This window comes from Cheilinus undulatus, linkage group 10 (assembly GCF_018320785.1).
Source record: "Cheilinus undulatus linkage group 10, ASM1832078v1, whole genome shotgun sequence".
Lineage (NCBI taxonomy): Eukaryota > Metazoa > Chordata > Actinopteri > Labriformes > Labridae > Cheilinus > Cheilinus undulatus.
The window spans coordinates 1176483-1248571 of NC_054874.1; the positions used below are offsets into that span (position 1 = coordinate 1176483).

The window sequence follows — 72089 nt, forward strand, 5'->3', positions numbered from 1 at the left end:
AGTGGTAAAGTGCCCTCATCTACCAGTGAAGAAAAGTGGTAAAGTGCCCTCATCTTCCAGTGAAGAAGAGTGGTAAAGTGCCCTCATCTACCAGTGAAGAAAAGTGGTAAAGTGCCCTCATCTTCCAGTGAAGAAGAGTGGTAAAGTGCCCTCATCTACCAGTGAAGAAAAGTGGTAAAGTGCCCTCATCTTCCAGTGAAGAAAAGTGGTAAAGTGCCCTCATCTACCAGTGAAGAAAAGTGGTAAAGTGCCCTCATCTACCAGTGAAGAAAAGTGGTAAAGTGCCCTCATCTACCAGTGAAGAAAGTGGTAAAGTGCCCTCATCTTCTAGTGGAGAGAAAGTAGTAATGTGTCCTCATCTTCTAGTGGACAGAAGTGGTAAAGTGCCCTCATTTTCCTCATGACTAAAGTGATGAAGTGCCCCCTGGGCTTCTCTAGAGGACAAAATGAGATAAAGTGCTGCAGCCCCCCCAGTGTAATCAGGGACCGGAGGTACTCCTAAAGAAATTGTACAAGGTTTGATTTGCTAAATGCAGTAGCTGTGATTAAAGTCGGGGTGTCCACATGAGTCGTTTTAAAACTGGGCTGGTCTTTTCCCACTATTATATAACTCCTCTGAAGCCCATACAGCCAGACAGTTATTTCTATTGACCAGGTCAGGGTGCCGTCGGTTTCTTATAATCTGAAGCAGTCTCATCAAACTAAGACTTTATGTCCCTATTCTAAGGGACTGATTCTTAGTGTTTTAAATTTCAGTGTTTTTGGGGTATTTCATCCTGGGCTAACTCTTCAGTTTGAATAGAAACAGAGGGATATATGTGTGAAATCAGAAGAGTTTTGTGAGGTTAAAAGCATTCTTGGGTATGAATCTGCTAGACTTCCAGAGACTTCACCTCTGTATTATGAACTCTAATAACAGTTAAGCACACCTGATGAAAAGCCCTCATGTCAACTTCGACATCTGCATACCAAGGAGACCAGTCTGTGCATGTGTGCGTGCACACGGACCGGGCCCTCATCCTTACCCTGGCTGGCTTGTTTTGGCCCCGGGGCCCGTGCATCTGTCTATGCCTGTTTGTTGAAACACACTCTCTCCTTTTCACACGATCTCACACACTCATCCAGACAGACGAGTGGCATCACTAACTCATTCCTGTACGTCATCGCCATGGTGATACAACATACAGGGAGAGGCTTTATCAATGACACTCTTCACGGTGGATACCTCTGTATGTCTGAGCCCTGTGGGCGCGGAAGCTCCTGCATTATTTAAGCTTTGTCCACTCAGTCTTCATCTCAGTCAGGATCCTCAGATTTCACAGATCTTTGACTCGGTCTAACTCTACATCCTTTGCATGCTCCTCAAGCTGCTTATTAATTCAAATTAAAGGCAGAAATGCAGTTTAGCCTGCAGCCATGAATGAAAGTAATATAGTGCCAAGCTTAGAATACATTTTTTCAGCATTAATCCCTGCCCTGTTTTTCTACCATGTTACTGTCTCATGGCTGCAGAGAGCTCCGCTGGTCCCAGGCTCTGCTGAATCCCTGCATGTTAAATGATCAGACCTGGGAGCTGGGTGACGTTAAATGTAGCTGTGCTTTATCAGCATGTCTACGGGTGTACATTTCATATGTTTGTATAAAAAAATCAACTTAGATACAAGTTTGTGGTGTAAAATCTGTAATTTATTACCATAAAAATAATTTTCTGCTATCCAGCATGAGGCAATCACTAATTTCTGTCTAGTTTCTCAAATATAAGTTGGATGAGATAAACTTCTCTGTGCATCCAAACTACTGATCCTCTGAGTGGGCCTGCAGGATGCGACTCAAATACTGAGATAAAATTGTCCAGTATCACAGTGATGGCATTAGTAGATAATGAACTGTGGTGTGCATATTAGCTCCAAAGTTCTTATGATTTACTGCTACTCTATTTTATCAGGCCTCAAACACAGCGTTGCTTCTTAAAGCAATGTCCATGGTTTCATGCATCGTGCACTGGGACTGCAACCTCTGTGCAGAGTTTTGATGAACAAGAAACCATTCTAACATGCTGGGTCTGTTATGGTCATGATTTTCTTCAGTGAAGTTTTCTAGCTTCATCTGGGCTAGGCTGAAAAATAATTTTGCAAGAGCCACAATCTAAGAGGTGAAAAGTGGAAAAAACAGCTTGAAGAAGCAGTAAAAATAGTTAAAGGTGGAAAAAATTGGCAAAAAGCAGCAAAAAAATGGACAAAAATGGGGAGAAAAAGTGGGAAAAATAGTCAGAGAGTAGTAAAAATGGGTGAGAAGTGACAAAAAATGACTAAAAAGTGACTTAAATGGGCAAAAAGCAGTCAAGAGTGGCAAAAATGGGCACAAAAAGAGGAAACAAGTGGTATGTAATGGCAAAAGATAGCTTAAATGGACAAAAAGTGGCAAAAAGGTTTTTAAAAAGGGTTAAAAATAGGGATAAAGGTGGCAAAACATGGTAGAAAGTGTCAGAAAGATGTTGCAAAAATGGCAAAAAATTTTTGAATAAAAGGGATATTTAATGGTAAAAGTGGCTTAAATGGGTGGAAAGTGGCAACAAAAAGGTGAAAAAAGGAAAAATGAGATAAAAGTGGAAAAATGGGGAAAAAAAATTGTGACAAAAAAACTTTTTCTGGGGGTTTTTTGGGGGTTTTTTTTTTGTTTGTTTTTTTTCTTTTTGGTCAAAAACAGCAGTTTCTCCTGTTTTTTTGAGTCTGGTTTCAACCAGGAAACGGATCTGCCAGAAAATCCACCGAGCGGTCGGTGATAAGATCAGGGGTGTCCTCCTTGGATCTGAATGAGGAGGATAAACCTACAGTAGAGCTGACCTTTGCTCCTGTGAGCCCTCTTCTCTGTGCGGTAGCCCCCAGGACTCACAAACTAAAGGTCATACATGGACGTCAGAAACTAACACCACATTTAAAAGTTTTCACTGCTTAAATCTGTATAAAATCACCACACACAAAGGTTTCCTCATCATGAGACTTTTGCATGAGCTACAGGTGTTTTATCACGACTTTAGTTCATATGAGTCGATCTATTTTTAGAAACCTCAGAGCAGACACAGAAAAATACAAATGAAGCAAAATGTTCTGAATGCATGTTTGCTGAACCGATGGGACGCCGGGATTCAGTCTAATCCAGCAGCTAATGTTTAAACAGCGAGTCCTCCTCCTCACATAGACTACAGCGGTCCTCTCTAAGGGGTCTGCTCCTGGATCTGCTTCCACAGGACTATAAGGTCCAGAGACAAAGAGCAGGCATAGGGAGCCTATAGATCCGTGGAACAGGGAGGATTAAGAGAGGGACCAGGAACCTCAGAGTCTATGAGAATGAAAGAATGAAGACCAGTAGTGAGGGATTTAAGGGGAATGAGTCGGAAGGAAGGGATCACCAGAATGTAAAGATGGGTTAAAATAAACAGAGACAGTCATTAAAACCCCCGAGGGGAGCAGATGGAGCTGGAGCACATGTGGAGCTAGACTTCTAGTGTGGAGGAGAGTTTGGCTCCCTTTCAGAAAACACAGTTAGACTCATCTTTATCCACCCCAGCTCACCTTCAACCACCTCACTTTACCAGCCTAATAATGGAGCCACGACCCGACCCTGTACCTACGGAGCCAGACTATAGACCCAGGTCCTTCTGTCGGACCCAGGTCCTTCTGTCGGACCCAGGTCCGTCTGTCGGACCCAGGTCCTTCTGTCGGACCCAGGTCCTTCTGTCGGACCCAGGTCCGTCTGTCGGACCCAGGTCCTTCTGTCGGACCCAGGTCCTTCTGTCGGACCCAGGTCCTTCTGTCGGACCCAGGTCCTTCTGTCGGACCCAGGTCCTTCTGTCGGACCCAGGTCCGTCTGTCAGACCCAGGTCCTTCTGTCAGACCCAGGTCCTTCTGTCAGACCCAGGTCCTTCTGTCAGACCCAGGTCCGTCTGTCAGACCCAGGTTTGGTCAGGTCAGAAAAAAAAAAATCTGAATCTGATTCAAATAATCATTTAAATAAAGTAGAAGAGGATGAAGAGGATGAAGAGGATGCAGAGGATGAAGAGGATGAAGAGGATGATGAGGATGCAGAGGATGCAGAGGATGCAGAGGATGAAGAGGATGAAGAGGATGCAGAGGATGAAGAGGATGAAGAGGATGATGAGGATGAAGAGGATGCAGAGGATGCAGAGGATGAAGAGGATGATGAGGATGAAGAGGATGCAGAGGATGAAGATGATGCAGAGGATGAAGAGGATGCAGAGGATGAAGAGGATGCAGAGGATGAAGAGGATGAAGAGGATGATGAGGATGCAGAGGATGAAGAGGATGATGAGGATGCAGAGGATGAAGAGGATGCAGAGGATGAAGAGGATGATGAGGATGATGAGGATGATGAGGATGCAGAGGATGCAGAGGATGATGAGGATGCAGAGGATGCAGAGGATGAAGAGGATGATGAGGATGAAGAGGATGCAGAGGATGAAGAGGATGATGAGGATGATGAGGATGAAGAGGATGCAGAGGATGAAGAGGATGATGAGGATGATGAGGATGATGAGGATGCAGAGGATGCAGAGGATGCAGAGGATGAAGAAGATGATGAGGATGATGAGGATGAAGAGGATGCAGAGGATGAAGAGGATGATGAGGATGATGAGGATGCAGAGGATGCAGAGGATGAAGAGGATGCAGAGGATGATGAGGATGATGAGGATGAAGAGGATGAAAAGGATGAAGAGGATGATGAGGATGCAGAGGATGATGAGGATGATGAGGATGAAGAGGATGAAAAGGATGAAGAGGATGATGAGGATGCAGAGGATGAAGAGGATGATGAGGATGATGAGGATGAAGAGGATGCAGAGGATGAAGAGGATGATGAGGATGATGAGGATGCAGAGGATGCAGAGGATGAAGAGGATGCAGAGGATGAAGAGGATGATGAGGATGATGAGGATGAAGAGGATGATGAGGATGATGAGGATGAAGAGGATGCAGAGGATGAAGAGGATGATGAGGATGAAGAGGATGCAGAGGATGATGAGGATGCAGAGGATGAAGAGGATGAAGAGGATGAAGAGGATGATGAGGATGCAGAGGATGAAGAGGATGAAGAGGATGATGAGGATGATGAGGATGCAGAGGATGATGAGGATGCAGAGGATGAAGAGGATGATGAGGATGATGAGGATGCAGAGGATGATGAGGATGATGAGGATGCAGAGGATGATGAGGATGCAGAGGATGAAGAGGATGCAGAGGATGAAGAGGATGATGAGGATGATGAGGATGCAGAGGATGATGAGGATGCAGAGGATGAAGAGGATGATGAGGATGATGAGGATGCAGAGGATGATGAGGATGATGAGGATGATGAGGATGCAGAGGATGAAGAGGATGATGAGGATGATGAGGATGCAGAGGATGAAGAGGATGATGAGGATGATGAGGATGCAGAGGATGATGAGGATGATGAGGATGATGAGGATGATGAGGATGATGAGGATGCAGAGGATGATGAGGATGCAGAGGATGATGAGGATGCAGAGGATGAAGAGGATGAAGAGGATGCAGAGGATGATGAGGATGATGAGGATGATGAGGATGCAGAGGATGAAGAGGATGCAGAGGTCTTGGACTGTGTCCAGGGTTGTGTTTGATAATTTCCTGCCTTCCTGTTTTCAATCCTTTCCCTCCTTGTGATTGGCTGAACTCCAGCAGGATCAGCATGAACATGGACCTCTTGACCCATGACCTCCTGAATATGACCCACACTGGAGAGGGTTAGATACGTTACCATGGCGATCTACACAGGTAAGAAGTGAACCACCTTTGCGTGGCTGATGCTGTCTAACTAATCCACCTCTGGTGTAAACATAAACAGCTGACTCTTAAACGTGAGAACAACCACTGCTTAAGATCTACAGATACAACTAGAACCACTGTAGCATACAACTTCAACTCCAAAAAAGCTGGGACGCTGTGTAAAATGTAAATAAAACAGAAGTCAATGATTGTCAAATCTAATAAACCAGAGGTCATCAGGTACATCTGCACAAGGGCCAGATTTAGTCTCATTACTTTTTTGTCACTTTTCACCCGTTTTACCACTCTTTAACCCTTTTTCCAACTTTCTTGCTAATTATTGCCCCCATGTGTCTCTCTTTAACACCTTTTCACTACTGTGCCAGGCTATTATTGCTGTATCTCTGCCCTTTTCGCCCTTTTTTTGATAGTTTAACCTAATTCCTGCCATTCTATAACCCCTTTCAAACCACTTTTCCTGCATGTTTTGTCGTCTTTGTGCTACTTTTTTAAAATCTATTTTTGCCACTTTTCTTATATTTTTGCCACTTTTTATCCCATTTAAATTACTTTTTTTTTGCCATTCTTTAACCCCTTTTCACCACTTTATCTGGCCATTTTTGCAACATTTTTGCCAACTCTTACCCTTTTTTTTTTTTTACTAATAATGGCTGGCAATTAAATTTCTTGCCAGCGCGGTTGGAAAGAAGTTAGTTACAGGCGACAAAAAATGGTAGAAAAATGGTTAACACATGAATGAGTGAAAAGAGGCTAAAATGGGCAAAAGTGGTAAAAATTGGAAAAAAAGTGGCATTCAATGGCAAAAGTCAGCTTAACCGGGATGGAAGGTGCAGAACTTGCTAAAGCAGGAAAAAAAGGCAAAAACTGGTGCAAAAAGGGCAAAAAGAAGTGGCAAAAGGGCTTAAAAGCAGTAAAAGTTGATTAAAAGTGGATAAAAGGGAAAAATTCCAAATAAGGGCAAAAGAAAAACAGACGAAAAATAAAGGTTGACAGTTAAAGCCAAATGCACAAGAGTGGGAAACAAACTGATTTATGTAACTGGCAATGATCATTTCTGAGGTTAAGGTTGATCTTTTTAAGGTTTTCTGAGGGAAAAATATTTAAATGAAGACATAAAAGAGCCACATGTAGCTTAAGAGCAGGGGTGTCAAACTCAGTCACAGCAGGGTCTGGATTCTGATTCTGGACTAACCTGAGGGCCTAACAGGGTCGCCTTTTAAACCAGAAACTCTCAGCCTTGTTTCACCGGGAATAAAATATGAAAAAACATAGCACTGATGATAAATGATTTTGACCTTTAAAAAGTTTTAAAGATCAGTTTAAGAGTTTGAGAAAAGTCCATTTATTAGTTCAAAAAGGTCAAAACATGAAACTGAACTTGAAAAATAATGTTTTGCTAAAGGCAAAAATGATAGAAAGAAGTCAAAATCTTGGGTTTAAAAGGTCAAAATATGAAATAGAATTTGTAATCATGAAATGAAAAGTCAAAATATGATTCAGAATTTTAAATATTCAGTCTGAAAGGTCAAACTACGGGATTGTGAAGTCAAAAACTGGAGTTGAAAATATGAGGTAAAATACAAAATAATTGGTTAAAAGGGTCAAAATAGGACTTAAATATTAGACTGCTGAATCTTAAAGCTCAAAATATTCTATGAGAGGTGAAAATTCTGAGAGTAAACGCTCAAAGTATGACATAAAAAGTCAAAATCCTCAGTTTAAGTCCTGACTGTGAGATGCTAAATTTAAAATGTGAAATTAAAACACAAATACATTTCTTTTCCCACATTCCTGACTTCTTATCTAAATATTTTTATTCCTATATTTTTCAGATTTTTGTGATTTAACAAGGAAATCTTCAATCATCAGGATACGTTCACGTTTTTATCCTTGAGGAAATCTGCAGACCTCAGACTGATGGGACAGGTACAGAAATATCAGGTCATCTCGGGGACAGATTTAACTGTTCCACGGGCCGGATTTGGCCCCCGGGCCTCGAGTTTGACACCTGTGCTGTAGAGCCACAGGTTGAGTATCACTGGTCTAGATTCTGTTTTTGGCTGAAACCAGACTAAATCTGCTCTGGTATCAAACTCAGAGGATTGCTGAAATAATGGCGTTCCTCCTCCAAGAGCCGTCAGTTCATATTCTAATCCACGTCTAGCCGGCTAAACCTTTCTGAAACCGTCTGCTAGAGGTCTCTAAAGCTGAAGCCTGAAGACCACACATTAACGGTTCTGTCTCTTTTCTGCATAAAGACGTTCTCTAAGAGGACAGGAAGAGACAGGAACATCAACAAAAGAGCTCTGAGCTGACAAAAGACTGTATTTGTTTAAAGAGTTTGGAAATAAAGGGGCAGCTGAGTAACCCTGAAACTGTGTCCAAGATTACCGATGAAGCTGCTGAGCCACCAGTGGGACAGGAACGTTTCACAGTAAGATACAGAAACAGGAGAAGATACCAGAGCCCGAGCGACTGGTCGGCGGGCAGATTTATCAGGCCGATTATAGCGTAGATAGATTTATCAACAGGTAGCTTCAATGGGTGAAAAATGGCAACAAAAATGGTGAAAATGAGCAAAAATGGGATTAAAGTGGCAACATGAAGTGGCTCAAACGGGCAAAAAATAGGAATAAAGTGGTACTTAATGGCAAAAGGTACCTTAAATGGGTGAGACTTGGGACAAAAATGGTTTAAAATGGCAAAAAATAGGATAAAAGTAGCTTAAATAGGTGAAAAGTGGCAAAAAAAAAGTCAGATGGATTAAAAAAAGTAGAAAAAAGTTGGTATTTAATGGCAAAAAGTAGATTACATGGGATAAGAAGTGGCAAAAAAATGATAAAAAGTTGCAAAAAATATTGTCAAAATGGGTAAAAAAAAGAAGTAAAAAGGTGGAATTTATTGACAAAAAGGAAGCTTAAATGGGTGAAAACTGGGAGAAACAATGGTTCAAAGTGGCAAAAATGGTGACAAAGGGGGAAAAATGGGACAAAAAATGGGTAAAAAGTTGCAAAAAAAATGTAAGATGGATAAAAAACAAAAGTAGAAAAAAGGTGGCATTTAATGGCAAAAAGTAGCTTAAATGGGATAAGAAGTGGCAAAAAAAGTGACTAAAGGGGCAAAAAATGGATAAAAAGTTGCAAAAGGTATTGTCAAAATGGGCGAAAAGTAGGAAAAAAAGTGGTATTAATGACAAAAAGTAGCTTCAATGGGTAAAAAAGTGGCAAAAAAAAAAAATGAGTAAAAAGTTAAAGAAAACTGTTATTTAATGGCAAAAGGCAGTTTGGATGGGTGAAAGTGGCAGGAAAGTTCACCTTTTTCTAAGGTTTTCTGGGGGAATAATATTTAAAATGAAGACATAAAGGAGCCACATAATCACTGCTGTCAGTGATCCTTAGACCTCTGAGGCTGATAGATTTAGTAAATTTAGCTCACAGTGAAGAAAAAACAGCATTAACTGACTGATAACGTCCACAGAGGCAGAGACATCAGCTATCAACAGACTGGTTTTAGACTGGAGTGTTAGAGGGGCGGGGCCATTCCCTACTGTGGGCTGATGACATCACCAGTCCACATGTTGGCTCCGCCCACATTAAATCCAGCCAGGAAAGAGGTGAAACAGTCTAAATCCAGAATCCAGTCACATGCGGATCTCAGAGTTTTCATGTTTACAGAAACCAGATTCACACATTTCTGGAGCGTTCAGACACAAACTTTGATTTGACTTTACAGGAACTTTAAGGTCGTTTTCATACTTCATAGTCCAGGTGACTTGGTTTGGTTGAATTCCTCTTCCAGTACCAGGTAAACTAGCTCCCTGGTTCTCAACCTCAGGTTGTAACTGAACATCCAGGTGTGACTTTGGTTCTCCTGTAAGAGGTCCGGACTGCCTCCCCTCCTCCTCCTCCTCTCCTGTTCACTGTAGATTTATGCTGGCTGATGAAAAACACTGACTCACTGCCAACCTTGGCAGAGCTCACCTGAGTGTGTAGCCACCGGCACGGGCTTGACATCTATAGAAAGATCAGAATAATTGGCTGATCTGTATTCAAAAGCTGTAACTTAGCTGAAAAAGACAGAAAAGAAAAGGAGAGGGAGGTGGAGGGTTGGAAATATGAGACTGTGTGAGGAGAAAAACAGGCTGGAAGAGAGAAAGAGAGGGGAGCTAAACAGCTAAGAGGGAGAAAACAATGAAAAAGTGAAAATGATTCCTCCAGGATCGCCTGTGTGAAGGAAGGAGCGCCTCAGAGAGGAGAGGAGATCAGTGTAGGAGGTGAAAAGAGGAGCGTAGGTGTAGGAGGAGATGGAGAAGCAGCATTCCTGACCGCACACTTTCAGAACGGAACAAGAACGACCTTAAACTGAAATCCAGATGCTTTAAGGACCAACAGAGGGTCAAACTCGTCCACTCAGACTCAGCCAGCCCTCCTGCTCCCTCTCCTGCAGACCCGGGACCTTCATATGTCAGCAGACGGCAGCAGGACCACACCATCAGCTGGGTTCTCCTCTTTGAGAGTCTTTCTAGTGAAACTCTGGACATCGAGGCTGCTGTCAGGCCGACAGGACGTCTTTGGGATTCTAAAACAGTTCATTCTTTCCCGTCCTGAGGAAATTCCAGGTGAGTCTCTTGTGGTCTTGTTGGTTAAATGCTCCCAGATGTTCTGATCAGTTTTACAGACTGTTGTTTGTGTTCAGAGTTTGAGCACCTTGTTCTCTGTGGAGCTGAGGCTTTAGGACAGAAGAAGGCTCCTCAGGTGTTTAGTTTCCCCCTGACTTTGACTGTCAGGTAAATGCTGTAATGTTGCACTGAATATCAAAATTACTCTCTTTAGAAACCAACAGTGTGGACCAGGGGTGTCCCAGCAGGGCCAGATGCTGAATTTTGGTCTAACCTGAGGGTCTAACAGGGTCAAAATTTAACCATTGAGTGTCAACCTCAATAAATTTAAGATTAAAAGGTGAACACCATAAGTTAAAAACTCAAAATCTGAGATAAAAAGTCAAACTTATAAGTTTTAAAGGTAAAAACTTGACATTTAAAGTCAAAACAACGTCTTTAAAAGGCAAAATATGAGATAGAATTCTGAAACTAGGATTTTTAACAGTCAAAAAATGCAATAAAAGTCAAAATAATGAAATAAAATATAAATCCTGAGTTTTAAGGGTAAATAAAATGAGATAAAAGTCAAAGTTAGGAGTTGAAATGGTCAGCAAAACTGAGATTATTTAACATGTCCTGGCCTTTTGAACAAACTGTTTGCCTGATGAAGGTCTAATACCGAAACGTTGTAAATAAATACATCCTTTTTTGCAAGTTGGACAGTGTGCGGGTGTTATCTTTGAACTGTTTGCTGGATACCCTGCCCTCCGACGCACCTGTCCTGAGAAATAGATGTACGAAGTAACCTTTTGACAGCAAAACTGAGATAAAATTCCAAATCAATATATTTAACAATCAAAAAACATCAAAATCGTGAGTTTAAAATGTCAAAATCTGAGATAAAAAGTCAAACTTATAATTTTTGTAAGTAAAAACATGACATTTAAAGTCAAAACAATGTCTTTAAAAGGCAAAATGTGACAGAACACTGGAACCAGGATTTTAACAGTCAAACTATGACATAAACATCAAAATCAGGATTTTAGAATGTAAAAATATGAGATTAAATTTTCAATATCATTAGTTTTAAAAGCCAAAATATGAAATATTTATAAAATTCACGAGTTTTAACAGTTAAAAATGACCTAAAAGTGAAATTTAGGAGTTTTAAAACTTAAACTATGCAATAACATAAAAAAAATTATGAGTTTTAAAGGTAAAAATGTTATTATTGTTATCCATGAATTTTCAAATTTACTGATTTACAAAAAAACTAAAAAAAATAGTAAAGCATATTAATATTTCTTGATGAATATGTCACATTATAGTTATTTACTGTCATTCCTGAGGAGAAAAATGAGTTTTAGTGGTTGAACATTATGCTTTATTCATTTCTGACTTCTCAGAGAAGCCCACTGAGCCGGCTCAGATTTGGGTGAATTCAGTTTGAAATTCCTCATTCCTGTTCAAAATGGTAAAACGTGGAGAGCTGACTGAAAATGAAAGAGTCCGCATTAAAGCACTTCATGATGCTGGATGGTCTCCGAGACAGATATGACAGCTGGTCTAATAAATCTGTTAAGCTCTGTATCTTTGCAAGAGTCGAAATCTAAGTGGTGAAAAGTGGCAATAAAAATAAGAAAAAGGTAGCAAAAATGGTCAAAAGTGGCAAGAACATGGCAAAAATGGGCAAAAAGAGGAAAACGTGTGTAAATTGAAAAAAAAAAACAGTGAAAATTGGTGACAAAACATTAGTTTCAGGTGGCAAAATGGTCAAAATTGGCAAATATGTCGCAAAAAATGAGTGAAAAGTGACTAAAATTTGGCAATGAGCAGCAAAAAGGTGACAAAAGTGGTCTAAAGTGGCAACAACATAGCAAAAATGGGCAAAAAGAGGAAAACAGGCATAAATTGACAAAATCTGGGTGAAAATTGGTGGAAAACATTAGTTTCAGGTGGCAAAATGGTCAAAAGTGGCAAATATGTAGCAAAAAATGAATGAAAAGTGACTAAAATTGGCAAACAGCAGCATAAGTGGCACAAATGTGGCAAAAATGGGCAACAACTACACTCAACTACACTGAACTGAAGTAAAGCATCTCACTGCAGTGTGACCTCTAGCTGACCCCTACCTACCTCCAGAAGAAGTGGTAATGAAGAAGGTTTTCCATAGAACTGTGATCAAAGAGCATCTGTAGCAGAAAATATTTATGCCTAACATACAGAGAGCACACAGACGGTTGTCAGGGAGGATTGTTTCTATAACCAGCTCCATCAGTGAAGAGCTTTCTGGTCATTCTGCTTCTAATAACACTGCAGGGAAACAGATGCCATATATAAATACCTTATCCAGTTCTTCTGAGCTGCATGCAGCTTTGTTTTCATGACTAAAGGAGAGCAGCTCCAGTGGTAGTATAACAGAAGCCTGTGAGGAGCTGAGTTGTTTTACTCTAACAACAACAGAGACAGAAGACAGCTTTACAATCCTGACAGATTTGCAGCAAATACTTGGAAGGAATGTGATCATGTGATCCATTAACCTCCACCTTTTTACTTCATCCTCCCCATCACAGCTAATCTAACAGCAGAATTAAAAGGTAACCTGTTCCATATTGTACCCCATATGGCTGACACATTTCATGACTTCTATAAATAATCGAGACTTCTGAGACTAAATTAGGCTCCATCAGCCCACAGAAATGAAAAGTTTATGTAACTATGTGGCTGCAGATAAATTAGCATCAGGAATATTTGGGTGAAAGTCTGATAACACGTGGTCAGTCTGATAATCTCTAACAGAACCAGCGAGTAGTAAATGTCTTAGGCCTTTCAACCTGCTAAATATTCCTCTGCAGACAAAACAAGCAGATTTGTGAATGAGGATGTGCAGCACATGATGTTACAGACGTGCCAGGAGAACATGTGGGGATGATATTGTAGTCTTCTCATGACATGTGTTATCTTGAACTGAGCAGCTGTGACTGAGCTGGCAGAAAGCCTAATGCTTTAGATATAAAGACGTATCGGCCTCACTCAGACATTCTTTATAGAACGCTCCGGAAAACTGGTCTGTCTGTCTGTCTGTGCCTCTACGAGCTACACCATCATGAAGAACCACTTTAGACATAAAGAAGCAAAGTTTGGTACTTTTTTCTTCCTCAGAGACAGAAACTACCTCTAAGGTGTTAGATAAAGGTGTTATGTTACAATGATACAATGATACTATTTCACTATGTTGCTATGATGATACAATATAACAATAATAACAACAATATCTTGATTTTATATAGCGCCTTTCAAGAAACCCAAGGATACTTTACAACAACAGATAAGACATGCATGGACTATGGGAGGGATAGGAGATGACAATGATGCTATGTTACAATGTTACCACCATGACACAATGTAACATAGACACAATTTTACAATGTTACAGTGTACCATGATACTGTGATACTACCATGATACTACTATGATACAATGTTATTGTGATACAGTGTTACATTGATACAGTGTTACGATGTAACAATGATACAATAATACAATGTTACAATGTTACAATGTTACTATGTAACTATGATGATACAATGTAAAATGATACAATGTTACTATGATAGATTGTTGCAATGTTACAGTGATACAATGTTACAGTGATACAATGTTACAGTGATCTTACATTGTTACAATGTTACAGTGATACAATGTTACTATCTTACATTGTTGCGATAATTCTAGTGGCATATTTTTAGAATTACTGTACAAAAAATCCTGTTTTCTTCATTTTTGTATTTTTTCTTGATAAATATGAGAATTAGCTATATAAAATTGTCATTCCCTTTAATACAACGGTTCATGTCCAATTTGCAAAATGAGTCAAAATCATCAAAATTAGATATTTTTTCAAAATTGTGTTGCCCTCATTTATTCTAACATTGTGTTGGTTATACTTTAGGACTTTTGAATTATTGTTTGTTTTTGTTGGACAATACATGAGAAAAGAAACTGAAGAAAAAATCATGTATAAAATCGTAATTGCAATATTGGGTAAAAAAAAAAAAAAAATCATAATTAGATTATTTTTCCAAATCGTTCAGCCCTAGTGTTTAGTTTCATCAGGTGCTGACAGCCCTTTTCAAGTCCAGACACTAATTTCTGTTGGATTGAGGTCTGGCTTTGTCTCTGCCACTCCAGAACATTCCCCTTGTTGTCTCTAAACCCTTTCTGTAGCATGACGCTGCTGAGAAGCATCCCCACAGCACGACGCTGCTGAGAAGCATCCCCACAGCACGACGCTGCTGAGAAGCATCCCCACAGCACGACGCTGCTGAGAAGCATCCCCACAGCACGACGCTGCTGAGAAGCATCCCCACAGCATGACGCTGCTGAGAAGCATCCCCACAGCACGATGCTGCCACCACCGTGCTCCACAGTGGGGATGGTGTGTTTGTGGTGATGTCAGTGTTTGGCGTCTTGTCTGATGGTCTCAAAGCTCCATTCTGGTCTCATCAGACCAAAGAACTTTCTTCCTCTTGACCATGGAGTCTCCCACAGTCCTTTTGGTGAACTTTAGTCCAGATTTAACAACTTTCTCTTAACTTTTGAAGATTTTCTTTTTTGCTGAATGAAATATTTTCTGTTTTTTCCTGGTGACTCTGACTGCCTGTAGAGACTGTGAGGGATGTTAGAGGATGTAGTGCATGGTTTCTAATGTTTATCCTCTTTCCTATCCTAACTCTATCACTATCCTCCCCTCCTTTATCCTATTTCCTACCAGTCTCTTCCTCCTCTTAACCCCCTTGCTGTCTCTCTTTGTCTTTTCTGGCAAACCTCTCTGGTTTCCTCGCCTTCCTGCCCCCCGTCTCTAAGTGTTAACACAGGCGATCTGGTAAAGCCATTAGATGTGAAGAAAAACAGAGAAGTAGCTGACTGACAGTGTTTGCTCGTGATCATGGCTCTCAGTACTGCAGGGGGACTGGATGGACACCTTTACTGCGCCATAAAGTCAAGGTGAAAGCTGCTACAGAAGCATGGTCACACAGGGAGGTCAGAGAACCTGTGTGCAGTCTCACTGGAACAGGATTATTGGACTGGTGACCATGTTTACAGACATAAAAACATGCATCTACAGTGAACAAGTTTCATGTGAAAATCTGTCCTTACAAAAGTGTCAATTAGGTTTTTATGATCTTCTAAACATGGTGGTCCTTAGAGGTCTGAGGAAAAATGTTCACGATTTTTTTCACACTTGTAGTCCATGTCCTGGACCCGTCTGTGTGGTGGATCTTGATCCTCTAACTCCAGTCTCAGTCCAGTCCTCGTGAAGCTCCCCTAAGTTCTTGAGTCTACTTCCTTTGACAATCCTCTGAAGGCTGAGCTCATCCCTGTTGGTTGGTCTTCTGAGAACAGCCTGTGATTCATCAGGGACCTTCTGTGTAGGAGAAGGTGTGGGTTAGATGGTTGTCCATTGGCTGCAAACTCCAAACTGAGCCAACAGCACCCTGAACTGCTCTCCTCTGAGGATGGCTAATGGATAGAGATGTTTTTATGACATGTTAAGCACATGTGATGGTCATTTGTCAACAAATGCTCCAGAAATGTTTCTGTTACTCTGCCAGACGTCTGCTCTGGTCAGGAAACCCAAACATGTACGGGAAAGAAGAGAGAGAGCACTACTTTAATCCTGTAGTTTGTGTTTATCAAGAAAAAAGAGCTGCTTTAAATCTAGGGCACTTCCTGTCACAAATGTTGCACATACTCAGGTTAACAGCTGCTCGGTGAATTAGCCTTCCTGTGAGGAGAAAGAAGTGGAAACCAGAAACCTCAAAGTGGTCTCTAATGACTCCAAAAATGTCTCTGTTGTGATTCGGCTGCTGAAAAACTCTTTCTCTCCCTCTGTCTGAGAACAGGACATAAGAAAACCGAACTGTTCTCTGTGAGTTAGATTCATGTACAATAGATAACCAATCCATAGACCAGGTTCCAGGACTGTCGGTGGGAGGATATGAGATGCAGAGCTTCAAACCGGTTTATTTGTTCCTGATCTAAAATTACCAGACCAATCAGACCAGCATCAGGTCTCAGGACAAAAGTCTGAGGAAAAATGTCTGACACCCAAAGACTTGACCCCTTTTTTCCAGAGACCTTACCCCATTTTCCCTGAGACCTGACACGCTTCTCCCTGAGACCTGACACCCTTTGTCCCTGAATCCAAACCTCCTTTCACCTGAGACCTGACACCCTTTTTCCCAAGACCTGATGCCCCTTTTCCCTGTGACCTGACACCCTTTTTTCTGAGACCTGGCCCTTTTTAACTGAAACCTGATGCCCGTTTGACTGAGACCTGATGCCTTTTTCACTGAGACCTGACGCCCTTTTCCATGAGACCTGACACCTTTTTCACTGAGACCTGACGCCCTTTTTCCTGCGACCTGATGCCTGTTTTCCCTGAATCCTACCCTCCTTTCACCTAAAACCTGACCCCTTTTCCTGAGTCCTGACACCCTTTTCCCTGGGACCCAACACCCTTTTTCCTGAGACCTGACCTCTTTTTCCATAAGACCTGACCCCATTTTCCCTGAGACCTGACACGCTTCTCCCTGAGACCTGACCCCCTTTTTACCTGAATCCTAACCTCCATTCACCTGAGACCTGACACACTTTTTCCCTCAGACCTGACCCCTTTTTCCCTGAGACCTGACACCTTTTTCACTGAGACCTGAAACCCTTTTTCCTGAGACCTGACACCCTTTTTCCTGAGACCTGACACCCTTTTTCCTGAGACCTGATGCCTTTTTCACTGAGACCTGATGCCCTGTTTCCAGAGACCTGACCTCTTTTTCCGTAAGACTTGAACCCCTTTTTCCTGAGACCTGACCCCGGTTTTCCCTGAGACCTGACACCCTTCTCCCTGGGATCTGACGCCCTTTTTCCTGGGACCTGACACCCTTTTCCCTGGGACCTGACACCCTTTTTTTTGAGACCTGATGCCCTTTTTCCCTGGGACCTGACCCCCTTTTACCTGAGACCTGATGCCCTTTTTCCCTGGGACCTGGTACCTCATCTTCAGAGACCTTTGTTTCTGAAGTCTGACAGATAACAGATGTTTTTCTTAGACCTGACCCCCTTTAACCCGAGACCTGACCCCTTTTATCTGAGACCTGACCCCCTTTTACCTGTGACCTGATGCCCTTTATTCAGAGACCTTTCTGTCTGACGTCTGACAGGTAACAGATGTTTTTCTTAGACCTGACCCCCTTTAACCCGAGACCTGACCCCTTTTACCTGAGACCTGACCCCTTTTTACCTGTGACCTGATGCTCTTTATTCAGAGACCTGATTCTCTCCTATCTGAGCTCTAACACCTGACTGAGGCCCGAGGATGTCCTCAGGTAGACTCCACATAACTAGGCATGACTTTGGAGAACCCTCCATTTTCCTATGGCTGCACTCGGTTCAGGCTGTCCCTGTTTGCTATCTATCTCTCTCTGTCCTGGGTTTCCAGGTCCAGCCCAGTTGTGTCGGGAGGCTGATCATCTTGAGTCTGGTTCTGCCTCAGGTTCCTCACAGGAAGTCTCTTGTTGTTGCTGATTACGTTGCTAACGTTGCCAGGTGCTGAGCTCATGCTGGATTACTGCTTGGTCCACTGTAAATAATAAAACAAAGGGGACGGTCTAGACCTGCTCCTCTGTAGAGTCTTCTGTGAAGAATCATGGTTAGACAAACACAGACTGGTGGATTCAGGGGCGCGACAAGTTTGAGCTTGATGCTGGAGCAAAGAGAAACGAATATAGAAGTGAAACTCTCAGATTAATGCTCCATCAGTATGAGCTCTGATTTAAAATACGCTGAGGAGAAAACCGACATAAATGTGGAGAAATAAGGTGGACTTTAGATGTCTGACAGTCCAGCACAGACAGTTTAGTCTCCTTGACTGAAAGTTGTGAGGGAAAATTAGAGCCACTTTAAAATAAAGAGGATCAGTTACATTTTTAGTAATTATCTAAATTTCTCACTTTGTAGTTGTACATTTACAAGAAACTTAATTATTTTTAAAATTGTATTTAAAAAATTAATAAATTTACAAGAACAAATGATGATTTTTTTTGTTTAAAAGTCAAAGTTTTGCTTTATAAACACCAAAATGTAAAGTTAAGTCATAAATTTACAAGAAACCAAAGTTAACGGTGGTTCGATAGCCCCAGTTTACAGAGATGTCCCTTTAAAGTCCAGATGTTAATGATAACGATGATTCTGGACTAAAATCTAAAGTTCTTCCTCGTTGATCAGACTCTCACCTGCGGGACTCATGCAGGAATCCCGGCTTCATCTGTTTGGATTTTATTCCACTTAGTGGCACATTTTTCACTTATAATCTCAAAAATTCCAAGTGTGGTCCTTGTGAATTTATATCTTTTAAAAACTAGAAAATTTTGATTTATTTTCTCCAAAATCAACAGTTTCTCTTTATTTTAAAATATTTTGATTGGCTTGTAGAAACTTTTCTTTGGTCTCCAACAAATTCCTGATTATTTGGAAATCTGCCTCCCCTCATTATCACAGCATTGGCTAAATCCTGGTCATATCCTCATGTATGAGGCTGTTCTTAACCTGCCTCCACTCGTGAAAAGTTCTGGAAGCTCCAGTCTTCACGCTGTGACTCATGCACATGGCTTGTTTTTCCTCTCTGCCCATCTTTGAATAGGTTAAAGGACTTTCAGGTATCCGGCTCCTGCAGGAGGAATCTGCTACAGGAATCTGTGTTAAAGGTGTTGGAGGAGGATGCATCAGGTTGTAGATGTTTTGACTGATGACTTATTGCTCTGTGACATGGATCTGTCTGATCTGAGTTCTTAAAAGATTCTATATGTGCAACTTTGTGATTCTGCTGCCTTCTTGGCTCGGACACTAAATGAGATTCTTGATCTCAGTGAGGTTTTCCTCTGAGACCAGCGTTGTCATATACGACAATAAGAGACACAGGTTGGAAAATTTAAATTACTTTTGCACCATAAGTCATACCCTCATACTTACATTTTCCTCTGAAAACCTTCTGTTGTACCATTCTAATGACGCTATCCATGCCTCTGCAGCTCTTACAGAAGCTTTTCTAGAGAACCTGGAGCTTGGGTGTCTCTCTGAGGTCTATAAAAATTAAAACCACACAAGTAACTCTGATATTGAACGTCTTTTTTCCTTTTTTAATTCATTTTTTGTTTGTTTCAGTTGCTAACGGCTAATGCTATCCACCATATCTGCTTTATGACAGGCTGACGACCATTAGTGCTGGGCTTTGTCATCATGCACGGCTCATCACTGTGCAGATGATGCAGGAGACGTCTGAATAGCTCCTAATGGAGATAAAGAGACACAGAGAGGCCGTGACGTGTCCCTCTGTGTCTCTGCAGACAGGAGCTGCTCTGAATAATGACTCAAACAGAGCCAATATTTATAAAGATCTGAATATTTTGAAGACTTTTTGTCACAGAAGGATTATTGTGTCACCTATCAGAGTTTGTAGAACAAGATGGTGCAAAAAAAAGTCATAGTCATTCTTAATTTTGGTGCTTAATGCATAAAAAAGATGCAGGAGAGACATAATGGCTAAGAATAGCTTAGGTTAGGTACATTTAAACAAACAAATGTATAAAGTAATTTATTTTTCACCTGTCTTTTTCTCCAAATATTCTTTTTTAGCATCATCTTCATGGATAAAGGTTGTTGACAACCATTTTTATCACAGTTTCAGTTGACTTAGCTTTAACATAGACTAAAGAACTCCTCTACAGTTTCCCCATCATGGTTCAGTTTTTAATAATCTAACTCTGTTCTTCCTTTCTGCAGGTCTTTTAATGCCGTGAGCAGTCAGACAGCCATCCAGTCATGCTGCTGAGGTGCTGCACTAACATCTTCTGCAGACTGGCTGCAGCCTGGTTTCCTCTGCTCCTCTCAGCACTGCTTTGGCAAACGGTGAGTCTAATCTGAAATCATTAAAACTTGAACAAATCTAAGAACTTTATTCCTAAACTTCTGCCTGCTCTGTCTGCAGCTCCCCCCCGTACACGCCGTCCCATCCTGCCCTCGGAGCTGCAGCTGTCCAGGAGTTAAAGAGGTCCACTGTACCTTCAGACACCTCACCACCATCCCCAAAAGCTTTCCCAAAGACACAGAGAGGCTCAACCTGGGGTAAGTCCGCCTCTGGGTCTAAACACACAGAGGCATTTGTTATCAGAGCATGCCAGAGGGGTTGGAAAGCAAACAGGAAGTGTCAGGAAAGGTGAGGAATGAGACGTAGCTGAGATGTCAGAAAGGAGGCCAACAGTCAGCACTGCTGCGATAAACCTCAACCACAAATGCAGAGAAGAGCGGTTTTATATAGTATTTACTTTAAGATCATTTTATTGCCATGGAGCGTGGTTAGGCATTAAATTTATGAGAGCTACACACAAGCATGAACTTACCAACTTACCCCCGGGGGATAAACACTAATCACTTCCATGTGGATCCTTTAGATGGGGCTTCAACCACCCTCATGCTTTCCATTATTTTACACAGAACAAAGCCAGGTCTAATAATTGGCTCACGTATTTGCATCTGCAGAATCGGCCTCAGCTACACTTCCTTTGGCACGCGGCGTCTGCAGGGCTCGCGGCTCCTCAGGTGTTTACAGTGGAGCTCTCCAGCTCCGCATATGTTTGAATGTGACGCAGCAATTCAGAAGGAAAGACACGAATCTGAGCCAAGCTTTAGTCCAGGAGAGGTAAAGTGTCTCCATATGAGCGCCTTACTGCAGCTCTATGGATCTATCTGTGTACTCCTGATAATCCTGGGCTTAAACTAAAGCACATGCTGTTTAATAGCCATCATTACACAGACAGCAGGTTAGGAAGGCATCAGCCAGTGGTATATTTATATGACATTACACCTCCCCCTTCAGGCCAGAGGGAATAAAGTAGAGCATTCAGATATAGAGCATGTTTATGGTGGTTTGAACAGCTGGAGAGACTTTAGAGAACTGATGACCTTGAACATGAACACAAAGATGGAGAGTTTACAGCTGCAGATTCGTCTTCAGACGCAGAACTAGAAAAAAAAATCAGCAGTTTGATGCTGCACCGTTTTACCTTCAGAATCAGAATCAGTCCAACTGCTGTACATTTTCACATATAAGGCATTTGAAAAATAATAAACAGAAATAAAGATAGTTATTTATTTCACAGTTATTTAGCATGGACACACAGTTACATTTATGCTGTGATCAAACTCAGAATCACCTTTACTGGTCAGGTACGCAAACACAACAGGGAATGTGACTCCAGTCAGCATTACCCTCAGTGTACAGGGGAAACTGAATATAGAAATAAATTAAACTGAAAAAAGTGCAAAGATTGAAATAAAAGCTCTTGCTAGGTATTTCTTCTGGTATATACACACATTGTGTGGCTGCAAGATATGCAAAGGTGCAAGAATGCTGACTCAGCATGATCAGAAGAGTAAATATGCAAGGATGAGGACAGATTTATATGAGGAACATAAAATAATTTAAGAGTGCTTTTTAGTGCAAATGAGGTGAGGAATTCTACAGCGGAGCGCATTCTTACAGTATTTTAGTATTGTTAATGGACTGTTAATGGCAAATTTATTTATGAGGTAATGCATTTAACTGCAGTGATTTAAGTTACAGTTGATAGATTTATTAACTGTAGTGTGGATTTGAGGTGAGCCTATTTATCACAGTGAGTTTTCTCAAAGTATTTAAGATAGTCCTAAGCAATAAGAGACAGTGTAGGATATTTAACATTTAACAGGGCTATCAAGTAACTCTGTGACTGTTGAGTGGTCATCAGAGTGACTCTGTGACTTCTGAGAGATCATCAGAGTGACTCTGTGACTGATGAGAGATCATCAGGGTGACTCTGTGACTGTTGAGTGATCATCAGAGTGACTCTGTGACTGTTGAGAGATCATCAGGGCGACTCTGTGACTGTTGAGTGGTCATCAGAGTGACTCTGTGACTGTTGAGTGGTCATCAGAGTGACTCTGTGACTGTTGAGTGATCATCAGAGTGACTCTGTGACTGTTGAGTGATCATCAGAGTGACTCTGTGACTTCTGAGAGATCATCAGAGTGACTCTGTGACTGTTGAGTGGTCATCAGAGTGACTCTGTGGCTGTTGAGTGATCATCAGAGTGACTCTGTGACTGTTGAGAGATCATCACAGTGGCTCTGTGACTTCTGAGAGATCATCAGAGTGACTCTGTGACTTCTGAGAGATCATCAGGGTGACTCTGTGACTGTTGAGTGGTCATCAGAGTGACTCTGTGACTGTTGAGTGATCATCAGAGTGACTCTGTGACTGTTGAGAGATCATCAGAGTGACTCTGTGACTTCTGAGAGATCATCAGAGTGACTCTGTGACTGTTGAGTGGTCATCAGAGTGACTCTGTGACTGTTGAGTGATCATCCGAGTGACTCTGTGACTGTTGAGTGGTCATCAGAGTGACTCTGTGACTGTTGAGTGATCATCAGAGTGACTCTGTGACTGTTGAGTGATCATCAGAGTGACTCTGTGACTTCTGAGAGATCATCAGAGTGACTCTGTGACTGTTGATTGGTCATCAGAGTGACTCTGTGACTGTTGAGAGATCATCAGAGTGACTCTGTGACTGTTGAGTGGTCATCAGAGTGACTCTGTGACTGTTGAGTGGTCATTAGAGTGACTCTGTGACTTCTGAGAGATCATCAGAGTGACTCTGTGACTGATGAGAGATCATCAGAGTGACTCTGTGACTGTTGAGTGATCATCAGAGTGACTCTGTGACTGTTGAGAGATCATCAGGGCGACTCTGTGACTGTTGAGTGGTCATCAGAGTGACTCTGTGACTGTTGAGTGGTCATTAGAGTGACTCTGTGACTGTTGAGTGGTCATCAGAGTGATTCTGTGGCTGTTGAGTGATCATCAGAGTGACTCTGTGACTGTTGAGTGATCATCAGAGTGACTCTGTGGCTGTTGAGTGGGGGAAGCTTGGGGGAAGAAACTGTTTCTTTGGGGGGGGTTTTGGGCCCACAGTGCCCTGTAAGACCTGTCAGAGGGGAGAAGTTTTGACAGTTTGTGTCCTGGTTGGGTGGATAGGAGGTCAGTCCCTATAATTTGCCCTGCAGACCTGATTCATCACAGGATAACTGGGGCTCTGGGGCTTACTGAGACTTTTTAGGAGGTGGGGGTGCATGTTATTGTCCTTTAGCTGGAATTTTCATGTTTTACATCATGAGAAAACTGATTAAAGTAGAACAAAACACCAACCCACAAGGGTTTACAGCTGTGTGGAGATGGATGATAAACTTTATAGATAGATGTTTGTGGTTTATGATGGTGGGGTCTCAGAGTTTTAAGAGCTTTTTTATTTTAAGTGCATGCAAAATGTAGTCCCAAGATAATAATTTATATTAGCATGCTAAAAAGACTTGGCCAGCATCTAATAAGAGAAAGTGAAGGTTCAGTCATACTCTTGGTCTGAGTCTTCATGTGGTCTAAAAGAATCTGAACCCACTTTGGTGACTTTTCACAACAAATAAATGAAAGTTTGATTTTAAAGCCTCTTTTATCCTGATCCAGTCTCCACAGATAAATCTGTCTCTGACCCGGCAGACTGAGGCCGGTTATAGAGCTGCTGTACCTGCACACCTTTACCTGAATACTGAGGACTGTTAAATGTCAGATCCTGGACAATACGGCGTTCAGAAACAGAGAAAAGGCAACGGTACAAGACTGAAGATAGATTTTTACACTGATGAGGGAGGTTTATCTCAGTCCATTGCTTTTGTTCCTTGTAAAGCAGAGATACTCAACATGTGGCTCTGGAGCCACATGTGGCTCTTTGGGGATTATTTGTGGCTCTTTAACGTCTTCATCTGAAACATTATTCCCCCAGAAAACCTTAGAAGGGCAAACATTATGCCATTTTCAACATTTTTTTTACTTTCCACCCATTTAAGATGCCTGTGTAATTAAATACCCCTTTTTTCTATTTTTTTGCCCATTTATGCAACTATTTTTGTTACTTTTTCTCCATTTTTGCCACTTTTCCCCATTTTGGCCCCTTTTTCCCCTTTTTGTTTTTTGCAACTTTTTGACCATTTAAGCTATCTTTTCCCATTAAATACCCCTTTTTTAATTTTCTTTGCCCATTTATGCAACTATTTTTTGACACTTTTTCCCCTTTTTACCTTTTTTCACCATTTCTTTTTTTTTTTTTTTTGCAACTCTTTGACCATTTAGGCTACCTTTTGCCATTAAATATCATTTTTTTTATTTTTTATTTTTTATTTTTTTTTTTTTTTTTTTTTTTTGCCCATTTGTGCAACTATTTCTTTTTTGCCATTTTTTTTTCCACATTTTTGCCATGTTTTTTTTTTTTTTAACCATTTTTTGGTACTTTTGGTCAAAATAAGCTACCTTTTGCTATTACATACCACTTGCTTCCTATTTTTTTGCCTATTTTTGCCAATATTGACTGCTTTTTGCCCATTGAAGTCACTTTTCACTCATTTTTTTGCCCAATTTTTTGCCACTCTGGACCATTTTTGCCATCTGTTACTCATTTTTTGTCACCTCTCACACATTTTTGCCGCTTTTTGACCATTTTTGCCACCTTTAACTTATTTTTATTGCTACTTCAAGCCGTTTTTGCCTCTTGTCACCTCTTTCATTGGGGCTCTTTCAAAGGTATTTTTCAACAGTTTGGCTCTTTGGTTGAGTAACGCTGATGTAAAGGATCATTTTGAAGCTTCCAAACTGTATATTTACTGTTATTCTTCATTTATCTTTATTGCACCAGCAGCCATGTTTGATTCAGCCGATCAGAACAGATCCTCTATCTAATTTCTGTTAACTCACTGTTGTTTCAGGTGAATCAGTATTATCTCACCATGATTACATAACATGATTGTCAGGTTATACATCCAGTAAATTCACTGATATGAGCCTAGTTCCTGGTTTTGGAAGGCAACGCTGCCAGATGAGTCTCTGATTTAACTCGCCATGCAACAGAGAGCTCTCAGAGCCAAGTCCTGGTCCGCTATCGTGTGCTCTGAGCCGTTTTTATAACAGTGAAATGAGGGAATGGAACAGGGTTTGATATGGTGGAGGAAAGCACAAACACTGCCAGGGTTCAGAGTTGAGGAAGCCTACACTAAAAATACGTGATTGTATTGAAAGGCGTCAGATGATATACTGTGAGCTGACTGTTTTATTGATGGCAGTGGAAAAATGCAGGATATCCCAGATGTATCCAATTGGGCAGGGATAACTGATCCCAGGGAATGTCGGCTGTTTTACAGGAACTCACCACAGGGACCGGAGGAGACGTTCTGCTGCTTCTTAACGTTTTGGACGGACGAACTCGAACTCTCTGAAACAGAAACGTGTTTGATAATTAGATGGCAGCCTCAGCTGGTTTCTCTGATGGATATTTGGTCATCCTGTTCCCTCAGTTAGAGGGTTTGATGTGTTTTTAAGACTCTAAGAAAGCTGTTAGGAATAATTCTTACTTTTCTGTTTCTGATGCAGATTATACTCGGATTTGTTCTAAGAGAAACCGACAGTATGTTGGATTCATCCGTGTTCTCTCCTGCAGTGTTAGCTCACTGCTTGTGCACATTTCTCTGACTTAGCATAGCAGAACCCGTTGTATGCCCATATAAGGACATGAGACTGCAGGGCTGTGTGCACACACAGAAGGGAAGACTATAAATATAAATAATCATCACCTATCACAGAGATTAAAACTTTGGTGAAGGTCAGAGCCTCCTTAAATCTGTGAGGGTGGGTTCAAGAACAAGAGCAGCTGGTGGATGAGGTCCAGTGATTCTCGGTGATGAACTAAAATTTATTATAAAGTCAGTAAACACAGCTATGCACTAACCGCTGACGATTTTGTCCTCTTGTTCCTCTGACTCTGCTAAAAATGCTCCGTTCCTCCACTCACTGGTCCTGTCCCTCTTCTCTGTTCCAGCTACAACAGCCTGACGGAGGTGGAGGGTTCAGAGTTCAGGTCACTACAGCAGCTGGAAATGCTCATGCTGCACGGCAACGACATCGGCAGCGTCTATCCGGGGGCGTTCTACAGCCTGAGGTCTCTGCAGGTACGGACTGAAGGACTGTGGTGGGTTTGACTGTGATTGCACCAAAATGCACAGAGAGAGTGAGCCTGCAGCTCGGTTCAAAACAGATTTAACCCTTTAGGCTCCTCATAGAGAGTTAGGATATTATTAGGATAAACCACACTCAGACTGAGCTCCACATGTCAAAACTAAAGAAGGGCTGTCATTCTGCCTCTTCTATGTCTTATCCTATTTTCATTCCCAGATTTTTAAGAATTCCTGTTTTACGAAGACTCTAACCCTGAGCAGAGGGATTGTCCTGCTTCCATGTCTGCCATCAGGCTGATCCACATTACTAAGCTCCAGTCTGAAACCACAGATCCTGGTCTGAGGACAGACCAGAACACAGACATCCCAGATTTAAAAGTCTAAATATTTATTTTTAAAACCTTAAAAACTCACATACACAAACGCTTTAATATAAGACTGATAAACTTTGTTAAAAAGAGATTTATGAACTCAGGACATGAGGTAAAAATGAGTGTTTGGTAGATTATTTCTCAGCAGTAACAATTCTTCTTTTAGAGCCACATTAGTGAGGAGCATACGTTTGTGGGATGAGCAGCAGAGCTGAGGATGTGAGTTGCACCCATGAAAACCTTGTCCCAGACTGTGGAGATATGGGATTACCTCTGGTTGCAGATTCTCATCTCCATGTCTCTCTGCAGTCACATTTCCTCCTGTGATGATGATGATGATCCTCGTTTTTCCAGTGAGGAAGATGACGCCCCACACCGTCTCACTGCCTCCACCTCTGTACAGGTCACTCAAACGCGGCGTGATGATTATTGGAGCAGAGACCCAGCGTTTAATAAATCATCATACCTCACAGCAGTGGCAGAATTAGGAATTTTAGGGCCCCAAGATGGGCAAAGACAAGGGGCCCCAGTGCCCTATATTTTTAGAAGGCTGTAAATCATTGGTTCCCAACCTGGGAACCAGGGGGGGCGCCAAAGATCTTCTGGGGGGTGCAAGGCTCTGTCTGCTCTGAGGCTACCAAAATTAGATTAGACTAAAACCATGATAAAGTAGTTATTAAGTAGTTTATACACAGGTCTTTTGCTAAGAAAAACATGCATAGGACTTTTTAAGGGTTTTATCAGTGAAAAAAATTAAAATTTATTTTGTTCTTTGGTGGCAGTTGTCACTTTTTCCTCTCTTTTAGGCTTGACTTTTGTTTCAGTAGATTAAGGGGGGGCTCCAAGGGAAAATGGTTGGGAAACACCGCTGTAAATGACATTCCCGAATAAAAAAAAGCAGTTGTTCATGAACTGCTGAGTTTACCACTGTTTGTGTGAAAGGCAGGAGTGACATAGCAACAGTACAGACATAAGTGTTCGAGATCCTGCCGCAGACGTCGTTGTTAAAAGATTCCAAAGTTTCTGCGTCTGTTCTTTGAGTCTTCCTGTCTCTCAATCAGAGCTGAACCAGTTTGTTGTAGATTTGACTAATGAGAGCTGACTGCTGTGAAACATGAATCAAACATCTCTGACTATTTCCAGAATAATTCAGATAAATTAACAATGACTGATTTATTGAACATTTTAGATTTGGCTGAAACTAGAAAGACTTGTCTTCAACAAGAGCCACATCATATCTGCTCTTCTTAATCCTGTTAAAGGCTTTAATTACATCCACACTGATGGCTGCTGTGAGGTCCAGATGTGTTCACTTACATCCACAATATTCATATTCATGTTGGCAGTGCATCATTCATTAACGCTATGGTGTCCATATTTCATAGGAACACTTTGATTTAAGCTCAGATTTACATGCATGAGCTCACAGTTTCAGCAGTGCACCTTTCAACACCACAGAGAGAGCTTCAGCAGATGAACATGTCCACCAAGGTCATCCAGCACTTTATTTTAAACATGTGATTGTTTAACTCCAGTAAACACCAGGGCTGCACATGTGAGGTAGAATCTATCTGCTCTGTTTAGTTGTGTTTGCATCACTACAGTTCTTCTTCTATGCTTGTGTTTGTTCATTTTAATAAGGATTTATATTTTGGTATTTTTACTGTCGGTGACTGGACGTGGATGCTGACAGTGTTTGCAAAGTGCTGCATCTTCATCGCCTGCTACGTTTGTAGGAAGCTGTTCTTCAGTAAACACCTCTGCAGTCTGACAGGACCGTCAGTGTGATAGTCTCTACTGGCTGCATGTGCACACAAATCAAACTTAGATTCAGAGTGCATCAGCTGTTTTCTTTCCGTTTGGTTAAAACAGCAGCAGGCATGGCAAAAACTCTAAATCACAAATACAGCTGCATCTACAAAAGTTAGAGTATCACTGAAAAGTTCCAAAATTTCCATAAATTCCAGATTTATTCCAACATAAGCCGGTTGTACAGTCATGGATGAAAGTACTGGCACAAAACTCAAAAAAATGGGAACAACACAATGATCTTCCCCCTTTTAAAACTGTGGGTAAATCATTTTATTTCATCATGTGATGCTCATTTAAACTCACCTGTGGCAGTAACAGGTGCTGCAATCTAGAAATCACACCTGAAGCCAGTTAGAGTATAAAAGTTGACTCAGCCTTTGTGTTGTGTGTCTGTGTGTGTCACACCAAGCATGGAGGAGAGAAAGAAGAGCCAAGAATTGTCTGAGGACTTGAGAAGCAAAACTGTGGAAAAATCTGAACAATCTCAAGGTTAAAGACCATCTCCAGAGATCCTGAGATTCCTTTGTCCACTGTGTGTAATATAATCAAGAAGTTTATAACCATGGAGCTGTGGCTAATCTCCCTGGACGTGGATGGAAGAGAAAAACTGACAAAAGAATGCAACACAGGATAGTTGGAATGGAGGATAAACATCCTCAGTCAACTTCCACACAGATTCAGGCTGTCCTGCAGACTCAGGGTGCAAAAGTGTCAGCTGGGACCATACATGGTCATCTGAATGAGATGAAGCGCTATGGCAGGAGACCCAGGAGAACCCCACTGCTGACAAAGAGACATAGAAAAGCCAGACTGGAGTTTGCACAAATGTCCCTGAGTAAGCCTCAATCCTTCTGGGAGAACATTTAGTGGACAGATGAGACTAAGGTAGAGCTTTTTGGAAAAGCACGTCATTCTACTGTTTACAGAAAACAGAATGAGGCCTACAAAGAAAAGAACACAGTACCTACAGTCAAACATGGAGGAGCTTCAAGGATGTTTTGGGTTGTTTTGCTGCCTCTGGCACTGGGTGCCTTGACTGTGTGCAAGGAATCATGAAATCTGGAGACTATCAAAAGATTTTGAGCTGCAATGTAGGGCCTAGTGTCAGAAAGCTGGGTCTGGGTCAGAGGTCATGGGTGTTCCAGCAGGACAATGACCCCAAACATACCTCAGAAAGCACCAAGAAATGGTTGGAGACAAAGCTGGAGAGTTCTGAAGTGGCCAGCAATGAGTCCAGATCTAAATCCCATTGAACACCTATGGAGAGATCTCAGAACTGCTGTTGAAGAAGCACCCTTCAAATCTGAGAGACCTGGAGCAGTTTGGAGAAGAAGAGTGGTCCAAAATTCCAGCTGAGAAGTGTAAGAAGCTTGTTGATGGTTAGAGGAAGTGATTGGTTTCACTTATTTTCTTCCAAGGGTGTGAAACCGAATATTAAGTTGAGGGTGCCAATCATTTTGTCTGGACCATTTTTTTTTTAGTTTTGTTTAAAATTTGTCAATTTTGTCTTTTTTCTTCAGATTTTTTGTGTTGCTCCAATGCACATAAAGGAAATAAACACATGTTTACCAAAAACATTTATAATTGCAACAATTTCTGGGAGAAATGGTGAATTTTCTGGAAAAATTCCAGGGGTGCCAACACTTTCGTCCATGACTATGTCAGAGATGTGAGTCTTGGTTTATCCTCTCTTTCTTAAATACTGCTGTGGATATCCAGTAAATCTTCCTCTTCTTCTTCTTCTCTCTAGATCTTGAAGCTGAGCTACAACAAGATCACGTCGGTGAACCCTGGTCTGTTTGAGGGTCTTGCTGGTTTGATCCGTCTCCATCTGGACCACAACCTCATCGAGTTTATAGAGCCGTACTCCTTCTCTGGTCTAACATCCTTAAAACTGCTGCAGCTGGAGGGGAACCTCATCCAGGACATCCACCCTCACACCTTCATCACGGTGTCGCTGCTGGGAACCTTCTGGACCTCTGGACTCAAGTAAGGACAGTTATTGGACAGGAAGTGAATGATGCAAGCTGCCGTTCAGGCAAAAATTACATATGAGGCTAACATATGAAGCATTAAGTGTCTGTAAGAGCACAATCAATCCCTGAAAGTCTACCTGGTTGAGGCTGCGTCTGTCCCCTTTTTTTTTAAACACTGTTACAGGTTTAGGTTGAGTTTCCTGATTCTGTGGATTTATAAATCAGCCCTTCCACATCTAAATAAGTGTGATAAATGATCTACTGTTTCTTTCAGACATTTACATCTATCAGACAACCTCATGGAGCAGCTCCCCGCTGCAGCGCTGAAGATGGCTCCCAGGCTGGAGCTCCTCACCCTCCATGGGAACCCCTGGGCCTGTGACTGTCAGCTCCGCTGGCTGGTGGAGTGGAGCTCCTCACATGAAGGTAAAACCGCAGCCCTGTGCTCCAACATCTGGATATGACAGTTTAGACTTTATCATACGACTTTACCGCCGATGTTTGAGGTTTCAGATTTAGTAAAAGTACTGATCATCAACTGATGGCCCAGGGGCCACACCGGGGCCACACCAGGGCCCCACAGCGGCCTGGCCAACCTCAGACGTTTTGCTGGGCTTTTCTAAGTTAATTTTCTGCTTCAGGCGTGATTTTCCCCGCCTTAGAGTAAAAACAAAACTCCTGATTCCTGCTCATTTTCCCTATTTATGAGTCAGCGTTGCAGCGTTAAACTCACTGATGGACAACATGGCGACCGTGGAAATGAGGAGCAGAAACATCTCAAACTGTACGGCTCACTGTGACCCATAAAGTGCATGAAAGGTTTAAACACTGTGACCTACATAATGCTACAAGATCCAGACTGCTCTGCTTAATTAGCTCCAGCTGGCAGCTCTAATGTACGGGGAACATACAACATTAAACATCTGCCTGGCAGGTAAATGTGTGATTAATGGAGGCTGGTGGAGGAGTTCAGAGTGCTGCAAACAGAGACTAGAAGAATTTAGACGAGGGAGCACAGCAGAAAGGGGTTCATGTTTGTTTTTACCCCATGGTTCAGCATGAAGGGCTCGGCTAAGCAGAGAATATATGATCCACATGAAGTGTAGAAAATGAACTGATTCAGAAGTGTTATGATGAATGAGTTTTTAGTTTAGAGTCTTCATGGATGATCCTAAACCTCTCCCATATGCGTAGCTGTTTGTATCAACAGGACTGCTGATAATAAATCATGTTTACGGCCGGCTTCTGTGGAAAAAAGAGGCTGTGACCACCAGATCTTTAAGACTTAACCTTCTCTGAGCCCATGGAGAGAGGAGGCTGCTAGTGCATTCACTAACATAGGCTCTTTTCATCATAGCCTTTCTAATCCTTTGTCTTTGCAGAGCTGATGGATTGTCCAGATTCCATGTCTGTCATTGAATCCACTGACTTTCTTCCTCTCTAGAAGCTCTGTGTGGCTGTTCTAATGACGCTATCCACACCTTCATAGCTCTTATGGAAGCTTTCTGGAGTCTGGAACTCGTTTGACTTTCAGAGTCTTTAAAGGTTAAATCCACATCAGTAACTCTAACACTGAACGTCTCTTTATCCATTTTTAAATCTATTTCTGATCATTTATGCAGCTAGCTTAGCATGCTAACCCACCATATTGTTTTCCCACAATTCTTTGTGATGAGCTGCAGGGTTGGAGACAGAGAGTTAGATATCTGGGGCTTAGCCCAAGACAGGAGGATCCAGATCTACGCCACCTTGAACTGGCTTATAAAGCAGTTATATGCACTGTTATATAAAAATTTAAATGTAAGTTTAGATTTAAATGCTAACAAATTTACATCATTTGGGAAAAATGAAGAGTTACGCCTTGAAAAAGTCATCATTTAGAGCATCATCACTTTTAATATTTACATTTTCACATTTTAAATTCAATTAAATTTGAATAAAGTTAGATAACAAAGGTAGGTGAATTAAGTAGAACATTTTTAAATTCAAACTTGAAGAAGAACATGAAAATTACAGTGTGTGGTTCATAAATATATAATCTTATATATGAAAATGAAGAAAAGGCTCAGATTTAGTTCAATCAGTGTTAAGTAGTAGGGTTAGTTAACGGCTAATGAGGTGTTGTGTCCCGGCTAATGACTAGCAGGCCTGCTAGTCATTAGCCGGGACTGAGCCGCAGTGGCTCTTCTATCTGAACCAGACAACACGTCTAAATCCAAAAAAAGCACAGAGAGCAACGAGAAAGCTTTCTGACAGAAAAAAATGTTCTCATTCTACTCGCTGTAAGACCGCTGCTGTTTACTTCGACCTGGACCGCTGTTCTTGTACTTGAGTCGGACTCGTGCACAATCTTCAGTTTTTAATTGTTCCATCATGATCTCCTGTCCCCCCGTCACTCTTTCTCCTACCGTCCCTTTCTCTTGGACCGTTCGTGCGTCTTTTATGCAGCAGCATCGGCTGCTCTCCTCTCATCCTCGTCTGCTTTCATGCTGCGTAAAGGCCCACTTAAAACCTTAAATACAGATCCAGATACGGACGGAGACTTCTGTCCGTGCTCCGCATTCATTTCTTCCGTATTTCTGCACATTTCCATAAAACTTAGGGATACGGGCCAAACGGAGCAGTACCACCAGAAACCATGGGGGCAGTGTTGCTGTCACTACCCGATACGTAGCTCTAGTGAGACACGAAGAAGAAATAACAATGGTGGAACTTTCTGAGGAAAAGTTGTGCAAGTTGGTTAGAAACGCTTCCTCTGTTTTTGTCTTTTGTGCAAGAGGTGCACTACCAGTACCTCCTCCATAGTCAGTTACATTTTTCACACCCTCAGCATCATCCCCAAACACACAGAGGGTTTAAAGCAGGTAATTCAGAGGTAGAGAGAACGTCTAGGTATAAATAACATTATGACACTGAAGTTAGCTTTCAACGCTAGCGTCGTAGAATGCTAACGGGTTCGCTATCTGACAGTGTGAGTTTCCAGCCAATAAAAATGTGCTCCTTCATCACAGCCAATCACAATGTCTGAGTATAACAATCACAATTGTTAGTATAAACTTACTACCATTAAAGACTTAAATCTGAGAAAAAAAAAAAAGCATTAAATCTCCAGTGACACGGTCCGTCTGTCTCAGTGAAGTCTGACTCATGTCTCTGTAGAGTTTCATATGAACACAGAGAAAAGCTTTAAGAGGAGAGACAGAGAGAGAGGGCAGCATGTAGATATGTACATTTAAGAGGCCACAATAAATTTGGCTCAAAAATAAAAGTAATGACAAAATCACTCTGCCAGTCAGGCGTTTCAGCAGACATCCCTGATAGCTGCCGTCAGCCATGTACTAGGTTTTTACCTAGTCTTGTTAATTTTGCTTTAATAATTCACGTTACCTGACGCTGCTGTCCTTCCTCTTTCCCCAGGTATCATAAAGTGTAAGAAGGACCGTGGCTCCAGTGAGGTCTGCCCCCTGTGCTCCTCTCCTCAGACCCTAAATGGCACCCAGCTGTTGGGGTTAGAACCAGACAAGCTCACCTGTGCACGGCCTGATCTTCGCTCCCCCCTGAAAAAGTGGGACAGTCCTGTGTGGGCTGATTCCGAAGCAGAGCCCGACCTCCCGTACATCCGTGATTTTGAGAAGCCTTTAGGACACCTGACCCTCGTTCTCTCTGACAGCCACGGGAACAGCGCTCACCTGGCGTGTGACGTACGGCAGCCAGGAGACAGCTCGCCCATGACCTGGACGACGAACTCACACGGGGAGTTATCCGTCAACGTATCTCTAGCGACTGCCCTTGAATGTGAGATCGATCGGGAGACTCTGCAGAATCTCTGGCAGCTGGTTGCGTACTACTATGAGAGCCCTGCCATCCTGGAGCGAGGCCAACAGAGGGGGAATGACAGTCGAGTTACCTTTCAGTATTCCCAGGTAGTTAATGAAAACTCCCCGTATTTTACAGACTTGAAAGGGTATTTGGTAGCAGAACCTTCATGGCTGCTTCAACCAAGGGTCACTATGAAGCTCAACAGGCGGCAGACAACGACCAAGAAGCTGGTTATGGATTTTACTACTGTGATAACGAGGCACATGAGCGACCGCACGGCGAACCAGGACGACCAAGAGCGAGCTCTGTCCTGGGCTCTGATTCGAAGAAAGACAACCGGGCGGATTCAGACTGCTCTCGAAGGTTCGAAAGTTCAACTGGGGTGTCGAGTCGTCACTTCAGATCCGGAGGTAAAAACTGAATGGATGCTTCCGGATTTGTCCATCGCTGAAAAAGCGGCTGATAAAATCGAGCTTCCTGAAAGCGGAGAACTTGTGATTTTAAACGCTTCGTTGTCTGATTCAGGTCTTTACCACTGTATGGTCAGAACCAAAGCTGGCGTGGACTTGATGCCTTTAAGACTCACCGTTAAAGAGCGCTCCCTCGGCCCGACTGCTCTAAATGGCCAGAAAATCACAGTAATGAAGGGACAGTCGTTTTCTCTGCCTTGTGAAGTTACCTCGGTCCAGCCCAGTCAGATTATGTGGTACCTCCCCAAACACCAAATCCTTCTCCCCACACAGCAAACCAGACGGGCAGAAATGATGGAAAATGGGACTTTGGTTGTAAAAAGATCAACACAGGAAGACACTGGGGAGTACAGCTGCTTGGCGTCTAATCTGTATGGCGTTGACATGCTGTCACACGTTGTGGAAGTCACCGATCGATCCAAGGAGCAGCAGATCCTGCCGTTTGGTGAAGAGGAAGGAGAAGGTTCAGGGGGAGATTACCAGGAAATTAAACGTCCGTTTGCCACGCAGTTCCCTAAGAAGCTGCAAACACAGGACAGACATGCCAACGGTTTTACAAAAAGGACAAGAATCAAAGAATCAAAAAGAAAACCCAGTAAATCAGATCTGAATCCAGAGACTTCCACTAAAGCTAAACCGAGCACTTCTTTACCTACAGAGCGGTCACTACCAGAGCCGAGCACCGTCTCCTTTTATACACCCGAACCCTTCACCACGGCTGCCTTTAGGATCACTTCTTATACTCACAGCGTAGCTCCGACCACAGCCTCTTCTGGTTTGAGTTTGCACCAGCCGACGGAATCAACGCCACTCAGTGAGATCACTGAAAGGACAGCGATGGTCACAGACCAGTCAGCCGTTAGAAGACAGTTCAACCGCGTTCCCGGTCAGTCAAACAGGAGGCGACCACCGTTCAGACGCAGGAAACCGCCGATGAGAAGGGTCCGACCACATCTGCACCCCTTCTACCATCCATCAAACAAACCCCAAGGAACGGCCCCTCCCACGACGACCACCACACCGACGACCACCACACCAACAACCACCACCACCACTACAACCACCACTGCTGCTACGACTACGACTGCTACTGAATATGAAACCTTATCTGCAGAGTACCAGACAGAGGAGGATGACTACAGCGAAGAATACAAGCACGGTGATGGTCTGGATGAACGGGAAGATTTAGACCGTCAAACCACTCCTGCAGAATTTATCAGAACCTTTACGACGTTCCCACCTGAACCACATACTAATAAAGGTAAACAGAGTTTACTAAATTCAAACTCCATTCTCACTCCAAGGCTAGATATCAGCCCCGATCCAGCTGAGAGGGAAGCTCAGGAACAGGAAAGAGAGGCTAACAGGAAGAAACTGGAGAGAACGAAGCCTGAAACCAGAAAACAAACAGAAGAAACGAGCAGCGACGACAAACCTCATGCAGGAGACAAAAAGAAAGAAAAACAGAAAACAGACACAGAATGTGATGACAAAGACACAGAAAAATCTCAAGATAGCACAAAGTCAACCAGACTTTTACAAGAAAATAACACACCAACCCGAACAGGAACGTCCAAGATAATAACATCACATCCAGCAGGAGGCAGAGGCTCTACAGACCGACAGGATCAGGAAACTGAGAAGACAGGAACCCACAGCTTCCCAGTCATGGAACCAGTCCACCCTTGGCTCCACCAGAGCAACCACGGAGGAGGAACTACCACCTCCAGACCAACGCATGCAAACCACGACAGAATAACACAGAGACAAGGGGGAGTGAATTCAGGCAGGCAGTACCAGCTCCCCAGTGTCCCCCCGACCCCCCGCTGGCCTTCCTACCATCATCATCATCATCACTACCAGCCCTACTACCCCCACCTGCCGGGTCAAAGAACATTTACTCATCCAAGGCAAGGTAAAGCATCTGCTCCGTCTCTAACTGAAGGTCTGATGATGGCTGTGTGAGAGCAGAGATGAGAAACTTTGGTTACCAGAGGAGAAACACAGTTTATTCTCACAGTCAGAGGGCCTAGTACTCTTAACGTTAAAAACCTATAGTTTTAGGAAGGGGACAAATAGTTCACCTTAGTCTCAGTTCTTTAAACCAGTCATCTTCAGATGTTTTTGTTTAGGGCACATCATCCTCATATCCAAGCAGAATCACATCTTTAGTTCACATAAAGTTGTTTTATGGTTGTTCAAATTCATAATCTACAGCTAGACAGGACTCGGAACAACTGAATTCTGCAAATACATGCTAAAATCTGTTTTTGCAGCCTAAATTTTAGCCAAACCAGCCTTACTCAAAGTTGTTGATTCAGGAAATCTGCTGAAGCCAAGGCCGCCCATAAGGGGGGGTATGGGGGGAGCTTTCTGGGGCCCGGCCAAAAGGGGTCCCATGGAGGTCAGGAAAATCATGGTCCACTGTAAAGTCTGTGATAACCATATTTAAAGCTGAATAATAAACACTCAAGAAGAAATGAACTTTGTAAAGGAAAAGGAATTAATTAAATGCAGAATAAGAGCAAAAATGCGCAAAAATTGGTTAAAAGTACCAAAAAATGGATGGTAAAAATGGTAAAAGGCTGTTAAAAAGGGGCAAAAATTGGTTAAAACGGAAAAAGAATAAATGGTTAAAATAGGCATTAAATGGTGAAAAGCAGTTAAAAGTGGCAAAAATGGGGTTAAATAAATGGTGAAAACTTGACAAAAATGGGTTAAAAGTGGCAAATTTGGTGTAAACTGGCAAAAATATATGGTAAAAATGGAGAAAAGCAGTTAAAAAGGGGCAAAAATTTGTAAAAGTGGCAAAGAAATTGTTAAAATGGTCATTAAATTGTAAAAGCAGTTTAAAAGTGGCACAAATGGTTAGTTTGGGTGTGTGGGGCTGCTGTGTGTGTGTGTGGTTTGTGTGTAAACTGAACACTGCCTCTGATTGGCTTACCATGAAAGCTTACTCGACCTTAGCCAATCATCATCATTTATGCTGTTATCTCGCCCTTCCTCCTCCCTCACCAAAGAAAAAAAATAAACAGTTTTGCAGCTCCTGTGGCTGAGAGCCAAGTCGGATGAGTAGCTTTAGTTTATAGCGCGCCACATTTAATTGTCGGTAACGGTAACGGCGTCGTAACAATGGAAATAGTAATTAGTTAGATTACCCGTTACTGAAAAAATAATGCAGTTAGTAACGCTGTTTATTTTAATGCCGTTATTCCCATCACTGATGATCACTGATAGAATCCAAAAACACCTGTGCACACATAGCGTGTATTAAAGTCTCTTTGGTTGTTGTTTGGCCGTTTTAATCAGGCTTGATTGTACAAATCCAAAGCTGTCCTGATATGCTGTTTGACTAGTTTTGGTAGGATTCATTACAGAATGCCATATCTAAGCTGAATAAATAAATACTGTCTGTTTTCTAGGGTCTGGATCCCAACCTGTGCCCACGCATCGGCCATGGCCCCTACCTCACCCCTGGGTCAAAGACCGGTTTGTCACCAACCGCCCAGAAATTACAGCTGAGACAGCGAGGCCCACCCCTACAATTTCTGGAGCATCAGGAACCAGAGTTAAAATCTCCCACCCCTCTCTGTCGCACCATAGTCATCATCAGAATCATCATGTGGACGTCAGGACCCAGACCAGAGATCAGCTTTTCTTTTCACGGCTCAGGAACAGATACAGACAGGTATGAGCACGTCTGGGTACGCACATCAAATAAAACAAATTAAATATGCAGAGAAATAAACCTGTGACCCAGCAGGTTGAACACGGAGTTGTTTGTTTTTAGTTTCTCTTTGTTAAAATGAGCTGATGTAAATGAAGTGCAGCCTTTTTGATAAAGACATTTTGTCTTCCCAAGGGAATGAACACAGAGTTTCTAAAAACTACTTTTTTACAAAAAAACCTCTTAAATTAGACATGTCAAATTAGAAACAGAGTTCTTCAAAGTAATGTCAATTAAATTAAAAATATGTAACATAAGCTCACCCCCTTTAAAGTGACTTAATCCTGCAGAGGTCCAGACAGTTAGTGCTAGTAGTCTCACAGTTAGTGACTGTAGGATAAGAAATCTCTATCTGGAAGGTCCAGTCACTGGTTCATCAGTATTCCTGGCTACCATTACACCATGAAGACAAAAGAACACTCAGAGAAAATGTTACTGAAAAGTCTAAGTCAGAGGATGGAGACAGAAACATCTCCACGTCTCTGAACGTGCCCCAGAGTTCAGTTAAATCCATCATGAAGAAATGAAGGAATATGTCACATGTGTAAATCTGCCTAGATCAGACCGTCCTCACAACCTGAGTGGGCGTGCAAGAAGGAGACTAGAGAGAGAGGACACCAAGACACCTATGACTACTCTGAAGGAGCTCCAAGCTTCAGCAGCTGAGATGGAGAGACTCTGCAGACAACAACTGTTGGCCGGGTTCTTCACCAGTCAGAGCTTTATGGGAGAGTGGCAAAGAGAAAGACACTGTTGAAGAAAACTCAGATTCAATCTGGACTAGAGTTCACCAGAAGGACTGTGGGAGACTCCATGGTCAAGAGCAGCGTTACTCAACCCTGCTCGACCAAAGAGCCAAGTTGTTGAAAAATACTTTTCAAGAGCCACAATCTAAGTAATGAAAAGCAGCAAAAAAGGGTGAAAACAAGAAAAAAAATGCCAAAAAGTGACAAAAATGGGGAGAAAATGTGGCAAATACATGACAAAAAAATGAGTGTAGTGTAGTCTACTGTAACAGTGTGGGAAACAGATTAATGTGACTTGCAATGGAAAATTTCTGAGGTCAAAGTTTCTCTTTCTTAAGTTTTTCTGGGGGAATAATATTTCAAATTAAGACATAAAAGAGCCACACATTGAGTATCACTGGTCAAGAGGAAGAAAGTTCTTTGGTCTGATGAGACCAAAATGAGACCACTGGCATCATGACAATCATGCCATCCCCACCGTGGAGCATGGTGGTGGCAGCATCATGCTGTGGGGATGCTTCTCAGCAGCATCGTGCTGTGGGGATCTTTCTCAGCAGCATCGTGCTGTGGGGATGCTTCTCAGCAGCATCATGCTATGGGGATGCTTCTCAGCAGCATCGTGCTGTGGGGATCTTTCTCAGCAGCATCGTGCTGTGGGGATCTTTCTCAGCAGCATCATGCTATGGGGATGCTTCTCAGCAGCATCGTGCTGTGGGGATCTTTCTCAGCAGCATCGTGCTGTGGGGATGCTTCTCAGCAGCATCATGCTGTGGGGATGCTTCTCAGCAGCATCGTGCTGTGGGGATGCTTCTCAGCAGCATCATGCTGTGGGGATGCTTCTCAGCAGCATCGTGCTGTGGGGATCTTTCTCAGCAGCATCGTGCTGTGGGGATGCTTCTCAGCAGCATCATGCTGTGGGGATGCTTTTCAGCAGCATCATGCTGTGGGGATGCTTCTCAGCAGCATCGGGCTGTGGGGATGCTTCTCAGCAGCATCATGCTGTGGGGATGCTTCTCAGCAGCCAGCCCTGGAAGGCTTGAAAGGTAAAGTTTAGTCTGGAAGACAACTACAGCTTGGCAGAAGATTTATTTTCCAGTTATACTTGACAGAGCTTGAACAGTTTATCAAAGAAGAATGAAGTAAAATTCCAGAGTCCAGATGTTTGATTCTGACTGAGACCTATCCACACAGACTCAGAGCTGAGACTGCAGCCAAAGGTGACTACTAAATACCGACTAGAAGGTGGAATATTTATGCAGTCACTTATTTACATTACATTTTTTTTCTAATTGACATTACTTTGTAGAAATCTGTTTTCACTTTGACATTTCATATTTTTTAAAATAATATTTTAGGTTTAAAAAGTCAAATTCTATTGACCATGATTGACTCATAAAAACAGTTAAAGGGTAAAAAATCCAGGGGGGTGAATCCCTTTAACATGCACTGTTTTATTAAATAGTGACGGTGGTTTCCCGTGGTGAATGTGGTGTCTGTTTACAGTTCTCTGAGGTTCTTGGAGACTCAGAGACTCTCAGAGGTGGATTGTATCTCCAGATTTATGAGTTAAAACCATATTTGATCATTTTTATTTGGATTTTTTAGGCGCAGCTTGACCGCATTGCTCAGCTAGGGAGGTCTGTGACACCAAAACCCCGCTCTAGCTACCACAGTCCTCTGTCATCCATGACACCTAAAACCCACCATCCATCTCCATATAGACCCTACATCCCCAAACCTGCAGCCACATCCTCCTATACCTACACTCTGCAGCCTCAGAAGTCGGCCCAGCCTTCATCATCCACCTTCTTCGGCTTCATCCCGACTCCTCGTCCTTACCACCCGACAACTCCCGGGGTTCAGTATGGAGGTCGATGGCCTGTCGGAGGTAGGTACAGTACTCAGAAGTAGGGGGTTGGTATTATTTATATTATTATAAATAATCCTTTGAGTTATTGTATTGTATTGTATTGTATTTAAATTCAAAGCTTTCACGTGACTTGACAACACTCACTGACCTTTTGTGAATGAAAGAAAGTTGTTTAACCGGGTGCTCCAACTCATGAGTAGAAAAGTCTCTGTTCTTCTGCAGAAATCCATCAGATAAAGACCCAGAGAGGAGCAGATAGAGGACTAATGCTGTTGGACTCTCCACTGTTCCTTTAGGGAACAAGAGCAGCAAACAGACTTCTCATTCTGCCATCAAATATTGTGTTAACTCGATCAGAAATGACTGGCTTTAACTATTATTACAGCAGCAGAACACTGACAGCAGCTTACAGTAATGCGATACAATCACTAAATATTGTGAACTAGCTAATGCTAATTAGCTATGCTCTAATGATGACGAATTTCTTGCGCTTTGCTTTTAAAACAGCAGCATCACTGACCCAAACACATAGTTTCATCCTGGATGTGGCTTCAGGGCAAAGATAATCCACTGTAAACGTATCATCAGGCACCAGTACACAGCCATCATAAAACCTCAGTCCTGGTTTGGGTTTTTCTAACTTTGGAGATGTTGTCACAAATCTTCTTCCAAGGTGTAGTTCTTCTCTAGACTGAATTTTACCCTTTACCTTTACGAGCCTTTCAGGGCTGGCTGCTTAGAAGCATCCCCACAGCACAATGCTGCTGAGAAGCATCCCCACAGCACGATGCTGCTGAGAAGCATCCCCACAGCATAATGCTGCTGAGAAGCATCCCCACAGCATGATGCTGCCACCACCCTGCTCCACAGTGGGGATGGTGTGTTTGTGGTGATGTCAGTGTTTGGCGTCTTGTCTGATGGTCTCAAAGCTCCATTCTGGTCTCATCAGACCAAAGAACTTTCTTCCTCTTGACCATGGAGTCTCCCACAGTCCTTCTGGTGAACTCTAGTCCAGATTGAACCTGAGTTTTCTTCAACAGTGTTTTTCTTGTTGTCTGCATGGCAGTTAGGAATAAGGTAGATGGGGTCTGTCCAGTATCTTATGCAATGAGACATCGAGAAGCATGATTTGATCATTTTATTTGTCGAACTACGTCTCTGTTTCAGGAAAAATCAGCTCTCGACGGCCCACAGCAGCACCTCCTTTCCCATGGTCGTTGGGATCTGCAGGTGGAGGGGTGAAGGCCCGGATCACCACGGTATCCTCAGCTAGTGTGTCAGTTCTGGCAGAGAGTGATGTCTTCCTACCCTGCAAGGCAACAGGAAATCCTGAGCCTAACATCGCGTGGACCAAAGTTTCTACAGGTGGAGACACAGGACAAAACAGAGACAGGGACACTGCAGGAAACTCACATCTAAGCACGTTCAAATCTAATTTCAATGTCAAAAATATCTCATTACACTCAATTTACAGCAGTCAAACGGCAAGTCCAGATTTACAGTTGTCACCAGTGACCCTCTGTGGCTTACCCTCCTCAAACGTACCTTGATCCTTTTAGGTTTATTTAAGGTGTAATGAGATACTTTGGACTCTAAATTACAGTCTGGGTTTTGCAGTTTGAAATGTAAGAACAAAACTGCTGATATAAAAATCCCAGTGATGACTGAAATTATGTCTCTTTCTCCCTTTTGTCCTACAGGGGCCACCATCCCTGCCAACACCAAGCACGGCTCTCGTTTTGAGGTCTTAAAGGATGGATCTTTTGTCATCAAAAACATTCAGCTCCAGGACAGAGGCCAGTACCTGTGTACGGCCCAGAACAGGTTTGGATCAGACCGTATGGTCATCACTCTGGCCGTCCAGACTGAGGCCCCAAAGATCAAGCCCCCAAAGTCGGCACAGATCGCCGTCTACCTGGGTAAAGGTGTGACTCTTGACTGTGCTGCTTTGGGGAAACCCCCTCCCCAGATCTCCTGGATTCTACCAGACCGGACGTTTGTACGGGACGTTGGAACTGTCCACACCCTCCTGTCTCCAATGTCCTTTCTTCTAAATGGGACCCTGCACATCCATTCAGCCAACTTCTCCAGCAAAGGGGACTACAAATGTATAGCTAGCAATGCAGCAGGAGCAGACACGATAACCTACAATGTCCATGTGGCGGCGCTGCCTCCCACTTTCAGCGAAGGAGGAATGGATACTGTGATCGTTCAGCCAGGTCAAAGAGGTTTATAATGATAGAAAAATGTCTAGAAATAATCAACAGATCATCTAAGAATGTGGCTTTTTTAACAGGAAGGAGTCTGTACGTCCACTGCTCTGTGAAGGGAGAACCAGCGCCTATGCTGACATGGATGCTTCCTGCAGGAGTTCATGTCAAACCCTCACAGTTTCTGGGACGCCGCCTTTTTGTCTTTCCCAATGGGACATTGTTTGTGAAGAACATTTCGCCAGCCGATGCTGGAAGGTATTTGCAGTTTACAAGACTTTTAAGCATTTGTTGGATGTCTTGTTCAATAAACTCTGATGTGCAGAAGTTTTCCTCATCCTTAGTGTCTCTGTCTGGTCTTTTCCCTCCTCAGGTATGAATGCTTGGCCACTAATACCGTGGGTATTGCAAAACGAACCGTCCAGTTGGAGGTCAGGGCGGACTCCGCTTCCTTCCCTCAGCAGCCTCCTCCTCCTCTCCCAGTCCCTCACTCCTACCACCGTGGTGCTCCATCCCGCCAGCACTCCGTCTCAGCGATGTACGGTTCTGCCGTCTACCTCCACTGTCCCGAGTCGACTGGTTCAAAAAGAGGAACTGTCTGGCAGCTGCCCTCTAAGACCATCATGGAGCATCAGTACAGGTGACTTCCTGTGTAGATCCATGATTCCTGACCCTCACAAAGCTCTGAATACGTCAGGGCTGATGGTTTTATTATACATGACTGACTGCTTTCTTCTCCTAACCTCTCTCCCGCCTGCAGTCCAGAGAGACCCATTAAAGTTTTCCGTAATGGGACTCTGAGGATTCTCCAGTTAACAGAGCTGGACGGAGGAAATTATCTGTGTGTCTTTCAGCGGCCCAACGGGGAGGAGATCGAGCTCTTCCAGGTATGATGGGACTGATCGTGACTTTGGCAGGTTCATCAAGCTGGAACTCTTCTGTCAGCCTCTGTTCTTATTTCTGAGAATATTGTAGTATTTTTAAGGATATCTGCCTTATTAATGAAAAATAAACACGAGTTCTAGCTGATGACGCTGTGGAGGCTGTGGCCCTGAATGCATCACGGACTATTCCGTCTTTGTGCTGTAGAACGTTCCTGAAGAGTTTGCTAACAAATGTTTTTCTTGATCAGGTGGAGGTGGTAATGACCCCCCCGAGAATCGAACATGTAAGGACTGCACAAACCAGAGTCACCTTTGGAGAAAATTTTCAGGTATATGTTACGCACACTGAATGATGGCAATGTGGTTCCATAAGAAAAGGTGGTCTTTATTTACAGCCTTGGTAACTGCAAACATAACAGAAGGACAGTCTTGTTTGAGAACCAGCGTCTAATGCTTCCTTACAGACTGTCTAATGCAATACAACTGAGCTTACTTCCTGCTAAGTCTAAGTTTACAGTTACATGTAACTCAGATAACAATATACCTTGACTAAATATATCCAAACTGAACAAAGTGCAAATAAGGACATGAAATGTACAGCTATTCTTGACAAAATACATTTCTGATAGCCAGTAATGCATATGACATCTTACAAACATTGTACCTATTAACAACCTTAACAGCTATGTCAGTTAACAAATGCTAAACACCGCTAGCGAGCTTCACATGCTAACATTAGCTTCGGATGCTAGCGCTAGTTTACATCCTTGTTTTATGACAAAAAGAACGGTTCTAACATGTAGACTTACTTCTCAAATATAGATAAACTTAATGTAAATGTGCATAGCCTTTGTGCACTTCTCTCTCACCTGCAAACATAACAGAAGGACAGTCTTGTTTGAGAACCAGCGTCTAATGCTTCCTTACAGACTGTCTAATGCAATACAACTGAGCTTACTTCCTGCTAAGCCAGGAGAGCAGCGTCAGTTGACAACAAAACAGCGCGACTACTGACACCTACTGGCAAAAACGGATATCGCTCTGAAGGTACATTAGACTCAAGCAGGTGAGTTGATCCTGTTTAAAGTGACAAAAAGCATCTAAATAAATGTAATTTAACCAGAAAAATTATAGATGGGGGGACCAATATGATAACAGAAACTGATGAGCAACAATTCTGGGCTTTATCCTACTGTTACAAATAACCAGGGCGCCACATATATTTCTGGATCAGACAAATTTCTGTCTTTGTTGAAAAGTAGGCTGGGTCAGATACTATAGGTGCGATTTCAAAAGAGCTCATTAGCATGTTTTATTTCATAGAATAATTGTATGATTTTATATTGAAATGTACATTTGATCTGTATTTAATCCTGTGAAAATCATTTCTTAGAAGAATCTGCTATTATTGATTGATGATTTATGGCCACAGGAAAGATTGTAAACATGAAGTAGACATATTTAATACTTCAACAGCCTACATAGACTGTCAGGTATCCATTGTTGGAACGAGATCGCAGATACAGGCGGCTGAAATGAGTTTCCTCCACAGGGTGTCTGGGCTCTCCCTTAGAGATAAGGTGAGAAGCTCGGCCATCCAGGAGGGACTCAGAGTAGAGCTGCTGCTCCTCCATATCGAGAGGAGCCAGATGAGGTGGCTAGGGAATCTGGTCCAGATGCCCCCTGGACGCCTCCCTGGTGAGGTGTTCCAAGCGGGGACGAAGTGGCCGGGGAGAGGGAAGTCTGTGCTTCCCTGCTTAGGCTGCTGACCCCACGACCCGACCTTGGATAGGCAGAAGAAGATGCATGGATGGATGGATGGATGGATGGATAACACCCCATAGTCTGAGTTTAGGAGGACTTTGTAAAAAATCTCAGAGGATGATTGGACCAATATTCTGCCCATCATGTTTATTACAGGCCAATCAGAACATCCAACATATGATGTACTGAGCATGTGCAGCTCCAGAGTGAACCCGACACAGTAGCTGCTTTTGTTGTTAACTATCAGTGGAGCCAGTTTGTGAAACAAATTCATGCTAAAGCTTGTCAGAAATCCGGGATTTGGTTCCTCCATGTCTCTGCTCTTTGCTGAGATATTTCTACACCTTGACTGGAGTCCCCCTGTGCTAAATTAACCTGATTGGACATGATTCTAAAGACTCACACCTCTCTATAGAAGGCCTCACAGCTGACAATGATATCAGAGCAGAAACCTAGGGTCAAAGGTCAAAGGAGCTGCAGAGACAGAATTGTTGACAGGTACAGATCTGGGGAAGACTACAGAAACATTTCTGCTCTAAAGGTTCCCAAGAGAACAGTGGCCTCCAGAATTCTCACATGAAGGAGTTTGGACCAACCAGGACTCTTCTAGACCTGGTCACCATCGGGGAGAAGGATCTTAGAGAGAGAGGAGACCAAGAACCTGATGGTCCCTCTGACTGAGCTCCAGAGATCCTGGAGGAGATGGGACAAAGTTAGAAGGACAACCATCACTGCAGCCTCCACTGATCTGGAGGAGAGGAGAGATGAAGACTCTCCTCTGAGAAAAACACACGACAGGCTCTATGGTTTTCATTTGGAGTTTTTTGCAGAATCTCTGGAGCTCATCAGCATATTGGTCACTGTTCTAGATGGTTATTTAAAGGCTGATAGGTCATGCATGAAGTGTTTGAAATAACACCAATTATGGCTAAGAATCAGCTGTAAAATAATTTTAATTTAACCCTCTCATCCAGTCTTCCTTCTCATTGTCTCCCTCTAGGTGGACTGTGTTGCTACCGGCCTCCCTGATCCAGACGTGTCATGGAGTCTTCCTGATGGAACTTTAATAAACAACGCTCTCCAGTCAGACGACAGCGGCGTTCGTCACCGCCGCTATGTTATCTTTGGCAATGGGACTTTACTTCTGCAGCAGGTGGGCAAAAAGGATGAGGGCGACTACACCTGCCACGCCAAGAACAAGCTAGGAAAGGACGAGAGAAAAGTCAGGGTCAAGGTGGGACCTGAGGCACCAAAAATACGATCCAAGCTTCCATCGGTGATGACAGTAAAGTTGGGACAATCAGCCCAGCTGAGCTGTCAGGCTACAGGTGAGCCCACACCTGTAATTAAGTGGATCTCACCAGGAAGTGATGCAATAACCTCGTCAGAGAAGTTCCAGGTCATGGACAACGGGATGCTGGTGGTGAAAAGAGTTACTCTGGCTGATGAAGGAAAATACACATGTGTAGCACGGAATGCAGCAGGTGACGACGTTAAAAACATAAACGTTGAAGTAGAACCTCAGGAGCCCGTTATCAACGGCCTGACGGGTGAAAGCACCACAACGGTTCTAGCTGTGTCCTACCAAACCGTCTTTCTGGACTGCAGAGCGGAGGGAAAACCCAGACCACGGGTCTGGTGGGTTTCTCCTCATGGCCACTCGCTACCAACGCCGTACCTGGGCGGTCGCTTCCAGGTCCACTTGAACGGGAGCTTGGAGCTGAGAGGGGTGAGGAAAACCGACGAAGGGACGTACACGTGTCTGGCTAAGAACAACCTCGGCGACGTCTCGCTGCTGGTTCAACTAGACGTCACGTCACTAGCAGAGAAACCCAGCTTTGCTGTTCCCAACATCGAAATCATCCCGTTAAAGCAGGATAATGGGGCACTGTTCCTGGACTGTCCCGCACGGGGAAAACCGCAACCAGAGTTTGCCTGGCTTCTCCCAAATGGAACCATGTTAGCGCCTGGTGCTAGACTCCAGCGGTTCGTTCATCATCAGGGAAACGGGACTCTACAGATCTCTCAGGCGGTGTCAGGTGATAAGGGAGTTTACCGGTGCCTGGCCAAGAACGTGGCAGGACAAGCAGAGAAACGCTACGCTCTGGAGACGGGCAGGAAGCCAGTGATCCGAGGATCTACAGGTACGTTTTTCATTTTGCATTTATAAAGCTTACATTTCAATAGTTTGTTCAATGAGGTGATGAAATTCTGATTGTTATCAGGTCATGTTGATCTGAGGGCATTTAGTGATTGATGGGGTACAAGGACATTAAGACTGGGACTCCTTGGTGCATGCATGGATGTTAGATAGACTAGCATACAGTATTATTGGAACTGTATCATTATCAGATGTTGGATTATAAAGTTAATTTTTGATATCAAGGGATATGAACATTTCTGCTGATTTTTATTCCATCATAACTTTTAGGGCTGAACAGTTTGGAGAAATAATCAAATTGCAATTTTTTTTACCCAATACCGGATTTCATATACAGTTATGTCTTAATTTTAGATTAAACTAGGGCTGAACATTTTGGAAAAAAAAAAATATATAGAAAGCAGGGACCCCAGGTTTGGCAGGGTGTAGAGAACACACTACCATGAATTTGTATCAGATTTAGGCAAGAGAATAAATGCTTGGACTAAAGGTAAAGACTAAAATATGAGGACTTTTTATGGACTAAAACTAGACTAAATCTAAAAAGGATAGAAATGACTACAAAGTGACTAAAACTTAAAGAAATTTCATATAAAGATTAAGACAAAAATTTTAAAAAGCTGCAAAAATGAACACTGCTGGATTGTTTTGTGAATATGGGCCATACAGGAGCAGGGTGTGACACTGCTCATCCAGGATTTAGATGGAGGCTTCTTTAGATTCCGGCCTGGTGCTGTTTTATCGTGTTTCTATCTTTTTACATTTTTACTTCTGTCTGCTTTCAGGGCACAAAAGCAGCTAAAGAAAAAATAATGTTTACATTTTTACACATTGAGTACATGGCATTGTCATAAACAGGTGAAAACACGGCCTTTTGGTTGGAGTTTCTCCACGTAGAAATCACTACTTGCACCCCCAGCGGGAGTTATCCACTGCTACAGAAAACCTACAGCACAGCAAAGCAATATGTCAGTAAACTCTCAAGTGTAGAGCACTAAAAGGTCGCCAGAGACAGGCCTATATTTAGCACCAGAGATAAGATAAAATAATGTTACATCACAGAACCTCTGAGACTCAATAGCAGTATCCATGAGCTCAAATGTCACTGATTCCCAGGATTTTATGTACCCAAGTTTCACTCTCCATCCCTATAATGACCCAAAAACACCCTTTATTAAAAACAGTAACACAGATTTCTGAAAATGTTCGACTAGTCTGTGTTTAATGAAGAATGGTGCAGCTTGATCTGAGACAAAAGGAAGGTGATAGAATAGCGTTACTCAACCATGCTCAACCAAAGAGCCAAAGTGCTGAAAAATGCTTTTGCAAGAGCCATAATCTAAGTGGTGAAAAGTGGCAAAAACTGATTAAAGTTGCAATACAAATAACTTAATGGTGGCAAATAATGTCCAAAAAGCAGCAAAAAAGGGGCGAAAAGGTAAAAGTAGGCATAAAACGGCAAAAAATAGTTACAGGTGGTAAAAAATGGCCAAAAAAACAGTAAAAACATGGCAAAAAAGAGTGTTCAAGTGACTAAAATGGGCAAAAATGTGGGGGAAATGGTCAAAAAGCAGCAAAGAGTGGCAAGAGTGCTGAAAACAGTGGCATTTAATGGCAAAATGTGACTTAAATGGGCGAGAAGTGGCAAAAAAACAAATTGCAAATAAAGGATAAAAAAGGCAAAAAAAACTGGTGGCAAAAATGGGATAAAAATGGCAAAAAGAAATGGCAAAATTGCAAATAAGGGCGATGGAAATATACATAAAAAAAAATAAAGGCTGAAAATGGGGTTCAAACTGAGTAATGTGACTTGCAATGAATAATTTCTGAGGTCAAAGTTTCTCTTCATAAAGGTTTTCTGGGGGAATAATATTTCAAATTAAGACATAAAAGAGCCACGTGATGAGTGTAACTGCGACTGGACCAGCGCACAGAGTCATTTCCTCCCACACAAATCAAAAACTTTACATAACTAACTTTATTCAAGGAGGCATTCATGACCCACATTTGGAACCCCACCCACTGGTTGAGAACCATAGCTCTATGGTCTTTGAGTGGTTGCTGTGCAGAATATTTCTGTGGAGATTGCCAAAACAAGTCAGAGTCAGGTTTTAAAATTCTCTGAACATATAGAACACGTTGAACATTGGCTGTTTTTCCTTATTTCCATCTTAAAAGTTCCTTCAACATTAATGACGTTCTATCAAACTGCTCTTTTCTAGGAGGGCTGAAGATCAACTATGGCCTACATCTCAACATGCCATGCACCGTGGACGGCTGGCCACAGGCCTCGATCACATGGAGCCTTCCTAACGGACTGGTCCTGGACAAACCTCAGACCATCGGACGGGTGACTCTATTCTCCAACGGGACCCTCCAGCTCAGACAGGTGTCCACCTTTGACAAAGGAACGTACCTCTGCAGAGCCTCCAACTCCTTTGGTTCGTCGACGCTCTCCTACCCAGTGACAGTGATGGTTTTCCCTCCACGGATCACAAGCACCCTGACCTCCATCACCAGGGTCAGCAGGGGGTCACAGGTGACGTTACACTGTGTAGCCACAGGTATTCCTAAACCGGATATTTCATGGACATTACCTGGACGAACGACCCTCGTTCCACACAACCGCTTCCCGGTCCAGGGAGGGATTCAGATGACTGAGGAGGGCAGTCTGGTCATACAGAACGCCGTCCTCATGAACTCTGGCATTTACAAATGCAACGCCAAAAACGCACTGGGGACTGATTTTAAATCCACATACCTACAGGTGGTCTGAGAGACAGCGTGGAGGATTTTCTCATGGATTTGACTGTTATGGCATTAAAAGGACCGCCGGACTGGAGGCCTGGCTCCAGTTACCTTCTAACGCAGTTTCCACTGAACCATGAGTCAAAGTTGGACAGGTGGATGTCAGACTAAACATTCACTTTCGAGATTTCCCTGCAGTGTTTTTCTTTTGTTTGTAGTTGAGAAAAAAAAAGTGCGTTTTGTTTAATGTACATTTCTGACCCTAAATTACGTCTCCAAAATGCTTTAATGCCTGTTATAAGAAGTGCCTCTCTGTCCTTTCTCTGTATATTTATTACTAAATTCCTCATGCAAGAAAAGGTGGGTTTAATTTTTCATAACAACAGTTTAATGAAACAGAAGTAACTTCAGACCCTCTCTTTGACAATGGCAGATCTATGGAAGAGGATTAGGGCCACTGAAAAAAAAAACTTTGAGACATGACTGACTTTTCCAAATTCTAAGTAAAACAGAAAGTCTGAATTCTGAACCCAGAGGCTGATTGACTTACAGGGACGTACTGATGGGCTGATGGGCCAGGAGATTTAAGGAAATGTCTTGCTGTGATTGTGGGACATGCTGTTTCTGATGAGGCTGCACAGAGAAGGACAGACACACAGGTAGGCCAACTGTGTGCAGACCAAGAGAAACCACACAACTGTTCCTCCTCTTTCCTTACACTGCACTCCTTCTCTTTTTTGTGCTCTGCCCCCAACGGACAGGTGCAAGAGTTTACCTGCCTTAGCACATTACAACATCACAACACACATGCTACCCTCAGCAGCACCCGGTAGTGCAGCAAATTAGTTACACGGTCAGGTGACCAATGAAAAAACACCTAAACTTGAACATCTGGTTCATACACAAAGAGCCTGAGGCCTCAGTCAGGACGTAGTGCACGGTTTAGGCTTAATCCCCGTTCTCCCCTTAACCCTCAGTCTTAACCCTCAGTCTCAAAATGCGCGTTCCTGCAAAGTCCCAGTTCTCCCGAGAGTTGAGTTGAGGGGCGAGTTTGAGGGCTTTATCTCCCTCGATTGTGAGCTGTTCCTCGAGCTCCCTTGGTGTTGAGGGTTATCACTCAGAGAAAGATGGCGGTGAATGCGGAGAAGAAATCGAGCTACAATTGCAAATTTCTTTGGTAATAGAGATTTAAAAATTAGGAAAACCACTCCAAAATATTAGTTTAATGTTATTTTATGGATTATTTGCCTTTTTGTAGCGTAACATTTACTTTTATTTTTATGATCGTAAGCCGGTAACCATGCCGTCGCGGACAAGCCTACGAGTTACAACTGGTGTTAGCTAATGGTCGCGTTATACGGTGACTTTCAGCTGAATATGTCCGTGGTTGTGGTGTTTATACGTGTTATTTGGTTGAATATTAACGTTCTCGTTCTTCTTCTTCTTCCTCTGAATCCACAGACTACACAGTTTTGGCACATTACTGCCCTCTACAGTCTGAAATCGTAACTGCTTTTAAGGGGTGTCCCATTTCTAAGTCACCAGATGGTCCTTACACTTGGAATTTAGGGGGAGTTAAGACTGAGGGTTGAGCTTGAGAGGAAGATTGAGGGTTAAGGGGAGAAATGGGATTCAGCCTTAGTCTGTAACACCATCAAATCACCGCGATCACAAGATCAGTACCATCGGACAGCTCCACATCAATCAGCTGTGACAACAGTGACAGGTCAGAGGGAATTTTACTCTACAAACTCATCATTTTACTCTCTAAACTCATCATTTTACTCTCTAAACTCATCATTTTACTCTCTAAACTCATCATTTTACTCTACAAACTCATCACTTTACAAACTTATCATTAAACTCTACAAACTCATCATTAAACTCTGTAAACTTATCATTTTACTCTTTAAACTCATGATTAAACACTACAAACTCATCATTTTACTCTTTAAACTCATCATTTTACTCTACAACCTCATCATTAAACTCTACAAACTCATCATTTTACTCTTTAAAATCATCATTTTAATCTACAACCTCATCATTTAACTCTACAAACTCATTTTACTCTCTAAACTTATCATTTTACTCTCTTAACTTATCATTATGCACCCTTAAGTCATCATCCTCAAATATTCACTGAAAAAGCCAAATATACAGCTGAGGCAATGAAACTATTAATAAGATAATATGAGTAAAAGCTACATACATGATTTGTGTGCATTAAGAGAAGGCAGGTCGAAGAGAGCAAGTTTGTAGGGTCTACTAAATCATGATGCATTCTAATGATATATATATTTATATGTGGCTATGGCTATGTGGTTACATATGTAGACTATAAGAAACAGCGAAATATGTAACAAATAATACTAATACTAGCTTAATGATTTTGTCTTTTTTTAAATTTATTATTTTATTATGTTGATTTAATATTTTGTCAGTGTTGTGGTGTCAGAGGCTAGAGTCACTGTAGGATGGGGGGTCAGACTCTAAGTCCGGGGCCAGATTCACTCCAACGAGACGTCCTGAGGGCTGGACTGTTTAGGCCAGGAGTGTCAAAGTTAATCACGGATTCTGAATGTAGAAACCTAAGAGCATTAAAAAGGTCAACATTTAACCTTAAACTGTCAACATCATTTTCACCACTAGTACAATATGGAAACGTATAACACTGATAACAAATCATTCTGGGATGAAAAAAGTCAAAATGATAAGTTTAAAGGCTCAAAGTCTGAGATAAAAGTCTGACTTATTAGTTCAAAGACTCAAAACATGAAATTTAAAGGCAAAATAATGTTTTTAAAAGGCAAATATTTGAGATAGAAAGTCAAAATCACAAGATTCAAAGGTAAAAATATGACTTAGAATTTTAAATTGTGAATTTTGAATGATGAAAAAATCAAACATGGAAAATAGTCAAAATCATATAAGTCGGAATCGTGAGATGTAGAACTGAAAATATGAAATGACAACATTAATCCTGTTTTCCAACCCTCCTGACTTTCTATCTAATTATTTTACTCTTTACTTTTTGACATTTCTATCATTTAACAAGGATATTTTAAATCATTAAGTTAACATGTTTATCCTGGAGGAAATCTGCAGACCTCGTACCGATGGACCAGTTACAGTAGAAAGATCTTATGAGCTTGCGGACCAGATACAACTGTACCATGGACCAGATTTGGCCCTCAGCTGTGATGATGATAAGGAGAACAGAGCAGAAACCAGCAGAGGAACACCGACAGGTAGAGGAGCAGTGAGTGGGGCTGGGTAGGTAATTATAATCCTAGAATTAGAGCACAGAGCTTAACAAATGTCAGACCAGCTGTCATATCTGTCTCAGAGACCGTCCAGCATCATGAAGTGCTTTAATGCAGACTCTTTCATTTTCAGTCAGCTCTCCACGTTTTACCGTTTTGATCAGGAATGAGGAATTTCAAACTGAATTCACCCAAATTTGAGCCGCCTCACTGGGCTTCTCTGAGAAGTCAGAAATGAATCAAGCATAACATTCAACCACTAAAACTCATTTTTCTGTTCAGGAATGACAGTAAATAACTATAATTTGACATATTCATCAAGAAATATTAATGTGCTTTACTATTTTTTCAGTTTTTTGTAAACAGTAAATTTGAAAATTCATGGATAACAATAATAATTATATTTTAGCATTAAAAATATCCTTTGGGTTAAAGAGCTTCTACATATTGGTGTATTAACCATTGCAGAAACATCAAAAATGATTCTGCTAACTACCAATGCTGTTAATTTAGGGCAGCTGTGGCAGAAACCTGTCTTTGGTTAGGGTTAGGGTGGGCTAAGACATTTGTTAAGCTCTGTATATCCTAATATTTTCTTTCATTTTGGGGATGAGTCCATTAAGTTCTACTCTTCTTGAATATTAAATTTGATGACAGCGATGATTATGTCTGAATCAGTCAGAAATTGTGAATTTACAAAATGTACATGTAGAAGATTTCATTATATACTATTTTCTATAGACAAAGCATGCGCCCTGGCCAAGGTTGTTATAGTCAACTAAAACTAACTAAAACTAAAATTCCAAAATCATTTTAGTTAACTGAAACTAAATAAATACTAAGCTTTACAAAAAAAAAACAAAAAAACAAAAACCAACTAAAACTGTATTGTGCGCTTTCAAAACTAACTAAAACAAATGGAGACAAAATCTCCTTAGTTTTAGTCTTTGACACAGCCAGACAGACTGGCACCTACACCAGAGTCTGGGAGTGTAAAACTGCCTGATCTGATTGGTTAAGACTTCACACAGTGGTAGTTTTGTGTCTGGAGTTGTATTCAAACATCATCTTTAAACAAGTAAAATGAAAAGTGAAGAGTAGCCTGTTTGAATATATTTTTAAAAATGAATCTTTACTCAGCCCTGACATGTATTCAGAAAAACTAAAACTAATAAAAGCGAAACTAAAACGAAGTATTTTGGCAAAATAAAAACTAAACTAAACTAACAAACCAGCAGTCAAAACTTATAAAAACTAAACTGAAATCAAACACAGGAAGTAAAAAACAAAATAAAAAATATAAACTAATGAAAAATCCAAAACTATTATCACCTTGGCCCTGGCATTAGAGCCTCTCCATCTCGAAGTCCTGGGCAGGACTCTGTCCCAGTCTGCCCCTGCCTGAAATTAAAGTCAGAATTCTGAGATTTATTTCAAATTTCTGACTAAAAGATTTTTCAGACTTTTTTCTAATTCTGAGAATAAAGTCAGAGCTTTTGAAACAATTTGAAAAAAATGGTCTCAGTATCTCTTAGTGGCCCTTATCCTCTTCCAGACATTTCTAATGTAGTGTATCTTTATTTTTCTTGTCCATGTTCTTGTAAAATCAGAGTGTAGCTGCACGTCACAACTTTTCAGATGTCCTCAAATAAATCCTTCTGATATACCCGAGGAGAAATGTCATTTCATGATTAATGCATACAGATGAAAAATCTGCTTTGGCCTTCAAGTGAACGGTGACTCTTGTTCCATAAAGCAGCTTTAAAGTTTGTAAAAGTGAGTAAAAACGTGTATTTAAGTCTCATTTATCCACATGATAGTGATGATATGAACTTCTCTGTACTTAACCAGTGATGCTAAAGGTACAAACATGTTCATTAAAGATGTCTTAATTTATAATTATGTGTTTTTAACAGTTGCCTGATTTTTTTCTGTATCAAACCAACAAAACATTTTTATAATAAATATTGAAATGATGAGTCTGAATGAAAGCTCTCACTCAGACAATCTGAGCACTTTTATTAGGACAGCACTGATTTCTGACAGATGTTTTTTCAGCACACTTTAAATAACAGGTGTCATGATGGCTGTGTGTTCAACCCTCCTTGTGTTTAAAGGTTTATTAGTGTTCTGTTATTTTATCTTATTGGTGCTGATGTTATTGTAAATTTACATGTGTGATTATTGCACAGAATTTTTTTTGTTGTTGTTGTTGTCATTGATGATTTTTATGCATTTGTATTTTTATTAATGAGTTGTGACGGCTGACTTGATAAGGAGCTCTTGCACTAATTTGCCACTACTCCCTCTGCAGGCTGGGATTGGACAGTACAGATCTACTGGCCTTTTTATAGTAAACAGTGAGCAGGGACAGATGTTAGTGGAGCTATATTTTACTGATGTTTCAGTGTGAATGTGAGCTATATTTTACTGATGTATTAGTGTGAATGTGAGCTTTATTTCACTGATGTATTAGTGTGAATGTGAGCTTTATTTCACTGATGTATTAGTGTGAATGTGAGCTTTATTTCACTGATGTATTAGTGTGAATGTGAGCTTTATTTCACTGGTGTTTTAGTGTGAATGTGAGCTTTATTTCACTGATGTTGGGGGTGAATGTGAGCAATATTTCCCTGATTTTTCAGTGTCAGTGTGAGCTTTATTTCACTGGTGTATTAGTGTGAATGTTAGCTATATTTCACTGATAATGAGTGTGAATGTAAACTTTATTTTACTAATGTATAAGTGTGACTGTGAGCTATATTTCACTCATTTTTCGGTGTGAATGTGAGCTATATTTCACTGATGTTTGAGTGTGAATGTGAGTTATATTTCACTGATATTGGGGATGAATGTGAGCTATATTTCACTGATTTTTCAGTGTGAATGTGAGTTATATTTCACTGATGTTTGAGTGTGAATGTGAGTTATATTTCACTGATATTGGGGATGAATGTGAGCTATATTTCACTCATTTTTCGGTGTGAATGTGAGCTATATTTCACTGATGTTTGAGTGTGAATGTGAGTTATATTTCACTGATGTTTGAGTGTGAATGTGAGTTATATTTCACTGATATTGGGGATGAATGTGAGCTATATTTCACTGATTTTTCAGTGTGAATGTGAGCTATATTTCACTGATATTTCAATGTGAATGTGAGCTATATTTCACTGATGTTTGAGTGTGAATGTGAGCTATATTTCACTGATGTATTAGTGTGAATGTGAGTTTCATTTCACTGATGTTTGAGTGTGAATGTGAGTTTCATTTCACTGATGTGTTAGTGTGAATGTGAGCTATATTTCACTGATGTTTGAGTTTAAATTTGAAGTTTATTTCGCTGGTGTTTCAGTGTCAATGTAAGCTATATTTCACTGATGTTTCAGTGTGAATGTGAGCTATAATATACTGATGTTTCAGTGTCAATGTGAGCTATATTTCACTGATGTTTGAGTGTGAATGTGAGCTATATTTCACTGATGTGTTAATGTGAATGTGAGCTATATTTCACTGATAATGAGTGTGAATGTGAGCTATATTTCACTGATATTGGGGATGAATGTGAGCTATATTTCACTGATAATGAGTGTGAATGTGAGCTATTTTTACTGATGTTTCAGTGTGAATGTGAGCTACATTTCACTGATAATGAGTGTGAAAGTGAGCTATATGTCACTGATATTGGGGATGAATGTGAGCAATATTTCACTGATGTTTGAGTGTGAATGTGAGCTTTATTTCACTGGTGTTTTAGTGTGAATGTGAGTTTCATTTCACTGATATTGGGGGTGAATGTGAGCAATATTTCCCTGATTTTTCAGTGTCAGTGTGAGCTTTATTTCACTGATGTATTAGTGTGAATGTGAGCTTTATTTCACTGATGATTGAGTGTGAATGTGAGCTTTATTTCACTGGTGTTTTAGTGTGAATGTGAGTTTCATTTCACTGATATTGGGGGTGAATGTGAGCAATATTTCCCTGATTTTTCAGTGTCAGTGTGAGCTTTATTTCACTGATGTATTAGTGTGAATGTGAGCTTTATTTCACTGATGATTGAGTGTGAATGTGAGCTTTATTTCACTGGTGTTTTAGTGTGAATGTGAGTTTCATTTCACTGATATTGGGGGTGAATGTGAGCAATATTTCCCTGATTTTTCAGTGTCAGTGTGAGCTTTATTTCACTGATGTATTAGTGTGAATGTTAGCTATATTTCACTGATAATGAGTGTGAATGTAAACTTTATTTTACTAATGTATTAGTGTGACTGTGAGCTATATTTCACTCATTTTTCGGTGTGAATGTGAGCTATATTTCACTGATGTTTGAGTGTGAATGTGAGTTATATTTCACTGATGTTTGAGTGTGAATGTGAGTTATATTTCACTGATGTTTGAGTGTGAATGGGAGTTATGTTTCACTGATGTTTCAGTGTGAATGGGAGCTATATTTCACTGATGTTTGAGTGTGAATGTGAGCTATACTTCACTGATGTTTGAGTGTGAATATGAGATATACTTCACTGATGTTTGAGTGTGAATATGAGCTATACTTCACTGATTTTGAGTGTGAATGTGAGCTATATTTCACTGATGTTTGAGTGTGAATGTGAGCTATATTTCACTGATGTTTGAGTGTGAATGTGAGCATTATTTAACTGATATTTCAGTGTGAATGTGAGTTTTATTTCACTGATGTCTGAGTGTGAATGTAAACTTTATTTCACTGGTGTTTGAGTGTGAAGGTTAGCTATATTTTACTGATAATGAGTGTGAATTTGAGCTTTATTTCACTCATTTTTCAGTGTGAATGTGAGCTATATTTCACTGATGTTTGACTGTGAATGTGAGCTATATTTCACTGATTTTGAGTGTGAATGTGAGCTATATTTCACTGATGTTTCAGTGTGAATGTGAGCTATATTTCACTGATATGTTGGTGTGAATGTGAGCTAAATTTCACTGATGCTTGAGTGTGAATGTGAGCTATATTTCACTGATGTTTCAGTGTGAATGTGGGCTATAATATACTGATGTTTGAGTGTGAATGTGAGCTATATTTCACCAGTGTTTGAGTGTGAATGTGAGTTTCATTTCACTGATGTGTTAGTGTGAATGTGAGCTATATTTCACTGATGTTTGAGTATGAATGTGAGCTAAATTTTACTGATTTTTCAGTGTGAATGTGAGCAATATTTCACTGACGTTTCAGTGTTAATGTGAGCAATATTTCACTGACGTTTCAGTGTTAATGTGAGCTATATTTCACTGATGTTTCAGTGTGAATGTGAGCTATTTTCACTGATGTTACAGTGTGAATGTGAGTTTCATTTCACCAATGTATTAGTGTGAATGTGAGCTATAGTTCACCGATGTTTCAGTGTGAATGTGAGCTATACTTCACTGATGTTTGAGTGTGAATGTGAGCTTTATTTCACTGATGTATTAGTGTGAATGTGAGCTATATTTCACTCATTTTTCAGGGTGACTGTGAGCTATATATTTTACTGATGTTTGAGTGTGAATGTGAGTTTCATTTCACTGATGTTTGAGTGTGAATGTGAGCTATATTTCACCAGTGTTTGAGTGTGAATGTGAGCTATATTTCACCAGTGTTTGAGTGTGAATGTGAGCTATATATTTCACTGATGTTTCAGTGTGAATGTGAGTTTCATTTCACTGATGTTTCAGTGTGAATGTGAGCTATATTTCACTGATGTTTCAGTGTGAATGTGAGCTATATTTCACTGATTTTTCAGTGTGAATGTGAGCTATATTTCACTGATGTTTGAGTGTGAATGTGAGCTATATTTCACTCATTTTTCAGTGTGAATGTGAGCTATATATTTCACTGATGTTTCAGTGTGAATGTGAGTTTCATTTCACTGATGTTTCAGTGTGAATGTGAGCTATATTTCACTGATGTTTCAGTGTGAATGTGAGCTATATTTACTGATGTTTCAGTGTGAATGTGAGTTTCATTTCACTGATGTTTCAGTGTGAATGTGAGCTATATTTCACTGATGTTTCAGTGTAAATGTGAGCTATATTTCACTGATGTTTCAGTGTGAATGTGAGCTATATTTCACTGATGGTTTGTATTCTCTAAAATGTCCCACTGAACCTCCCTTCTTGACAAACAGACCATTCAACAAAGCAAAGGCAGCTTTGTCAGACACAGGCGTCGGGATTGTTTGGCACAGAGAGAGACTGTGTGTGTTTTTTGTGCGTCTGTGAGAAAGCGATAATGTGTGTATCTTTGAGATGGGGAGTGTATGTATCTGAGGAAGGGATTGTGTTGGTGTGTGAGGGATTGTTCACCACAGAGAGTGGTGTGTCTAAATGTGTGCCTGTGTCTGTAAGAACATCGACTTAGAGAGGGAAACGTCTCGTAGTGTTTGACTATTTCTGTCTGATTTCAACAAACAGGAGTGTGGGGCTGATTGTCTTATGCCAATGGTCATAATGGAGGCAAAGCAGCAAAACTACAACACAGAACCGTGTGATGCTGTGTTTCCTAAGGTAAGATGCTGTTCTATAACGTCTCTTGTGTTAGAGTAGGATCGGGTTCAACAAGTGAATAAAGTGGGTCAGCACGTGTCAAAAATGGGTTAAAGGAGGAAAAATTGGTCACTGGCAGGCTGAGGGCCGCATCAGGCCCCCACATCTTCCAGAGCATTATCATATTCAGAAATATGCAGAGAAAAAAATGTCGATTGATGAATATCGGGTATTTTTGAATTCCTTATGGGAATTTTAAAAATCCCAAAACAATGAAAGGGAAAAAAATGTCTGGATTGGTTAAATGTTAAATCCATATTACAAATATCCACCTGTCACCCACCACCAGCAAATATGAGGCATGATCAACACTAACTTTGACTTCATTCTTGATTAAAATACTCTATTTCTATTTGAATGTTCTGTGACAAAACTCTGTTAAGTTGTACAGAGGCTAACTGTGCTAACTATACTGAAGCTAACTGTGTTAAACTATACTAAGGCTAACTGTGCTAACTATACTGAGGCTAACTGTGTTAAACTGTACTGAGGCTAACTGTGATAAACAATACTGAAGCTAACTGTGCTAACTATACTGAGGCTAACTGTGCTAACTATACTGAGGCTAACAATGTTAAACTATACTGAGGCTAACTGTGTCAAACTATACTGAGGCTAACTGTGTTAAACTATACTGAGGCTAACTGTGCTAACTATACTGAGGCTAACTGTGTTAAACTATACTGAGGCTAACTGTGCTAACTATACTGAGGCCAACTGTGTTAAACTGTACTGAGGCTAACTGTGGTAAACTATACTGAAGCTAACTGTGCTAACTATACTGAAGCTAACTGTGTTAAACTATACTGAGGCTAACTGTGTTACACTATACTGAGGCTAACTGTGCTAACTATACTGAAGCTAACTGTGCTAACTATACTGAAGCTAACTGTGTTAAACTGTACTGAGGCTAACTGTGCTAACTTTACTGAAGCTAACTGGGTTAAACTATACTGAGGCTAACTGTGTTACACTATACTGAGGCTAACTGTGTTACACTATACTGAGGCTAACTGTGCTAACTATACTGAAGCTAACTGTGCTAACTATACTGAGGCTAACTGTGCTAACTGTACTGAGGCTTACTGGGTTAAACTGTACTGAGGCTAACTGTGTTACACTATACTGAGGCTAACTGTGCTAACTATACTGAAGCTAACTGTGCTAACTATACTGAGGCTAACTGTGCTAACTATACTGAAGCTAACTGTGTTAAACTGTACTGAGGCTAACTGTGCTAACTATACTGAAGCTAACTGGGTTAAATTATACTGAGGCTAACTGTGTTACACTATACTGAGGCTAACTGTGTTACACTATACTGAGGCTAACTGTGCTAACTATACTGAAGCTAACTGTGCTAACTATACTGAGGCTAACTGTGTTAAACTATACTGAGGCTATCTGTGCTAACTATACTGAAGCTAACTGGGTTAAACTAGACCCAGGCTAACTGTGTTAAACTGTACCCAGGCTAACTGTGTTAAACTAGACCCAGGCTAACTGTGTTAATCTGTACCCAGGCTAACTGTGTTAAACTAGACCCAGTCTAACTGTGTTAAACTATACCCAGGCTAACTGTGTTAAACTAGACCCAGGCTAACTGTGTTAATCTGTACCCAGGCTAACTGTGTTAAACTAGACCCAGGCTAACTGTGTTAACCTATACCCAGGCTAACTGTGTTAAACTATACCCAGGCTAACTGTGTTAAACTAGACCCAGGCTAACTGTGTTAAACTAGACCCAGGCTAACTGTGTTAAACTAGACCCAGGCTAACTGTGTTAAACTGTACCCAGGCTAACTGTGTTAATCTGTACCCAGGCTAACTGTGTTAATCTGTACCCAGGCTAACTGTGTTAAACTAGACCCAGGCTAACTGTGTTAATCTGTACCCAGGCTAACTGTATTAAACTAGACCCAGGCTAACTGTGTTAATCTAGACCCAGGCTAACTGTGTTAAACTAGACCCAGTCTAACTGTGTTAAACTATACCCAGGCTAACTGTGTTAAACTATACCCAGGCTAACTGTGTTAAACTAGACCCAGGCTAACTGTGTTAATCTGTACCCAGGCTTACTGTGTTAAACTAGACCCAGGCTAACAGTGTTAAACTATACCCAGGCTAACTGTGTTAAACTATACCCAGGCTAACTGTGTTAAACTAGACCCAGGCTAACTGTGTTAAACTAGACCCAGGCTAACTGTGTTAAACTAGACCCAGGCTAACTGTGTTAATCCGTACCCAGGCTAACTGTGTTAAACTATACCCAGGCTAACTGTGTTAATCTGTACCCAGGCTAACTGTGTTAAACTAGACCCAGGCTAACTGTGTTAATCTGTACCCAGGCTAACTGTGTTAAACTAGACCCAGGCTAACTGTGTTAATCTGTACCCAGGCTTACTGTGTTAAACTAGACCCAGGCTAACTGTGTTAAACTATACCCAGGCTAACTGTGTTAATCCGTACCCAGGCTAACTGTGTTAAACTAGACCCAGGCTAACTGTGTTAAACTAGACCCAGTCTAACTGTGTTAAACTATACCCAGGCTAACTGTGTTAAACTATACCCAGGCTAACTGTGTTAAACTAGACCCAGGCTAACTGTGTTAAACTAGACCCAGGCTAACTGTGTTAAACTAGACCCAGGCTAACTGTGTTAAACTAGACCCAGTCTAACTGTGTTAAACTATACCCAGGCTAACTGTGTTAAACTATACCCAGGCTAACTGTGTTAAACTATACCCAGTCTAACTGTGTTAAACTATACCCAGGCTAACTGTGTTAAACTATACCCAGGCTAACTGTGTTAAACTAGACCCAGGCTAACTGTGTTAAACTAGACCCAGGCTAACTGTGTTAATCCGTACCCAGGCTAACTGTGTTAAACTAGACCCAGGCTAACTGTGTTAATCCGTACCCAGGCTAACTGTGTTAAACTAGACCCAGGCTAACTGTGTTAATCCGTACCTAGGCTAACTGTGTTAAACTATACCCAGGCTAACTGTGTTAAACTAGACCCAGGCTAACTGTGTTAAACTATACCCAGGCTAACTGTGTTAATCCGTACCCAGGCTAACTGTGTTAATCCGTACCCAGGCTAACTGTGTTAATCCATACCTAGGCTAACTGTGTTAAACTATACCCAGGCTAACTGTGTTAATCCGTACCCAGGCTAACTGTGTTAATCCGTACCCAGGCTAACTGTGTTAATCCATACCTAGGCTAACTGTGTTAAACTATACCCAGGCTAACTGTGTTAAACTAGACCCAGGCTAACTGTGTTAAACTATACCCAGGCTAACTGTGTTAATCCGTACCCAGGCTAACTGTGTTAATCCGTACCCAGGCTAACTGTGTTAAACTAGACCCAGGCTAACTGTGTTAAACTAGACCCAGGCTAACTGTGTTAATCCGTACCCAGGCTAACTGTGTTAAACTATACCCAGGCTAACTGTGTTAATCCGTACCCAGGCTAACTGTGTTAAACTAGACCCAGGCTAACTGTGTTAATCCGTACCCAGGCTAACTGTGTTAAACTAGACCCAGGCTAACTGTGTTAATCCGTACCCAGGCTAACTGTGTTAATCCGTACCTAGGCTAACTGTGTTAAACTATACCCAGGCTAACTGTGTTAATCCGTACCCAGGCTAACTGTGTTAAACTATACCCAGGCTAACTGTGTTAATCCGTACCCAGGCTAACTGTGTTAATCCGTACCCAGGCTAACTGTGTTAATCCATACCTAGGCTAACTGTGTTAAACTATACCCAGGCTAACTGTGTTAATCCGTACCCAGGCTAACTGTGTTAAACTATACCCAGGCTAACTGTGTTAATCCGTACCCAGGCTAACTGTGTTAATCCGTACCCAGGCTAACTGTGTTAAACTAGACCCAGGCTAACTGTGTTAAACTAGACCCAGTCTAACTGTATTTAACTATACCCAGGCTAACTGTGTTAAACTATACCCAGGCTAACTGTGTTAAACTATACCCAGTCTAACTGTGTTAAACTAGACCCAGGCTAACTGTGTTAAACTAGACCCAGTCTAACTGTATTTAACTATACCCAGGCTAACTGTGTTAAACTATACCCAGGCTAACTGTGTTAAAATAGACCCAGGCTAACTGTGTTAAACTAGACCCAGGCTAACTGTGTTAAACTAGACCCAGGCTAACTGTGTTAATCCGTACCCAGGCTAACTGTGTTAAACTAGACCCAGGCTAACTGTGTTAATCCGTACCCAGGCTAACTGTGTTAAACTATACCCAGGCTAACTGTGTTAATCCGTACCCAGGCTAACTGTGTTAAACTATACCCAGGCTAACTGTGTTAATCCGTACCCAGGCTAACTGTGTTAAACTATACCCAGGCTAACTGTGTTAAAATAGACCCAGGCTAACTGTGTTAAACTAGACCCAGGCTAACTGTGTTAAACTAGACCCAGGCTAACTGTGTTAATCCGTACCCAGGCTAACTGTGTTAAACTAGACCCAGGCTAACTGTGTTAATCCGTACCCAGGCTAACTGTGTTAAACTATACCCAGGCTAACTGTGTTAATCCGTACCCAGGCTAACTGTGTTAAACTATACCCAGGCTAACTGTGTTAATCCGTACCCAGGCTAACTGTGTTAAACTAGACCCAGGCTAACTGTGTTAATCCGTACCCAGGCTAACTCCTTCTCTTCTGTTCACTCCGCTTTTCCCTTTAAGACCACACTGAGCTGAAGGCATCGCTGGTATTGTTCCGTCCCCGGTCTCCTCCTCCCTCTCTCCTCCTTCCTCCCTCTTTAATTATACTTCCACCGCCCACCCTCTCCTCTTCACAAGCCGAACTGAGCAGCCCCTTCTCCGGCACAATGACCAACGATTCCCCGGAGGAGGAGACCCGAGCTCCGGGCAGCGGCGGAGGAGGAGGAGGGAGCAGCAAAGGAAACCCACGGAGAAACCGAGAGGACGACAATGTCACCATCCTGACATCCTCCATGGACTTACAACGAGCCAGCCGGGGCCGAGCCAGCATCACGAACGATGCCGCCCAGAGCCTCACATCCTCGGTGGATCTGAGCAGCTCCTCCCTGGAGCTGAGCATCCAGACACGGATCTTTAAGATCATCGTCATCGGGGACTCCAATGTGGGGAAGACCTGCCTCACCTTCCGCTTCACCGGAGGGAGCTTTCCCGACAAGACGGAGGCCACCATCGGCGTGGATTTCAGGGAGAAGGCGGTGGAGATAGAAGGGGAGACAATCAAGGTAAAGACATAGAAAGAAGGACTGCTATTTCCTCACCCATTTCCTCCTCCCCCTCTCCTCTCCTTCTTTCTTCTTGTTTTACAGCTGCAGCTCAAAGCCAGTCCATCACACAGGGCCTATTCTCTCTGTGGGATATATCTGTGTTAAAACTGTAGCCATCTTATTCTGATGTTGAAGTGAAACAGGTTAAATAGAGCAGCTTTAATATTGTCTTAGGCCTGTAGGCAGAGAACCATGACACATGAGGAAGATGATCAATCCTCTGATTGGCTCCTGTATTATATATCTCCTCTTATCGTTGGTAGTCAGTGTTTGTAGGTGAGATAAAGTGTAACCTGCTGGTTGTGTTGCTACTCTCATTGTACTGTCTGATGCACCTGTCCCCTGTTTATCCTGATAGCACAGGCCTTTACCAGCCACTATTGTAAAAATAAGCTCCAAATATGCCTAAAAATAGAACTGATAATTTAGCTAACTGTTGGTTAATGCTGCATGGAGACTGATGGTGAAGATTTATTACTCAATAACAAAAAGTCTCTCAGCTGAGTTCTATTACAAATCAACTTTCTGCAGGGACAGACTGGTGCAGACTGACTACAAGACCCTGGGTTTTACAAAGGAGTCTGCTGGGGCCCCAAAAGGGACAGCAGGGGGCGCCCTTTGTTACCCAGAGTTCTAGCAGGAACCCACAAACAGGGGCAGAGCCAGGAGTGCCACATGTCTAGGGCCAGATGAGGCCCCCAAGGTCATTTTTAGTGGCCCTTTAAAGATCCAGTATGTAGAATTTCACCCCCTTAATATCTTAATTTAAAAAGTGATCATTCCTGTATTATATATTGTTTTAAATGAGACTGTTTAACTAAATTTGTTGTGCAGACAGGAGCACAGTGTCCAAGAGACAAAAAAACAACAACAATGGTTCACAATACAAGGGTCATGATAAAGTGCTCTAGACGACATCCATTCTAAAATAATACTCTAAAAGTGCTAAAGTGCTTTTGAAGGCTCTCCAAAATAATACAAAATCCTTTCTAGTTAAAGTGCATCATCTTAAGCTTATTTGGTTAAGAAGTGAAAGTGGTAATTGATGACTAATGACCATCTTTGATCATTTTTTTTTAAAATCCACTTGGCATTTTTGATATGGAGAATATGTCATTCTGCTGACTTGAAAAGTGAACAAACTGGCATTTAAAGGGTTAAAAACACAATATTGTGACATTGACCAGAGATTTGCTATGTCATGATCAGAGCTGGTAGTAATAACAGAAAAAAAAAGTTTTTAAAAATAATATAAATCATGAATTTTAGCATTTAAAGTAGGTGCAGAAAATGTCCCCTAAGGATGTATGTGTGTAGTTGTTTAAAGGGATAACTAAGGGTTAATCCACATATCCAAAATACGAGTTAACGTAAATTTCTGGAGCATCAGAGCTCTTCCTTTTTGGGGGCAAGAAGGGATCTCTGCACAGAAAAACTCTACCAAAAGGCCGTGTTTACAGCTGTTTACGACGATGCTAAGCATTCAAAGTGTGAAAATAAAAAAATATTCTTTATTCTGAAGCTTCTTTTGTGTCCTCCAGGTGATGAAAGTACCTGCCGAAAAATCAAAACGTTTTTTTAAAAAGTCTCAGAGAAACTGCAGCAAGCAGGAATTAAAAAAGCCTCAACCTGGACGCTCATGTAGGGTACGCTTCCACAAAGTGGTCCAGTTTGGTTCGGTCCAGTTCTGTCATGTTTTAGCTCATTAAACTCTGATCATGTGGCTCAGCTCAGTACAGCTCTCTTCATTTGGTACCAGCGTGGTTTGTTCTTTGAATGTGGATTAAATAAGGACAAAGAATGGAGGAGAGGAAACTGTGGACAGCTCATCATTACTCTCACTCCACAAGGTTTATTCTGTCGATAGTGGATCACTGTTTACATTAAAAGCATGTTTGAGACTAAATGAGGATTTTTTACATGCTAAAGAGGCTCAGTTAGCCTCTGAGCTCAAAACAAAACATACGAACAAAACTAGATATACTGAAAATGCCGTGGTAGCTATAGCTTACATGCCAGTTTCCTGTTCTCCATCCTTTATCCTGTTATTCCATTAGACAAGACCACTGCTTTAGGAGAAGTGTAAAGTAACTTCACGGTCGAATGCCTTCTCGCCGTCCATCGAAGGGACCATGGCATCCAACTGCTTATACTTTGCATAGTGTATGGTTTATTTAGTCCACATTTAAAAAGCCAAACTGGTACCAGATGAAGAGAGCTCTACTGAGCTGAGCCACATGATCTGGATCTCTAAAAGGAGACAGATTTTCTGTCACAACAAGAGAGACTGGACGGACATCAGCTGACAGAACACGGGTAAGATCAGAGTTTAATGAGTTAGACCAGGACTGAACTGGACTGGACCAAACCGAACCACTTTGTGGAAACAGGTCAACATTCAGGACTCAGGCGTTAGACAGATCCTTTTTTAATTCCTGCCTGCTGCCGTTTCTCTCTCACTTTATAAAAACTGTTTTCGTGTGAATATTTCACTACATTTGGGACACAGAAGAAGCTTATGACGGAAGAATGTTTTATTTTCATACTTTAAACTCTTGGCATAAACAGCTCTAAACACGGCCTTTTTCTGTCTCCATGCAGAAATCACTGCTCGCCCCCCAGCAGGAGTTCTTTGCTGCTGCGTGACGTCATCTACAGAGAACCTGTTCCTCCTCAACCACTGGCTGCTTTTAGCTACATTTTCTGTCATCTCTAACTGTATTTCACAAACTCTGTCCCAGCACTCTCACATCTACATCCCACTTCTACTGGATGATCCCTAACTTTTCATTCTTGCTGGTTGGACTGTGTTTTTAGAGCTCCTTTCCAGCCTACTGTCTGCTCTCTGATGTAAACTTCCCATCAGTATTAGTCAGTGATATACATCCACATTTACACACAACTGTCCGTCCCACTCAGGAGCAGCGTGGGGTTCAAGTTCTTCCCCAAGGACACTCTGACATGTTGGTAGCAGGAGCTTGGATCAAATTTCTAACCTTTGGTTGACAGACCAATGACTTCCCTGCTGGGCCGCAGTCACATGACCTCCCTAAACGACTGCAGCACAACTAAAAATTCAAACCACAGTTTGAATGGAACAATAGAAGGCTGTAGTTAAAACTTGAAAACATCAGAAAAGGTGGGACTGGGTTGCTCTTTTGCTCTTCAGTCATCTTTCACGTGAGAGAAAGCGGCAAACTGACAGGCAACAACAAATGTCGTCGCTGCAGACGACTAAAAATAGCCGAGCAGAGCTCTAAGTATAGACGTGCAGAGAGGGCTGATTGCTAATCATTCTAGAGTATTCTTACAAACAGCCACATATCTGACGAATGAAACTGTTTCTGCACACATTTCCTTCATTTAAAGGTCATTTAGTATCCGTCTGTGATTCTGAGTAGGCTATCCTTATAAATAGAAGTATCTGATGATACGCTGTAGAGGCTGTACAGGTAAGAGCTTCTTATTATACAGCACTGATCATCAACTGGTGGCCCGGGGGCCATATCAGGCCCCCAAAGCTTCCTGTCTGGCCCAATGAAGATCATTACATTCATTTTCTTTTGGCTTAAAATTTCTGCAGCTGTAAAATCCACACCAAAAACAAATATTATTGAAAAAGTTCAAGAATGACTTGACATTTTAGCTGTTTTTACAGAAATGTACCTGTCAAGCATTATTAGTAAATCTTTTTTAAAAAATGTGTTAAGACTGGTAGAAATGTTGCAAAAGTGGCCAGATAAAGTGATGAAAAGGGTTTCAAGAGAGGCAAAAATGGGTGATGAGTGTCAAAATGGGTTGTGGGGGTGGCACAAAGGGACAAAAATTTGCAGGAAAAGTGGTGAAAAGAGCTAAAAATGTGGCAAAGAAAATTGGTTAGAAAGGAACAAGGGTGCAGAAAGTATCAAAAAAGGTTAAGAGTGGCAAAAATGGGGAAAAAAGTAATAAAAAGTGGCAAAAACTGTGAAAAAGGACTAAGAAGTGGCAAAAATTGTGAAAAAAGTATTAAAAAGTGGCAAAAAATGTGAAAAAGTAATGAAAAGTGGCAAAAATAGATGAAAAATTGCAAAAATGGTGAAAGAAGTATAAAAAAGTGGCAAAAATAGATAAAGGAGTGGCTCAGAAGGGATAATACAGGCAGGAAAAGTGGTTTAAAGGGGTTAAAGAATGGCAAAAAATTGGGTTAAAGAGGCAAAAAGGGGCAAAACATATCAAAAATGGGTTAAAAGTGGCAAAATGGTGCCAAAACAGCCAATGGCAAAGTAGTGAAAAGGCAGGAAAGTGGGTTAAAGGGTGATAAAATAGCAAAAAGGGGCAAAAATTGGTTAAAAGAGGCAAAAATGGGTTAGGAGTGGCGAAAAATGTCAAACATGAGTTCATACTGGTGCTAAATCACAACTGGGGAGGGACCATTCTCTGGGATTTTCAGGGTCCCAGCCAACTCTGTCTCATTGTGGTCTACTCCAAAATAAACAATAGGAATAGATCTCACTGGTAATGCCTAAAGATTTCCTGTGTTTTAAAAGAAAATTCAAATAACAATAAAATAATATGTTAATCAGGCCAAAATATTGATTACATTTTTCTTTATTTGAAAGTCTGACCCCCAGAGGCTCTGTCAGGACTAAACCTGGCCCAGATTCAGTCCTGACCCCAGAGGCTGTCAGGACTAAACCTGGCTCAGATTTAGTACTTGATGAGCCCTGTTATACAGGCTATGGAGACTTCCAGCATGAAGACAAAATGAAGGAGAGCTGCTTCCTCACTATGTGAGTGAATTTAAACCAGTGTCAGCGTGTCCCTGGAGCACAGGAAGGAAATAATGTCAGGTTTAATCCTGACCATCAGAAATCATACTTGACCTTTCTCTGTGGTCATAAAGCAGCATTTTCTCAGAGCTTGTAGTCTAAATGTTCTTTGCTGTCTTCTACGCTGACGTGGTTCTCTGCCGTGGCCTGTTCTGACTCATTGTTTCCAGGATAAGAGTTATTTAGTCTTCTATTTTTCTGAGATTAATACAAATATGCTCAGAGCTGACTTGGACGTCTGGATTTTGTTTGACTGGGTGTCGTTATTTCTCTGGGAACCAAACCTTTTACTGCCCAGGGTTTAAGGCGGTCTCTGATATCCTAACACAGTAGTTTGAACTTAAACTTGCTGCACAGATTCACGGTCTCGTACTAAAGCTGTCTTTTCTGGATGATCTCTGCAGGTGCAGGTGTGGGACACGGCTGGTCAGGAGCGCTTTCGTAAGTCCATGGTAGAGCACTACTACCGCAATGTCCACGCCGTGGTTTTTGTCTACGATGTCACCAAGATGGCTTCTTTTCGCAACCTACAGACGTGGATCGAGGTTAGTGACCAGTTTTTACACTGAAAAAACTCTTTGAATATTTAGTTGGTGTAAATGGGTTAAAGTTTTCTAACAGTGCTCAAGCCTCACAACCCACCAGACTAGATTTAGACACTACCTTCTGTTTTTTTTAATCAAGCACGTTTATGTGATGGAAAATAGGAAAGAGTATGAAATAAACTGGATAAAACAGCCATGATTTAAAAGTGTTTCCATGGCACATACTCACAACCCACTGAACAGGGCTGAGTGACCCTTTCTGGGTCCTGACCCGGCAGTTGAAAACCATCCAACCACTTCCCTCGTATTTCTCACATCTTCTCTGTCTTCTCAGTGTTAGCGTAAATACTGTTATTTCTACTATGGCTTCTACTGCTTTCATTTCAGACCAGTGCTTCCCAAAGTGTGGGCCCCGGCCCCCTTGTGGGCCATGGAGGTATTGCAGGTGGGCAGCAAGAAGTCATTTACAAGAAATAAAAACCAT

General features: G+C 41.7%; 2 protein-coding genes across 2 annotated transcripts in view; both read left to right on the plus strand.

Moving 5' to 3' along the window:
* Nucleotides 1-10359: 10359 nt before the first annotated feature.
* On the plus strand, nucleotides 10360-53813 carry si:ch211-159i8.4 (matrix-remodeling-associated protein 5). Its single transcript, XM_041796982.1, has 17 exons — nucleotides 10360-10440; nucleotides 20263-20388; nucleotides 20468-20604; nucleotides 26433-26562; nucleotides 30502-30740; nucleotides 31002-31153; nucleotides 34145-36931; nucleotides 38439-38704; nucleotides 41095-41377; nucleotides 42527-42724; nucleotides 43060-43578; nucleotides 43656-43827; nucleotides 43943-44209; nucleotides 44330-44456; nucleotides 44702-44782; nucleotides 47218-48361; nucleotides 50601-53813. Exons 2-17 carry the CDS (start codon nucleotides 20302-20304, stop codon nucleotides 51152-51154), a joined length of 7143 nt encoding a protein of 2380 aa, XP_041652916.1. The 5' UTR covers nucleotides 10360-10440; nucleotides 20263-20301; the 3' UTR covers nucleotides 51155-53813.
* An 11983-nt stretch (nucleotides 53814-65796) lies between these two features.
* The window catches only part of rab33a (RAB33A, member RAS oncogene family), an 8628-nt gene continuing 2335 nt past the window's right edge, over nucleotides 65797-72089 (plus strand). The window contains exons 1-2 of the mRNA XM_041797846.1: nucleotides 65797-66210; nucleotides 71465-71605. Coding sequence (XP_041653780.1) covers nucleotides 65815-66210; nucleotides 71465-71605 — 537 coding nt within the window. The 5' untranslated portion in view covers nucleotides 65797-65814. The remainder of the gene's footprint in view (nucleotides 66211-71464; nucleotides 71606-72089) is intronic.

Coding starts and splice junctions, on each gene's coding strand:
- si:ch211-159i8.4 (XM_041796982.1), top strand. CDS start 20,302: ATGCTGCTGAGGTGCTGCACTAACATCTTCTGCAGACTGGCTGCAGCC. Junction 43,828..43,942: donor TCGCCAGCCGATGCTGGAAG/GTATTTGCAGTT, acceptor TTCCCTCCTCAG/GTATGAATGCTTGGCCACTA. Junction 48,362..50,600: donor AGTGATCCGAGGATCTACAG/GTACGTTTTTCA, acceptor GCTCTTTTCTAG/GAGGGCTGAAGATCAACTAT.